Source organism: Lissotriton vulgaris, chromosome 6 (genome assembly GCF_964263255.1).
Source record: "Lissotriton vulgaris chromosome 6, aLisVul1.2, whole genome shotgun sequence".
NCBI classification, from domain to species: domain Eukaryota; kingdom Metazoa; phylum Chordata; class Amphibia; order Caudata; family Salamandridae; genus Lissotriton; species Lissotriton vulgaris.
Window position 1 is genome coordinate 1,270,828,853 of NC_141694.1, and position 72,089 is coordinate 1,270,900,941.

The window sequence follows — 72,089 nt, forward strand, 5'->3', positions numbered from 1 at the left end:
ATATGTAGTAAACTACATATTAAGGTCATTAGTATTAAGATAAGTGAAAAATGACTCTAATTCCTCGGTAGTACCTCTCCAAATTAACAAACAGTCGTCAATAAATCTTCCCCAATAATATATATGATCTATCCATCGACTGCCCCTAGGGCCCCAAATCCACTACGCCTCCAGTCTCCCCATAAAGAGGTTCGCGAAGGACGGAGCAAATTTGGAACCCATCGCAGTCCCAGTCTTTTGTTTATACCAGGTAGATTCAAAGAGAAAGTAATTGTTCTCCAAGACCATTCTTGTCATTTGTAACAGCACAGATGTATGGTCCAAATACGCTGCCGGTCTATTGTTCAGAAAGCTCTCAATTGCTGAAATACCTTTATCATGTTCAATATTTGAGTATAAGGATACAACATCTAAAGTAGCAAGGATCATACCATCATCCCACACTATATCATTCATTATATTGAGGACATGTTTAGTGTCCTCAATATGGGATGGTAAATTGCGTACGAAGGGTCTTAAATATGAGTCCACAAATTGGGATAGTTTCTCTGTAGGCCCTCCAATACCCGAAATTATCGGTCTGCCTGGTGGTTTATTCCTATCCTTATGTATTTTTGGTAAACAATACATACATGGGGCCTTCGGTGATTGTATTTTAAGATACAAAAAATTGTCATGGTCCAAAAGACACTTATCATACCATTCTTTAAGTCTAGTGTTGATTGTACATTTGACCATCTCTAATGGGTTAGCAATTACCTTCTCATAATATTTACTGTTTCCCAGTGGAGACAAGACCTCATTATTGTAATCAATACGATTCATCACGACAATGTTGCCACCCTTATCAGCACTGCGTATTATTAGGTCTGGGTGATCAGTCAATTGACGGAGTGCCTCCCTTTCATCTATTTTTAAATTGTCTGGAAATTTTTTCTTACGTTGTTGTTCTTTCTTGATCATGTTATCTATCTCTAAGGTAACAGATTTATAAAATGCATCAATGACATTACCGGTGGATAGCTGAGGAGTCCACTTTGATTTGTCTTTTAACCCGCTTCCAGATGCTAAACCGGGATTAATCTCTAAATCTCGTAAGAGAGAATTCATGGTAACAGGGTCATCTTCTGACTCGGTAAGAGATAACAAAAGTTTCGTATCATAAAGGTCTTGGATAGTAATCTCAGTCAATATTGGTTTATTAATAGTTTTCACCCTTGTATTATCTTTCAAAGAAAAAAACTTTTTGAGTTTCAACAGACGTACAAACTTATACAAGTCAATTTTTGTTACATACCAATCAATACTCTTGGTAGGACAATATCCAAGACCCTTCTTCAGTACATTACTCATACTCACAGACAATTCAATAGAAGAAAGGTTGATCACTTCAATCTCTTTTGTTCCAGTGTTTATTTCCTCCACGACCTTAGTCTTATATTAAAAAAACATACAGTGTGGTGTTTATCAAAAATTAAATCACAGGTATAAGAGCAAAAGTCCCAATTCTCATCCAATGAACATTCAGACACCCGAATCTTGAGATGCATTTGATCCGTGTTTAATTTCCAAGTTTCAAAGTTCAATCCAAATTGTCCTTAATTCAATCAAATAGTATATTGGGTTTCAAAGTTCATTCCAAATATTTCACAAGGTTCAAAGAACATCCACTGCAGCCAACACGTGTTTCGTTGGGCATTTATCTCATGCCTACCAACTTCCTCAGGGCTGCAAGCCAAATTAATAAAAGATATAAGCTAATATGAAGACATATATCAACAATAGTAAGGAGACTTAAAGACCGTATGGTTGAACACTATCGGGCGCTTAAGAATGGAGATACAAGGTACCCCATAGCTTCGCATTCCATTCAGAATAGAAATGATACTGAGAACCATACATTTTCTTACCATGGTATTGAACAAGTGACTCTTGACAAACGTGGAGGAGATAGAGTACTGAAGCTCAGACGCAGAGAGGCACGTTGGATTATGGTACTTCGGGCTGTGGAAGACGGGCTTAATATGGATACTGAACTACAGTACTTTTTGGGAGATTAGTTATGTCTCAGAATTGAAAGAATTTCACTGTATAAGATTTGGCTTTTTATAACGAATCTGTGAAACAATGATCAATAACTGATGTGATGATACTTGGATACTTCAAATGCAGATGTCACTACTTTTTTGTCTTTGTCTTTCTTTTTCATGTTATAAGTTTCCTTATAATTCTATAAAATACTTACACCACAATGATTACCGTTTGGAATGGCACGGGACGCTGGACGTTTTGTCACCACTTAATTAATAAGTTAATATAGACATATAAATCAGCCTATATTACCTTTATAACTTACTGCTAACTGAAATGAGAAAGGTACAACTTACTGCTAACTGAAATGAGAAAGGTATTTAAGATAATAGTGCTCATGAGATTATTTTCGAACTGAAAACACTCGTCCTTAAGCATAATATAATATTCACTATCTAAACACCGAGGGTGAATTTACATTTGGGAACAGTGGTATTGACATGAGCTCGCTCTAATAGGAAACAGTCAATATGTGATCTTAATATTATCATTTGAATGACTGTTTTGGACTGAGAAGTCACTATAAAATATTTTCTTTCACATACTGGTAGGATTTCACGCAGTATTGAACCAACTCCGAGATGGCGGCGCATTTTCCATTGGGAAACATGCAATGGATAGTTAGAACGTATTACGACTTGTACCTTTAATTATGAACTAATATAGTTCAGTTGTCACCTAGTAATATGAACTCCTTATACGTGTTAGAATATACGATATCACGACGGGTTTAAATTATAAATGAAAATATCGCACACTTAGGATTATTATTTTTAGACCGTACGGGTGTTAATATTGAGTACGTGTATTTAACGCTATCCTTGGAATGATTACGATCTATCAATATAAGAAGATAGATCTAGACCCTTTTTGCATGGACCCACTGGCCACGTTAAGATGGCGGTGAATTAGCTGGTGTTCTTCATAGAAATTTACGTATTTAAACAAGATGGCGCTCAAGGTGCACGCCGATACTCGATAATTGGCGGAGATATACGTCGAAACTTGAGCTGGGATATAGGTAAGAGCTGTTTCGTTAGTTATGTGACCCTGAGCGTTTAATACAGATATAATCTAAGAAGACCTCTAATATTGTGGTTCTTCTTTTATAGACCCGAAATTAATAACTGAAGTAAAAGTGATATTACGGGAGCAGAGTATCTGACGCCCATGTATCAAGATACTGGTAAGGGGAGTCTGCGTTAAACAATTGGCACTTGTCTGACTATATCTAGTAAATTGGAGTCTGATTTTGTAATTCCTTCATGATAGATCCGCTGAGGAATACATATACTATTATTGCATAACGTCTACGTGGGAGTGAAGAAGTGCAGAGGTACCAGCGTTTTATTATGAATTTTACCATTACAAGCTAAATGATTGGATAGATTTTGGATAGGTGGTTAATGTGAAAGAAGTGTTTAATTTAATAATGGACATTTAGTGGTGACAGAACTAAGAGCCCTCCTGTGTTATTCCAGATATTGTAGAGTCTTTGGACAAACTTTTGCTGAAAGGAATTTTGAGATTGAAGAATATTGGTTCATGATTTAGGTAAAAAAGAAATTCTTTTTTTATTATCAACATGAATTTGGCGAAAAACCTGATTGTTCGGCTGTTGCTTCTGACTTGACACCGGGATCCACATGAAGCTATTTTGGATAATAATTGTCACTAAAATGAGGGCACTATGTTTTCTTATTCACCTAGGTGGTGATTCTTAACTAGTATAACTTTATACTTTTACATATTAATGGACCACTACTATTGTTGATATAAGTCTTCATATTAGCTTATATCTTTTATTAATTTGGCTTGCAGCCCTGAGGAAGTTGGTAGGCATGAGATAAATGCCCAACGAAACACGTGTTGGCTGCAGTGGATGTTCTTTGAACCTTGTGAAATATTTGGAATGAACTTTGAAACCCAATATACTATTTGATTGAATTAAGGACAATTTGGATTGAACTTTGGAACTTGGAAATTAAACACGGATCAAACGCATCTCAAGATTCGGGTGTCTGAATGTTCATTGGATGAGAATTGGGACTTTTGCTCTTATACCTGTGATTTAATTTTTGATAAACACCACACTGTATGTTTTTTGAATATAATAATTTGAATTAGACTGCTCGGCAGGAATCTAGAATTAGTTTATATCTTGGACTAGTCCAGGACAATTAAGGAAGTCTGGTAACCTTCCTTTTCTGCCTAGTAGCAGTCGCTCTAAATATTCTTGAACCTTAACATTTGCCATATTCGTAGCTGTGCGCCCTTTGTCCATGTTACCAATTCAGTCTGTACATCTTATATATCCTGCATTCCAGCATGGAGCACAGTGCGTCATTTTTCATTATTAAACATAATTGTGGCATCGGCAATGTATGATTCTCCGTTATTAATGGCTATTCATAAACAGTCTTCTCTGAAATATCTTGCAACTGTGGCATTCAAATGGGATTTGAAATGAAAGTTCCAGGCACAGGCACCTAATTTCAGGGCACTGTTTCTTCCAGTCACCTAGGGTATATTACAACCGTATTTTAAATAATGCATTTTGTTACTGATATTTCAATGTCAAGTGAACATAACAATTACGTTTGCTCAGAGGAGTCTAAGTAACCTAAAACAGCAAAGAGACAATGCCTCGCAGCAGGATTCATCACTTTTCCAGGTCTCCCAAAAAAGAGAGAAAAAAAAAAGGCAACCGGACAGAAACTGCTCACCAACCATCTTTTAGCTTACTAGTCTTTTATCCCCCTCCCATTCCATTCTGAAGGCCTGTAAGTATATAGTCTGCTGTATGTATGGTCATGACTGGTTGGCCCAAGTGTACCAGTCAATATGAGGACTTGAACAGAAACAACATCGGAGAATTGAACTAGAAAGGGTATAAAAGGGAAGGCAAGAAACCCAAATAAAGACGAGCCCGAAAGCTACACATATAAAGAAAAGATAGAAGGAAACAAAACATAAGTTGGGAGTGCTGAGAGATAAAGGGCATGAATTTTGAGTGTCCAGAATTTAATTCTAAACACATCGGACATACTATAGTATCGGTTATTATTCTTGTATATGATCATTATTTTTGGTTTGGTTATTATTCCTGTACATGATTATTGAATTTTGCTCCCCTTAAGTCATTATGCTCCATCGTCTAGCACATTCTTCGTTCATCCAGGAGTATAAAAGATCTGTTAGATGTTCAACATTTGATTCAATGCCTTTTAAACTCCCCATTTGACTCTTGTTTAGATTACTGTATTGGGTACTGGTTATTTTTCCTGTATATGATTATTGTATGTACTCCCCTTATCTCTCTATGCTCCATTTCATAGCCCATTCCTACTCGTGCACTCAGGTTATATTGAGCTGTTAAGTTTGTACTAGTTGATTCAATGCCCATTAGATTCCCCATGTTAGACTAATGTTCTGATTTGTTACCTTTACCTCAAATTGTAAAGCGTTCTGATATCCTTCGGGATCAAGTTCGCACTATATGAAACTTTATAAACAAGGGAGAAAAAGAAAATGCATGCATGATGATGATTGTTAAGGAGACCCGGATTACATACACTTCTTGTTCAGTTGTTCCGGGCTTAATACTTTTACAGCTAGCGAATATTTTTTTTAATATTGGTAGGGATGAACTATAAACAGAAAGCAAACCTACTGATAATAACAACAACAACAAGAACACCCTGTTGTAAAGATTGTAGACAAAAAAATGAATCAAATTATTTAAAAGATGATGAAAGTTGATACTGTTACTATGTTATCCTGGTCAAAAATGTGGACTGGATTTGCATCTCGGCATTCCTCTTGGTCCTCTCTCGTCCATCAATCTTGGGTGTCGCCAGGCGCCATTGCCCGCCTGGAAAATGTAGATTTATTGGTAAGGTAAGTGCGCATTGTAATCTTTTCCCAAGTATAGGGCAAGGCCCGGCCTGTAATTGTAGATGGAAAAACAAAAGGGATATTGAGAAACAAAGTTTGAAAGAAATGCACAAGTTATGGTGTAGTGCAACAAGAACACTTTCCGAGGCGGCATGTATGCATCATCTCTACTCTAGTCTGTTTCCAGCATTGACCTTCAACAACAACAAAAGGACAGAGCAGGCCCACAGTGACGGCACGTCGCTTAGCACATCCTCCGTTTTTAGAGTACTTTTTTAAAAGAGTTGGACAAAACCCATATCCAGCAACATAGCATTTTACAATTTAAGTGAGTAAATCAATACACCGCAGTCATCCCACCGCTACACTCAACTCCACTCACAAAGACATTTAGGTCTGCTGCGGTTGTTGTTGACTTGTTTACCTTTCATGACACTCATGAAACGTCCTCCTGACTTGTTATTATTTCATCAATCCTCTCCGATACTTGTACTGACTGACTGTGAAGATCGGCCTGCAGTAGAAGTACAATTTTGTTATTACACAACAAGAGTAGAAATATTGTTGACTTGAGTCACTCTTTAGTGTGTACAGTAAGACTACTAATACACTTTGACTTCACTTCATGCACAACAAACAAACAACAAAAACACAAACACCAATCACTCAGACTCAGGTGTCCAATGCCTGACATTCATTTTCATTACCTGTTCCTTCTCATCTTAAGTTAACGGGCCGTCTTTTTCGCCATCATCAGCATGGACGGTGCGGTTGTCATACTCAGTGTGCAGATTGAGTCCCCTTCCTGTATTCAATCAAAAGCAATGTATCAAGCTGCAGTAGAAGTACACATTTCTTATTACAAATAGTTGCAAAAAGGGGAAAATTGCCTTGAGTTACGTTTGTGTACTGTAGAAAGATGATTAGTGCACAATGAAATAACTTCATGCACAACAAACAACAACAAAATCACTCAGTCTGCGTCCAATGCATGGCATCAATCATTCATTACCTGTTCCATCTCATTTCCAGTTAATGGGCAGTCTCTCTCGGCTCTGAAAGGAGTATAGCTATAGTAGTCATCATGTTCCACTTCTTTTGGCGGGACTAGGAAACATTTAATTTTTTCTTCTATTTTGCATCATCCAATCATCATCTTTCTTGAGGGCAATGGATTTAGGGAGATTCAGGAGGATGGAGCGGAGGAGCTGGTTTCGGAGGACTGTACTGTGAAATGCAGACACCTGAAACTTGTATATTGAAATAAAAAGAGTAGAAGACGGTTGTGATGGATTTGTAATGATTCAAAGTTTGTAACCGGAAAGACAGACACACAAATAAAGGAAAATAAGGGAGGAAGACAGTAAGTGAAAGCCAAATTGTCAGGGAAGTATACCTCGTCCTCAAACTTTGGGGGTTCAGCCAGTAGTAGGTAATCATGTGACACACTACTTCCATCACCTGAGCCACTGCATGTATTGTGTAATTCGGTGGTATGAAGTGCTGATTCATTTTGATCATTGTTAACCTCTGCACGTTTTTGGCCGAGAGACTGGTCCTTCTCACTGTTACAATGGAACCAGAAGCACTGAAAACACGTTCCGAAGAGACACTTGTGACAGGGCAAGCCAGATAGCTCATTGCCAGCCTGCTGAGCAGTGGCCATTCAGCCCTTTTCCTGTACCAATACTGCAATGGGTTATGATCAATGTAGACCTTTGTTGGGTCGTCCAGATAGGCCTGGACCATCCGCTCAACATTCAGGGGTGCTGCTGCTAACCTTTGTTCTGGCTCTTTTCTCTGTGCATCAGCACTGTGCTTAATACCAATGCCTAACTGTAAATACCAATTGTGTAATGATTCTATGGGGCCTATACATCCAGTCGTTGTTGCTGTTGTTGATAGTGATGGTGAGTGTTGTGAGCCAAACACACTGCCCTCAGCCTCCGAAGTTGCACTTGATGCTGCATGTCCTGCTGCAGTACTTCTTGTGGGTTGATCTAGCGGGCTGTTAATTAGCAGCCGTTCATTTTCCAACTTACTCGCTGCCTCAGCTATCCAAGTTTTGTAGCGGGCAACATCCATCTCTGAAAAAGGAATTATTGTCTTCAATGCCAATTTTGCCCGTGGATCCAGAATTGTGGGAGAAATGTAATATTCTTGTGACAAAATCTTATTTTGTACCCTTGTATTTTCAGCTAAGCTATGGGCTAAGCTCTCCACCAAGTCATAGGCTTCTCTTTTTTCCTCTACACCTTTGTATGATTCAGATACCTACTTCAGCTCTAGCATTTGCAATAATGGGATAGCTTGGCCCATTGTACAGTCTTCCTTGCTGACTTCATGTGTGAAGACCTCAAAAGGACGAAGCATGTCAGTCAGGCATTTAACTAGGCACCATTGGTCAACCTGAAGGGTCATGCCTTTCACAGTAGCATCCAGTCTTTGCATGACTTATTCATTGAGTGGCCTGTATTGCTCAAACAGATGATCAAGCATGTAATACGTTGAGTTCCAACGTGTTGCCACCTCCTGGATGAGTGCTTGTTATATTCACGTTGAATGGTCCTCAGCTGCTTCCAAGCTTTAAAAGAAGGGCTGAAATGAGTGCATATTCTTCGGCAGATGGTCAGTAAGTTGCTGAATATGGGTTCTTATTTCATAAAGTCTTGAACTATAATGTTTATACAGTGCGCCAAACACGTAACCCTGAAATAGGAACCAAACTCCATTACCTTAAGTACATTACTGCCATTATCTGTGGCAACAAAACCAATACTAAGCCCTCTTGGGTGCAGCCATTCAAAACCCTTACTGCAAAACTCTTCCAAAATGTTTACAGCAGTATGAGATTTCTCCATGGCGAACATGGCCACAGTTGCATGTTTCCGAGTAGCTTTAAAAATCTCAGCTATGTCAATAGCACCTCGTTCAGATAGCTTATCTCTAACCCCCACAAAAGAGACCCAGTGTGCAGTGATGCACATGTAATCTGTGGCTTGGCAACTGGTCCACATGTCTGTTGTCAGGTGGATATTGTGAACAGCACTCTGCTGCAAAGCTTGTCCAACAAATTCCAGCACATCATGATGTAGTGCCAGAACAGCAATTCTTGCAAAATAGGACCGGCTGGGAACCTTCCATTTAGGGCAGATGGCTGACACAAATTCAAGGAAACCTACCCCTTCCACAAATGAAAAAGGGAGAAGGTCCAGTTCTAACATTTTAGCCAGCTTTGTAATGTACAACCGAGCCATTGGGTGGTTGCGTTGGAACTGCCCCTCCAACCTAAGCATACTCTCAATGGTAGGCTGGATTACTTTCCTTTGTGGTGCTGTTGTTTTCATTAACCCACTTAGGCTCAACAACGCAGTTTGTCTCATTGCAGTACTCAGTCATCTTGGTGTCTCTGCCTGACTCTGAGTATGGCTCTTACTGTGGTGCCACTCAGAAGTTACTGAGGAGGATGTGGGCGGTACCCCTACACTACTGGGGACAGGGCTAGAAATGCCTCCCTCTTCTTCACCTTCCACCGCTATAATATCGTCCCCTGATTCTTCATGCCCAACTTCAATGGGTTGTGTTTTTTTTACTTTGTTTTAAGTGAAGTAGGTGATTCTCCCACACAATAGTGTGGTGTATTCTGAGATGACTTGCTTGGCCTCCACAGAAAAGAATTCCCAAACTGGGGAGGAGAACTTTCTGGCACTGCTGGATGTGCCACTTTCAATACCAGATGAACTGGAGGGTGTGCTTGGAATGTGACTCTGTGCAGCTACACTGTGACTTTTACTACCACTACCTACTGAGATGGTTGAGCTGGATGTATGTCTCTGCTTGGCCTTTGAAAATATGGCAGCCAGAAGTCATGGTGGTGTAACCTGTGTTGGTGGTATCCCTGCTACATCCCGCTCAGTAGCAGCCTTTCTGGATAGGGTAAGAATGCTGGTCTCCATCCCCTTTGGGGTGGGAGTGATGTGCGTGATGACTGGCTCGTCTTCATCAACATCATCCCCCTCTTCTACATCTACCTCCATAACGCTAAGTTTTTCTGGAACCTTCCTTTTCAGAAGCATTGTCTTGTGGCTTGCATCACCCTCAGACTGAGCTGGTGGCTGGCAAGTGGCATCACGATCATCAGAAGTGGGGCTTGAAGAAAAAGAAGAAGGACTAAGCCTCCTTTTCCTTGCTGGTGGTCTGGAAGACAATAGATGTTCCAAAACAGTGGTTTGCTCCACTTTGTCTGCAGGAAGCTCGATTTCCTGAAATGCCCCTACATCAGGATCAACAACTACTATTGTGGGCTATTCTTGCGGCTGCTGCTGTTCTTGCAGCTGCAGCTGTTCTTGCTGCTGCTGTTCTTATGGCTGCTGCTGTTCTTGCAGCTGCTGCTGTTGTTGTTGCCGCTGCACACTTATCTGCTGAGTTTCCGCCTGCGTTGATTGTGTACTACTTTAGGATAATGACATTTCAACATCGCTGCTCGTTAGTAGACTACCTCTGCGACACTCAAGGGCTTGGGAATAGGTTGGTGGGGTTGGACCACTGGTGCAGAGGTGCTGCTCCCAACTTGGTTCCCGGATAACGCTGCTGCAGGCGTAACTTTTTGGTCGAAACCAACAATTAAATGTAGAATGTAAATGTAAATGTGTGCGACTTGTAAAGCGCACTGTTGCCCGTGAGCGTCCTGGCGCTGAAGACCGCTGGGGAACCCGTCCTGGCTTTCCCTGTGAGATGGTCCCTTCTGGGTATCTCTAAGGTGAAGCCAGGCATCCCCGGCGTCTGTGGGGGGCCGTTGTAGGGATGAGGTAAGCTTAATGCCCAGAGTTGCCGAGTGTGATCCCTGGTTAGAGTAGGCACCGAGGCGAGAATTATTGAGTCCGTTGACCCTGGTCCACGACCCTGCCGCGTCGGGGATTGAACCCTGGTCCCGGGCCGTTCTCTGCTTCCGGGTCTGCCGCCTCTAACCAGTGAGCCATACCACTCCACTAACAATAGATGGACAGAATGCAGAACAATGTCATACATTCACCCCAGTACAGAGATCTGGGCCTAAATCCATAGTTTTTTTGCACTCCACACCACCCCAGTTCAGACATGGCCATATGCAAATCAGCCTTGACCCTGTGCCTCATGGGAAAAGTCCAGCCCGAACTGCCAAGCCATGTCTTTCCTGGACCAGAATCAAGGATCGTAGGATCAGCCGTCTTCAGCCAGGATAGCTTGACTCCAGTGGTGTGGAGAGCATGGGACTCACATTTCTCTTCACACGGAAGGACAAAGTGTTATCGCTGCTAAATCTGCTGCTTGTGACCTCATTGCGTATCTGCCAACTGCTCGCGGCCCCCGCTTCGCGGGAGCCGCTCAAAGCCTTTGTTGATACGGACCATTTCGGGAGCTGTGCAAAGACTTTTTTCCCCAGCGGGACTGCGAGGACCAGCGGGCGCTGCGCTTGAGGACTCACCGCAGCTGGTCCTCTTCCCGCCCCCCTCCTGCCTGGTTAATTTATACTGAGGTCCGGGTGATCTCCTGTATTTCTCTTCACATGGAAGGACGAAGTGTTATCGCTGCTAAATCTGCTGCTTGTGACCTCATTGCCTATCTGCCAATTGCTCGCGACCCCCGCTTCGCGGGAGCCGCTCGAAGCCTTTGTTGATATGGACCATTTCAGGAGCTGTGCAAAGACTTTTTTCCCCAGCGGGACTGCGAGGACCAGCGGGCGCTGCGCTTGAGGACTCGCCGCAGCTGGTCCTCTTCCCGCCCCCCTCCCGCCTGGTTAATTTATACTGAGATCCGGGTGATCTCCTGTATTTCTCTTCACACGGAAGGACGAAGTGTTATCACTGCTAAATCTGCTGCTTGTGACCTCATTGCCTATCAGCCAACTGCTCGCGGCCCCCGCTTCGCGGGAGCCGCTCAAAGCCTTTGTTGATACGGACCATTTCGGGAGCTGTGCAAATACTTTTTTCCCCAGCTGGACTGCGAGGACCAGCGGGCACTGCGCTGGAGGACTCGCCGCAGCTGGTCATCTTCCCGCCCCCCTCCCGCTATATATTGACATCAATTGATGCGTACGTGGGACGCGCGCGGGTCAAAGCGCGGAGCTAAGCCCGGGCAAAGGGCAGCCCCTCTGAGGCCCTCAGAGGCTGAGGATGGCTGTGCTGTGCCCACCCCCGTATAAAGTATTGTATCTGTTAAATCGTTTCTTAATAGGTGTGGGATTGTCTTAGTGCACATTATTGTTTCTGTGTTACCCTTGTGCTTCCCCTACACTTATTAGAAATGACGGCCAAAAAACTTAGGTCTGGTAGAGTTTTGGTGGGAAGGTCGTGTTCTAAAACAAAATCGAATCACCTTCGCAATAAGACTAATCATGTTGTACAAGTTAAGGGTACTTGTCAGTTATTTAATCTCTGGGAACGGGGAAAAAATAGAGCACTGGACGTTGAACCTACACAGGAAGACACGGTAAAACCCCCCCTCTCTGTTGGGATTGAGTATCGAGGGCTTGAGTCATGAGAATAGCATGATAAAGGGAGTAAGTACTACTGCGGCTGTAAGAGAAGGTTTTGACTCTTTGAACAACTGTATGTCTCCCCTTCAGCATAAAGCAAAGGACAAAGATTTTTGCCCTACTTCCCCCCTTCAAATTCCATCTAAAGCTATTATTCATGCGGTGGGCGATTTAGAACATGTCTCTTTTCTTAAAACAAGTGAGCCTCCAACTGAAAAATATGATCCTTGTCTCTCTCCCCCAAGAGATGTGCACAATAACGATCCTGCTTTTTCTGATATAGACTTGGAGCTCTGTAAGAGATATATCGAAGTTGATATTGAACATGTTAGGGATCCTACAAAAACTCCTATAACACCTGTCCCTCCTGTTCTCCATCTTTATAGCAGTACTCCCTCGAATATTTCTCAGTTAAATATCTCAACGCGTTCTAATCTCAATATAAAAGGTATTAACGCTATCCCTCCTCCTAGGGAGGATAAACCTGTTTCTGATTGTTTGTCCTCTCTTGAATGTTTGCTCTCTTCCATTTTACCATTATTGGAGAAATTTGTTGGGGTTCTGACTGCGTATTGGAAACTGTAACCCAAATCCTGAAGGTTCTATTACATGATAAAATTGAGAAGAAATCCCGCTTAAATCTTGATACCGTGGGAGAAGACCTTATAGAGCAGGAAAATTCTAGGTTTAAGGTTGGACCTCCGAATATTTCCCTTAATGATAGCAAACAATTAGTCTTTCCCTTGAAAACCCCTATATCTAATTGTGCAGTTGATATAGTACCTGTAGTAGAGGTCCTTCAAGAAATGGTGTCAAAGGATGATATAGTACCCCCCCTAATAATAAATGAACTACATGAAACTGTTCCTAAGGAAGATAAGGAACCTTTTCCGATCTTTATTAAACAGCATAATGTAGGTGATAAGGAAACTTTTGATCCTGAAGGAGATGGGAAAAGGAGAATTTAGGGAAGACTAAAAAGAAGGGGTCAAAACAGAGGAGACTAATTAGAAGAATTGAAAAAAATAGACAGAGAAAGATTATTTGGAAAGAAAATTTGGAAACTGTCTCTAATCAAGAATTATTTCAGGCCTCCCCGTTGGCACAAAGAGATGAAAGTGCGGACGCAAAAATAGCGGATGACATCCCAACCCCTCTTGCAGCACTGGGTTCTGTTTCTCTACCCTTAATTCCCTGTCCATCTGGTGGGCCCATACTGGCTAAAGGGGATCTGTTAGATCCAATTCCCCCAAAAAATGAGATCATCCCTATTGGCTATGCAACCTCCACTCTAAATCCTCTGGCCAATCTCTACCCTATTAAAAGGGAGGGAGTAGTGGTTTGTCAAAATCCTCCTGTACTTTCTATGGAGGAGAGCGTTGATACCCTCACCCTGGACTTCTTCCCTTTATTTGATGCTGATTATATTTTAAACAGATCATTACTTCTTAAATACTTCCAGGAATCAGTAAATTTGAAATTGTTACTAACAACAGATATAGATTTAGTACGGATCTTGAAGACAGAGGGCAGAAATTTAACAAGGGTAACATTTTACTCTAAATTAGTGGTGAACCTAATCTTACAACGGTCACAGGATTTCCAGAGTAGAGGAATTGATGTTATACCTTTCTGGGGGAATTTCCTCTCTATTAGACCCTCTAAATCCTTAAGGCCTCTAGGCTCCTCTCTATCCCCATGGCAGGTAGCTCCTGAAAATGTAGAAGAAGCAGCAAGGTTCGATGATTTGAAAATTCGTCTATCAAAAGATCTCTGCCTCGTATCTTATCCCAATTTACCAATTCCCCCTTCTCAGGATAAGGTTGAAGATGAAACCTCTCGTTGGAATTGGTTACCTGGCGTCCTTTCAAAGAAATTGACCATTAAGTACCCTACCAATCCTAATCTTTAGCGACAATATAACGTTGTTATCTTGGAATTGTGCTAGGCTGAAGAATTGTCCAGGAAAAATTCAATTCCTCATGTCCCTTAAGACCAGTGTGATCTGTCTCCAGGAGACTTGGTGTTCAGAATCACTTCAGATAGGAAGGGACTACTTTGTTCTGAAGGGTCGCGCTGTTCCCTCCAGGAGAGGCCACGCTAGGGGGGGAATTGCTTGCCTTTTATCCAATCGGATAAAATGGAATTTCTCCCATTATTTGGATCCCTGTAACCTCTTTCAAGCCGTAACACTGTTAAGCCAAGACAATGTTGTGGTATCTAAACCCCTAGTATTGATTAATGCCTATATTCCCCCGGAAGCTAGTTTTAATATAACCTTAAAAAAGGTTTTCGTCTATATTCAGAGTCTTAGAGAGAAATCTCTCTCTCCTAATATAATTTTTGTAGGGGATTTGAATTGCAAAGTCTCTAATCTTAGTATGAGTCTGTTTCGCGATAAATGTAAAGAAGAATCTTTTCAGATCCCCCAAGCCCTCCTTCCTGAGAATATTAAAACAAACAAGCGAGGGAAAATACTTCTTAAAGAACTGTCCGCTATGGATGGAATTATAGCGAATGGAAGGCTCCCTTGCGATTCCCCTGCAAATTTTACACAAAAGCTGTACATGATCTGGAGAGGGTTCTTGATGCTGCAATTGATGACCTTGCAATGTGGCAGGGTTCTGAAATTTTGTGTTTTCTAGATTTAATGAAGTCAGCGATTTGGGGGGCTAAAAAGTCAAATAAGAAAAGATGTTTTATAACACCCTCTTGTCCCTTGCGTCTACTCAATATAGAGATAAATAAACTAGTGAGGGAACAATACTTGTGTAAATCGGTGGAGGGATCACTCAAAGTAAGTTTATTGAAAAGAAGGAGGAAAAGGTTAAAAGTGAAATTACGGAAAGAAGGGGAGGATACTATCTGGATAAAATTAAGAGAGACAGCTTTTAAAGGACAAATGAGACAGTTCTGGTCGCTTATAGGTGAGGGGTGTGGATCAAGAACAAGACCGCTCCCTATTCCCATCGAGGAACAAAGATGGGTGGACTATGTCACATCCTTATATGCAAATAATGAAGCGGTGGTGCCCTCTATAGGTTGTATTGTAAGTGGTCAGTCTTTAGATTTCTTATCTGAAAACGATATTCTAATAGCTATAAAGGAAATGCGTTCATCTGGGGCAATGGGGCCGGACAAACTTCCAATTTCGGTCTTAAAGCAAGGCAGTGAAAAATGGAGCAAATTGTTATGCCCTGTGTTCAATAGTTGCTTCTCTAGTGGAAAGATTCTCCCTTCGTGGAAAGGGAGCATTTTAGTGCCCCTTTTCAAGAAGGGTGACCGATACGCTCCCCAAAACTATCGCCAAATTGCACTCTTAGATGCAATCGGCAAAGTATTTGCAAGATGCCTTTTGAAGCAAATAAATGACTGGGTGGACCAAGAAAATATACTTCCCCTTGAACAGACGGGTTTTCGAAAGCTCCACGGTACCCTGGATAATTCATCGGCTCTACAGGTAATAACGGACAAATATATCAGGGTCAGAGGTGGGGAAGTCTATGCCGCTTTCATAGACTTCTCCACGGCCTTCGATAAAGTGGACCACCCCCTATTGTGGAAGAAATTACTCTCTTTGGGTATGCCTGTAAGGCTGCTGAATTTGGTTCAGGAACTCCACTCAGAGACGTGGTGTAGAGTATTATTGGGTGGGGAGAGAGGCTTATCGCAAGTAATTCCTTCTGCCAACGGCCTTAAGCAGGGCTGCCTATTGGCCCCCTTGCTGTTCTCTCTTTACGTTTGTGATCTCCCCCAGACCCTATCCTTGTGTGAAGGCATCCCCCCCACTTTAGGTGATAAACCGATTGCATGTTTAATGTATGCAGATGACATACTTCTTTTAGACCTTACTCCAAAGGGTCTTAATAGTCGTCTGCATGCCTTGCATTTATTCACTGAGCGTCACTATTTGAAGATTAATATGTCTAAAAGCAAGGTAATGTGCATTACTGGGAAGAAAAAGATGAAATTGGGTCATTTTAGTTGGTTTTTGGGAAGTGAGAAACTGGAAATTGTAAAATGTTATACTTTTCTTGGGAATATAATATGTAGTAACCTGAGCAACAGGGCTCACATAGACAACAACATTAGGAAAGCCATGACTCAGGGAAATGGACTGAGTGCTCTTTACAAAGTAACCGGCAGAAGACATTTTGTCCATCTGCTGGAGGCTTTTCGTGCACAAATTCCTGCTTCCCTGCTTTACGGCATTGAGTTAATAGACTTGAGGCAATGGGGTTTCTTAGATACTGTCGGGGGTAGGCTTTTGCGACATTTATTGTCGGTCAATAATGGCTGTACAGTGGAATCCCTCAGACTGGAATTGGGCATACGAAGTAGTTGGGTTCAGGCTCTAGCAGGAGTAATACGTTGGTTCTTCTATTTAGCCAAAAGCAAACCGGCTGCCTTAAGATCGCTCATTAAAAAAGAATTGTTAGGGCCTATGAAAGAATATTCTTTACTTATAAAGAATTTCAGAAAGGCAGTTACACTATTAGAATTGGAGGAATCTACCCTTTTATCATTATCTCCTCATCAGTTAAAGTTGTTATTAAAACGGGCCACATGGGAGTTAAGTTTCAAGAGGGATAGGGATGCTCGTACTACAAAGAAAGGTGTTACTGAGGTTGTCAATTCCTATATTTTCAAACAAATACAACCATATGCATCCTGGATTCTCCCTCACGGCTTGCGCCGTTTTTGGTTCCTCTTTAGACATGACCTTCTCCCTTTAAATAAATTATTGGCTAAATGGCATGGCTGTTCCGATAAATGTGATCTATGTAACATTGACAGCTCAACTCAGGCTATCACCCATATCCTCTTTATATGCCCTGCCCTAATGGTCCACCGTCGAAAGTGGGTGAGACCAATATGCCTAACGCTAGGTATTTCTTCAGCTAAATCTTTCCTCAATGCCATTTTCATCCCTCCTAATGAAATGTTCTGTTATAGAATCTTTAACTTTTTTAAATGCTTTCTAGAATTATATTAATAGGTATAATCCCTATTTTTTATTGCTGTATAAATGGAATGTATTTTGTGAATTTTTTACTTCTTATTTTACTTTTCATTTTGCCTTACATCTCTTGTTAATTCTTGTGCTTTGTTTATATGTGGATCTCAACTGAGTTCCAAAACATATTCAATAAAATTGAATTGAATTGAAAAATGGGACTCACGTCTGAGCATACCCTGCCAACTTATGGCGAACAAAGCGGTACAAAAGGGGGGGTGATGGACGGAGCATCTGAACCAATCAAACACTCAAACCCAGTCAACAGATCTGGGTTTAATCCATCACCGTTCTTAAGCCCACTCTGCCACCCCAGTTCAGACATGGCCATTTGCGTCAGGGCGAAAGTGCAAGATAGAAAAAGAGAGAGAAGACAGAAAAAGACGAGAGAAAAGAGAGAAAAGAGAGAAAAGAGAGAAGAGGGCACAGAGAAAAAAGCCACGAGAGCTGGAACAGCAGAAGAGCAGAGTACTCTCCCACTGGACTACCAGGGATGAGGCACAAGCAGGAGCCTGCGGGTGAAGGAGGGCCTCGAACAATCAGCAAACGGTGAGCTCAGGGGGCTCAGAGGGCAGCACTTAGTGGTGGAGCTGCAGGGGTGAGAGCAGTCACACTGATATAATGAAGTTGGAGCATTGAAACAGGGAGCGATGACAGCTGGATAAGCAGACGTAATGTTGGGTTTCAAAGGAAGAAGACAAACCCATATAGATAATTCACTTCTGCACTATTTCAGCAACCAGTTGGGTCTCTAATGAAGAGCTGAACCTGTGCTGAAGGCCAAATATCCAGACCGATGAAGAGGCACTGAAAACATCAGCAAGATGGTGTGCACTTCAGGGTCTAAAGTCTTACGAAGAAAGGATCTGGGCACAATGGAGAACAGGGTTATAAAAGAGATTTCAATATTTCAGAGGTACAAATAATATAGACTTGTTTTTACTCAGTGTCTCATGTTGCCATTTCTAAGCGTTGTAAATAACTGGTGCCTCTATTACCTAGTGCAACAGTAACCTGGTTACTGACTTCAACAAGATGGAGGACTGAGTTCTTCGAGCCAGGATTAAAATCAGGGTAATTTAAATCACAAAAGATGTCAGCGATGAGCATTAATTTACCAGAACTGTCTACAGTACAGGATACATATTTTAGTGTTGCCAAAGTGTATGAACAAGGACTGATGTAGACTATTTGAGACATTTCTTGTCTAAGCTGACGGACTACAATGTTACGGAGAATACTTATAGATACCACATTTAGAGAGGACACTTACCTATCCCCAATTTAATTCAAGCTCCAGACTGCTCAGAGGAATCAGATTGTGCCATTCAGCCAAAACCAAGGCACACCTGAGAGGACTCTAACACACCAGCCCAAAGAGGTATAGTGCAGAGGGGATATGTTGAGGAAAACTCTGTGTCCTAGTTATGTGAAAAGTGTGAAAGAGAAGGACACCTTGAGAAATTGGTTACAGGATACACCAAATGGTTTCTTTGTATGCTCCATTTGTTATTGTTCCACGTTTGCTGCCTCACCAACTCCATAGCGTGCACCTGCAGCTTGTATTCAAACCTGCAACACACAACTGATGATTTAAACTGTGTTGTGCAAGTTACATCTTTTGGACATTGCTCTCTTTAACCCCAGTTCACACTGGTCTAGGGACTGCTCCTGTGATTGTGATGTGCAAACCAGGAAGGAAAACTTTTCCTGAAGAAGCCACACAAATGATCAATCGATTGGCCACAGCCAGTGATTCTCGTTCTCTTCCCATAAGCATTAGCTGCTCCCCACCCTGCCCAGTGCTGTGTCCTGCTGGACACAGTCTAGTGTTTTACCAGCCTCTCCCACAAGGGCTGGTCCATACACCCACCCTACACCCATCCAGTTCAGGAGTCACCGGTCATGTGACCATGCCCATAACAGAGCCCAGGTGCACGTGCTCATGGCCAGTTCTACACTATGTCACCATGTGTCCATGTCATCCTTGGCAATGCATGAGGGCCTTGGGCCCTGAACACAACATCCAGGTACAGTCGTAGCTATACATATATTAGTGTAACATCAAAAAACCCACCTCGATGAAAAGAAGTTATATATATTTATATAGTTACAGGGATGCCTAAAGTCGGTAATTTCAGTTAGAATGAACTTTTAAGTTTCAAGAAAATTTAAATTCTAAATCTTCAGGAAATTCAGGCCCAGATGTATCAAGATACCCTTTAGCGATTCTCAAATAGCGATTTTTAAGGAATCGCTATTTGAGAATTGCTAAATGGTATGGATCTAGAAATTCGCTATTTTTTAGTGATTTCTTAATATTCCTTAATTGCGATTAGCAAATTGCTAATCGCAATTAAGGAATGATTTCCCATTCATTTCTATGGGCCAGGAGGCCCATAGGAATGAATGGACAGCTATTCTCAATTTGCGATTCGCAATTTGCTATTCGCAAATTGGGAATAATTTCAAGGGTGCAATGGTGTCTTAAGGACACCCTGCTGCACCCCTGAAATTGACATGTGTGCGCATATGGCGCACATACATTCCCTAAGGGCATGTATGAGCGTCACATGGCACTTTTAGAAATTTCAAAAAGTGCTTTTTTAAAAGAATTCGCAAATTACCACCAACTGCAAGTTGGTGGTAATTTGCGATTTCTTAGCCTAAATTTGCAAGCTTAAATGCTACATACATAGTTTTTAAGGAATCACAATTTACGATTCCTTAAATGCTTGCGCAAAATTAAGGAATTGCAAATTTTGCGGTTCCTTAATTTGGCGGTGCGATTTTTCGATACATCGCATTTGCCGATTTTTTTGTTGCAATCGCTGCTTTTTTGTGATTCACAGCGTTTGCGACAAAAAAAACGGATGATACATCTGCCCCTCAGTTCTGTAAATTGTTTTTTCTGCAAAGGCTTCATCTTTCTGCTCCTGTGTCCCTGAGGTGTGATCCAGACGTACCTTTGTCGGGCCTCAAATTCTTTGCCTCCATCTGTTGGGGGTGTTTGGCCACGTGAAAACCACCAACAGATTGCAATAATCTACCGTGAACAACCCTTGTTTCGGGATAATTAATTTCCGAAAAGCTCTTGAGGTTTTGCCCTTCTTTTTACAGCTCGTGCAATTGTCAGGGGAGTGTTAACACGTTTACACCGGGCCTGTGGCCCCTACAGAGCCGTCAGAGAACAGTTAGTACATAAAACTCTCACAGGACAGATAAGTAACCGCGTTTCACAAATAACCCAAACCCAGCACATCTGCTTCCGGTGTAAACTGTTTCTGTGAAAAGATTCCATAAATCTAAAAGGCACTTTAAACTGAAAGGCTGCATCAAACTAGAAGGAATTTACTGGATTGAGGACTGAGGCAGCAGGGTTACAGAGCACAAATCAAGACAATGACAATGTTTCATGTTAAAGCTTATGTTATGACATTCAATTTTAGATCTTGCTTCAACTGTCGGTACGTTTTTAGCAGCTATAAGCAACTTGAAAGAGAGGGGGTGAAGAAAGATCTATCCTTGATAATAGCAATTTTAATGTCAGTTTCAATTTAGATTTATTGTGGTTGAAATTGTGAAGTATGTTTTGCCTATAGTATTACTTGTAGGCGAATCAATATATTGCTGTCAGTTTTAACTGTTTAGCTATTAGCTATATTGGGTGTAAGATCTATTTGTATGTCTGTAGTTATTTCGTTTCTTAGACTAAGGTCTAAATAAACTTTGATTTTCTTACAAAAACTAAAGCTAATGTTTTTTTTTGTTTAAATTTGTTTATTGAGTTTTGACAGTCCAGATACAATGAAACCTAACTTCGTGCTTTGAAATTACATACGTATATTTCCTTGTAATGTTTCAGCGAGCAGTTTTATATTGACATTGGACCTTATACGTAATTGATACATATCTGTATCATGTTTCTAATGTTACAGGCCTAATAATTCAGTCCGTGATGATCATCTGTATCCCACAATGCACCTGCGAACATGTGCTTCTGGTGTGTGAGCTGTGTCTGCCTGTGCCTTTATTAAGGGTCGTAATATAATCCCTCGGTAACAGGGCTACTCGCCCCACCGGTTGGTGCAGATGTCACACCTGTCGGGTCTCATACTTGACTCAGAACTTTAGTGATGAACTAGGGTGCACTGACAGGGTTGGATTGGGATTAAAAATCGGCCCGGGCACGCATAAAAAAATCGGCCCACATTAGCATAATGCTGTCCCTCATATCACTGCTTCAGCATAATTTTACATAAAAGGGGGGGTGAGGGGGGGAATGCACGCATCAGTTTACACTTGTGAAACACACCTGAAAACAAGTGAGGCCACTTCTGCTCATCCCCCCTGCCCCGCTCAGTATGCCTACATTAATGGGAGGCCCAGCGAGAGAAAAGGTGTGACACCTCTACCTGTTGCTACTATACGGGAGGTAATGAGCACCCACCTCCCTCCAGAAAGGCCACTCAGACACCCACTGGGCCGCCGGCGGTATAGTCGAACAACAGAGACACCGCTCAAATCGGCCCCCAGGCTGCTCAAAAAGCAGCCCTCAACTGGAACTTGGACCCCGGCCCCTCGGGTATTGCCCGAATGCCCCCGTTACCAATCCGACGCAGTGCACTGATAACTAGGGGATCAACAGGGGTGTGTGCAGGCAGGGGGAGGGAGGGGCGGTTCACTGTTTGATGGTCAGTGGCCAGTTTGGCAGTTCTGGGCTGTACGTGTGTGGGGACGTGGTGGTAATAACTCCTTAGTGATCATGGGGTTGCAGGCGTTGCGCTACCTGTGTGATGTCCTCCCTGATATATGTTCAACCCGGTTTGTTCTGCCTGTACGACGAGTGTAACTAGGTTGTGGGTGTCGTCCGGGGAGTGGGCATCTTGGGAGGCCCTTCCCAAGTTCTGGTTTGTTGTTTGAAGAAATGTAGTAGTTGTGCCCATTCCGTGGAGATTGGGTGCTTACGTGTTCCTTTCACCTCCTTGGCCCGCAACCTGTCCTCCTGTGCTGCACCCCATTTTGTAACTGCACCCACCAGGGCCTCCATTGGGGGCCCCTCCAGGACTTGCCAGTACATGGCTATTCCTCTCCTTGCCAATAATAGAGAAAGGGACATAAACCGGATTTGCACCTTTTCTGTTTTTCGTCTCCGAAACATACCTAATGCACATGCTTCCCATGAGTTCACTCCTGTTATGTTCGGTGTTTCATGGAGCACCTCGTGTATGTGTACCCAGTACCGTTGTATTGTGGGGCAGCTCCAGAACATATGTTTTAAGTCCGCTTCGGGAGCCTGGCATCGAGGGCATAGGAACTATGTGTCTGGGTAGAAGCGGTGTAGGCACCTCGGCGTCAGATATGCCCTGTGTAAAATATTGAATTGTATGTTCTTAAACCATGCAATTCTAGATACTTTTTTGGGGTATTCTATGGCCTGCTCCCATTCTTTGATGTGCAGCGGCCAGCCAATGTCCTCCTCCCACGTCTGCCTTAGCGAAGTGCTTTGAGTATAAGCTCCCGGATGGCTTTGTATAGCCATGTGATTAACCCATAGATTCATCAAGCATCCATTTTGCGATTCCTTATTAGCGAAAAATAAGGATTCGCTAATAAGGAATAGAAATATGCAATGCATGAAGAACTCGCTTAAAAAAATTGCGATTTCTTAAAATTCCTTAATTGCGACTCGCAAATTGCGAGTCGCAATTAAGGAATACCTCCCCATTCATTCCTATGGGCCTCTAGGCCCATAGGAATGAATGGGGAGACAATCTCAATTTGCGATTCTCAATTAGAGAATCGCAAATTGAGATTGCAATTTCAAGGGTGCCGGGGTGTCAAAAGGACCCCCTGTTGCACCCCTGAAATCTGCATATGGGTACATCTTGCACACACACATGCCCTAAGGGCATCATTGTGTGTAAAATGGAACTTTGAAAAATGCCCTTTGGTGCATTTTTCAAACTTTTTGCAAATTACCATGAAGTTCAACTTCATGGTAATTTGCTCCCCCTATTAGCGAAATCGCTAAATTTTTAAGTTTAATGCATTGCATTTAAGGAATCTCAATTTGGGATTCCTTAAATGCAATAGCAATTCAAGTAATCACAATTTTGCGATTTCTTTAATTGCAATTTGGGATGATGCATCCCAAATGCAAAAATACCGGTCGCAAAGGGGCAGATTCTGAGAATCTGCTCCTTTGCGAGCGGTGTTTAGCTTGATGCATCTATGCCTAAGTGTCTGCCTGCCCCCATGTACAGGATCGTGTGTTTGACTGGATTCGTCGATGTCTCCCCTTCAGCTGGGTCCCAATATCGGCGATTGCTGGCTATAATTTGTCAGTGCAGTAGGAATTGCCCCGGGGGAGGCTATTCTCCTCCCCAAGCTGGTTGTAGGGTCGCAGCTGCCCATCTTTGTAGAGGGATTCTATTTCGATTAGTAAACAAAACTAAAGCTAATGTTATTGTAAATTGGCAATTTTATAGCGTGTTGTCTGTCATAAGTATGGCTTCAGAGTGCTTTTCGAAAGCTTTGCTCTCATGGATAACTACTGCTTACTAGAGTTTCTGAGAACAATTCTCAGAGTCAGTCCTGTGTCTTCCATGGATTTCCTTTTGAACATTTCTTAGAGAGCCCCTGCTCTGCCAAAGTTTCGGTTTCCTATCCTCATTTAGAGGTGGGGATGCTCCAGGTTTCCACCGTCAGAGAATCACCTGGCTCCGCCATCCTAACTCTCTGACCTAGAAGCCTGTCTCGCCATAGTCATATTGTATTGATTGGTTCTTTTTCATTACCATAAATATAAAGAACTCTGGTAGGGCATGATGAAATTAAATGGTTGTGAAGGAACGCAGGGAGATCAATGTATAAAGAGCTACGGTGTGAGGGAAATCCAACGAAAGAGCAGGTGCTCCAGGAGGGACAGTATATATGTTTGGGCGCCTTGGAGAACTGTATTGCTGCTGACTGTGGAGGCCGATTCAGTGGCCTTAGAGATTAATAAAAGAAAATGTTCACTATGAGCTGGGGTAAAGGTAAATTAAAGACCAGCCCCATTTATATTAGAGGGAGAAAGATTTGAAATATCAAGCGCTTTAGTTATTTATGTCTAAATTTGTCCTCCAGTGGCAGTTGGAATCTTCATAAGGAAATTAGCTGCACTAATATGCTGAGAAATAAGGAAGGGACAAAACTAGGAACTAAGCCGAATAAAGAAATGCTGACTCCGCAGCGTGCCAAAAGAGTTGCAACAGCAACAAATGGTGCAGGTTAAAGGGGGAGGTGATACAATGTTACAAAGACAAAAAAAAACATTTTTGAGACGGCCCTTGTAGTACCGCATTCTATTTCAGAAACTGCTATACATTTGGAACTAGAGTTACCCATTTTAATGGATATATTAGCTGCAAAACTGCTTTTATGGCATCTAATCTGGTCCATAACTGAGACAGTCACCAAAGCAGTTCTTAGATATTGCCTAGCAATGGATCAGTCACTTAAAATCCCTTGGCAAGCACATGTTAGAGATATCTTAAAGGGACCTGGTAATCCAGATGGGAAGCTTTGAACGACTCCAGAAAATATAGTACTAATGTTGAATAGGGATTTAAAAGGTTTCTACTATGGTTTGAGTGCGCACGAAAGGCATCTGAGAGACCATAATAAAATGACCTTAGTGAGCTACCTATCAACCCAGAAGTACATAGGATTTCAATCTTATATGAGATTGGCCTCCAATATGCACCTGGATGTCTCCTAACTGAATTCCCTTTCGACATAGTCCATCATCTGGGTCCATTCCCGAAAAGGGGCTGTTGGGGTTCTAATATTTTGATATGCGCTTGTGTCAAGAGATCCACTTAGTCGACATTGCACTTAGCACTTTTCTTCACATTGTATCTTGTTCATAGGAAACAATTTTTACAACAACGATTTTTAGAAGAGAAGTTGTTTGACTATCAAGAGGCATTCCAGTATCTGATGGATTTAAATGATGCTACTGTATGCAACACTCTTGCTAACTTTTTTATCAATACTATATGTGTAAGGAAAGGCCTGATACATTTGGAAATGGGTTGTTTTCAGTAGTTGTAATTGTTATATTTATATGTGATGTGGTTTATGTGTATATAGTCTTAGAAAACTTTAGCCTGTCTTTATGCATTTATAATATATGTATCAATCTAGTACTTGTGATTTAATGCAGTTCTGACTGATTTTAAATTTGGATAATTTTATTATGTTTTTATGTTGATATGATATGGTGCTTTTATGGTTTATCATGTTTAAACTGAATAAAGATTGATTGATTGATTATTGCAAACAATGGATTTGCTGACTTTGCTGCTTTCATTCTGCTTGCAGGTGGTTCAAGCAGCTCTGCCCATGAACCTATCCAGAGCTTGCCGTGACATGCAGCCCAATCAATAGGTACACGTAAATATCCACCAAAAAATGTCATCGCTCCTACCAAGGTGGGGAGATCCATCCCATGTCTTGCTTATCACCAACACCACAATACAGTTGTGTGCATTGCCTTCCTAAATTCAAGTATCACATTACAAGTAGAATAAAGAACAGGAAAAAGCTGAACTAGCTCATACAAGAGCTTCAGCCTCTCCAAATACACAACAGAGGAGCAACAATGATGCAGCCCCTCCCACAACCCCCCTTCTATCCACAGAGATGGCCTGCTACCCTGTAACTGGAAATATTCATTCTACCTCAACCCATGATGTCTCTAGCTGTTTCTCTTTGCAGTAAGCTGGTTTGGTTGGTTCATTGTGTGGTTGTGTTAGCAGGAGTGGGAGGGTAGTGACCATGAAGTAATTAATCGAATAGTGCCTGTCACCCTTCTTAGAATCAGACTATCAGTCTTCCTGCAAATACTGGATCAGTCTAAGTAGGATTTGAATCTTTCCTCTTTCTGGCCGTGTTCTGAGTGTTCCCACTGACTGAAATGGAGATGAGCTCATAGTCCCGATCCTGTCCAAATGAGAAAACAAGATACTGACTTACACTTGCATGGACACTTTATCACTGAGTGTGATAGCATGTCCACCCATGGATGTTTTTAGTATGTCTCCTCCTGACCAGAATGTATCCCTCCTTATGGTCACCTCACTGCCACAACTAAAGGACTGGTATGTGAAATGGGACACAGCATCAGGATTCATGATCCTTGCTTACAAGGGGATGTCAGCTTACTGGAGACCAACGGCCACATGCATCATCGGGACATTTTGAGATTCCTTATTTGCGAAAAAAAGGGAATCGCAAATAAGGAATCGCAAAATGGGATGCATTAATTTATTCGCATAATTTTTGCGATTCGGTGAAAATCGCAATTTTTACTGAATCGCAAGGATTATGCGAATTCTAAATTGCGATTTCGCAATTCCCATAGATTCCTATGGGCCAAAAGGCCCATAGGAATCAATGGGAAGGCATTGACATTTTGCGAATTTCTATTAGCGATTCGCAAAATGTTAATGCATTTAATGGGTGCAGGGGAGGGTCCAAATGACCCCCCCCTGCACCCCTGAAATGCATTTTTAAGTGCATGTTACACACACAAATGGACATGTGTGTCTGTAACATTACAGTGTTTAAAATGCAATTTTTAGCATTTTAAAACTTTTTCGCAAATTACCACAAGGTTCACCGTTGTGGTAATTTGCACCCCCTGATTGCGAATTCGCAATTTAAAAAGCAATCATGCATTGCTTTTAAGGAATCACAAATTTGCGATTCCTTAAAAGCAATCGCATTTTTGGAATTCGCTAAAAATAGCGAATTTCCCAAAAATGTTTGATGCATACAAAAAAGATATTTAGGAATCGCAAACGGCCGAATTTACCGATTCGCACCGTTTGCGACCCCTAAATACATTGATGCATGTGGGTGCTAGTCCCTAGTACTTCATGGTCACACAAATTCTTCACTTCAGCGCAGACCTTAGGTTTGTGGAGAGCTTAGGCACTGCTTGGACAGTGGCTTTGAGTTTATGACGCCTACGCTGCATGAAGTACATGAAGGAACTCAAATGAACTACAATTTCCAAGATGCTAGGGGACTCTCTTGGGACTTATGGCAGCCATCTTGATCCTTTGGGTGCGTTTCCCCCTGTATCATGGAGTTCCCTGCTAGGCAGTTGATCTTCATGTCGCTGAAGTCACAACCATTAGTGCCAGGAGTTGGTCTCTCTGTGTCTCCACATTCGTGTACGCAGAGAAGAATATCATAAAACACTGTAAATATGAACTTTATACTAGAATTCTCCGGTTTTGTGGTATGAACTCTATACTGGGATCATCTGATTTTTTTTATTTCAAACTTTACGCTGGAGCCATCTTGTCGAATTCTACAAACTCATTACTGCAGCCATTTTTAGGCCAACCAACTCTATTGTACAGACTTTGTTACTTCACTTGAATTATATGCGGCTGCAAGGTATTACAAATGGTGGAGACGTGATTGCATTTGATGAGGAGAGAATAGTATAGTACTGAATGTATATTTATTATGTTGCAGATAATGGCCTACGTGAATTTAGGATTATTAATATCACAGATTTAACTTTCAAGCTGCCGAAGGTAGTTATAGGGACTAGAACAGATTGTAGCCTAGGTTAGTCTATGTAGTGTTTCGAAAGACTATACTTTCCTTTCAGAGCTAGGAAATCATAGCATTGTCAGAAACCTCAGAGAGTGTGTAATATAGAGATTATTACGAGTTATATCATATGTAGGGCTCCCAGTTTTCCGTTTTTGCTGACTTTTACAGCTAAATATAGAGAGAAAACTATTTATTGTCCTGTCTGCATTTATTTTTAAATACAGATAATATAGAAAACAGACCTTCTTTGGTTTGATTTTTTCTACTGCCAATTAAGAAGGTGTACAGATTGAGAGGTAGGGGATGTAGCATCCTGCTACAAAGAACCACAGACACAGGCTCTTATATCTCAGAGCTTTATTTCTATCCAACTTGTCTCAACCCTGTCCCTACTCTAACTAACTTCATCCTGTCCTGACCCGTCCTCTTCCCCTCAGCCCACCTAGCTCCGCCCACCCCAGCTACTAGACTGTCAACTATATTACATCTCCCCCTTTCTCAACAAAATGAGCTTAATGTCTTCAGTGTTCGCAATTCTTCAATCCACCACACGGGTCGGCGGACAGCCTGTTCTTCAAGCCTCAGTAGTGTCGAATCAGTGGTGGGCTTGGCTTTGGTCAATCTTTCCGTTGTCTTAATCAGGGCATTCTTGACCACGTTGCGTGTGAACTGTTTACTCTCACACTCCGCAGTCATCATGTTTCCTTCCTGTGGTGTAACTGATGATTCAGATGCTCGGTCTCTTTCATGAGTGGAAAATGTTCTGGTCCTCTTCTGAGCACCCTCATCTACTTTTACTTCCTTTTGTCTGGTCCGGTCGAGGGCAACACTGTCCTTCAATTCAGGGTCATGTATACCAGATAGTACCGTACTATCTGACGAGACTGTCTTGGTTTGGTTCGATAACTCATTCGCGGCCTCGGGTTGTCTGGGGAACTCGTGGGCTGTCTGTGCATAGGCATGTCTCTCTCTCATCCGATGATGATCTCTCTCTACTGACACGTCCAGCTTTCCTTGCGGAGTGACTGGCTGGTCCCTTCCCATCCGGTGACTAAGGTCCACTGTCTCTGTTTTCCTTTTGTAGGTCCTTTGAGTCAGCCTTGCGGACCCCTTCAGGGGTGACGGAGTCTGATCTATGTCCGGATATACTTGTGACTGACATGACAGGTTGTCTTGTGGAGTGACTGAGTATTCAGAGACCTTAGTGTGTGACATGTTGCTCTTGACGGGAAGGGTGTCCTCTGGTTCCATGGTGCGTTCGGGTGGTTGACGCCATGGCTGTTGTCGGGACCATGACTCGGTCGACTCACGGGGTTGAACAGACGTGCTCTCTGGGTCAGAGAAGTCTTTTGTTGACTTCCAGGATCGGACAGCGCTCTCTGAATCAGAGGAGGTCCTGGCCATACCCCTTTTAAAGGACCGGACAGACACGCTCTCTGAACCAGAGGAGTTCCTGGCTATAGACGTGCTTGCTGGGTCAGAGAAGTCTTTTGTCGACTTCCAGGATCGGACGGACGCACTCTCTGAATCAGAGGAGTTCCTGGCCATACTCCTTTTAAAGCGTTCCTTTGAGAGTGTATTGAGTAATGGATCTTTGAAATGAGTAGGCCGTGACACGTTGTTCTTTGACTCAGGGTTGTCTTTAAGACGCCTCTCCGGGCGCCTTCGTAGACTTGTCTTTGACGTTGTTTCATTTGAGAAGTTGTTCAACAACCAGGTACTTGTTCTTTGTGTTTGATCTTGAGGTTTTCCATCTTTGCCTTTCTCACATATCAACGACTTCTTCTCGGTTTCTTCGTTGTCCCAGGTGCAATTGATGCGTTGGTCTTTTCCTGTTCGTTGTTGGGGAGGGTCAGTTCGTCCTATGCGACCTATTTCTTCTTCCCACTTATTTGGTGCTTCAGACTCATCTTCACAACTTGGCGAAGAATGTTCCTGCGCCAACTTCCAGGTTTGACCATTTTGATCTCTTCTTCTATAGTTTGTCTTCCTTACTCTCTTGCTGTGCAGGTTGCCATCTTGTCCAGGAGTGCGATCTGTCCCACTTGACGCTCCCTCCTCGTCAGACTTTGAATGACACCTTGAGGGTGAAGAACTCCTTGAGGTTGTCCTTTGACTGATTGACTCGGAGTGCTCCTTGTCACTTTGTCTCTCCCGTTGTCTTTTCACTGGTCTGCCTTCCCTCTCTCTCCTTTTTGTTTTGTGTATTTTCCGAGTTTCATCCGTCCAGGCATCTTGATATTTTGCCTCCAGAGGCAGGTCCTTTGATCTGTCTCTTGCCTTGACGTGTATTCCAATTTCAGCCTTCCTAATGATTTCTTCTAATGACCAATTTCCTCGCAGGATCTTGAGCTTTGTGTCGGGGTTTGCGCAGCCTTCAATTATACGGAGTCGAACTGCGTCCTCATTCGTAAAGGTGTTAAAATGGCAGCCTTGTACCAGGTTTTGCAACCGAATGATGAAAGTTGGCAATGGTTCGCCTGGTTCCTGCCGAGCTGTGTTGAAAGCGATGCGATCATGATCCACTTCCGCTTGTGCAAAGAGACGGGCACATAGCTTCTCTTGGAGTCTTTCATAGATTTCTGTGTCTTCTTTGGAAAATGTTTTGATTGGGCATCGGCCCTCAGGACCCACCAAATGGAGGAGCAGCATTAGACATTTCCTCTCTCTTTGTTCACCATTGGCGTCCAGGAAGTCACCCAATGTTGCCAGCCATTGGTTCCGTTTGAGACACAGACTCCAGGTATCCGTCTGCACCCCTGGGGGTGGTACTTCAATGCAGGGATTGAACCGTTGTGCTACTTCTTCCCCCGCCATGAGAGGAGGATTCTGATAGATTATATTTGCAGGGCATGGGCTGTTCACTCGTCTTCTTAGCTGATCCTCTTTAGTCGAAACCTTCGGTCTGGTCATGTGCTGGGACGTTGATAATCTTTGCAATCATCACAGTATGTACCAGTGAATCACTTAGATTTTGTGCGTTCCGAAGTGTCCACCACCCAGCTGCACTGTGCTAGACACAAGGTTCCTTTCCTTTCGAGTCGCATGCTAGTGGCAGGTGGTTACCAACTCTTCCGCGGTGATGCTGGGCACGTTTGACATCTTTGTTTGTTTGGGCGTTCCCTGTGCACTGGCGCAAGTCCTCCAGTCACTTCAGTGTGTGTTGTGCTTGTTTCTGGGACTGTCTTTCGCAGTCTTGCCCTCTTCTGAACCTCGTGCGGTTCTGTCCAGCAGCCCCTCTCTTTTATGCTCTTCGGTATGTGTTCACCATCTCCTTTACCCGTCGCTTGCGTTTGCTTGTGCTTGTTTTCTTTTATACTCCTTGCATTTGCTCGTGATTATTGATGTCCACTTGTCGTTTTTACCTGGCTCTTGCATGCGTCTGTGCTCGTTTCTATTCCTCACTTGCGTTGGCCAATGTTTGTTGCATCACCTTTGTAGGTGCTCGTGCTGGTTTGCTGTTTCTCGCCAATGTTTGTTTATTTGCTTTTACAATGCTTGTTTGTTTCTTTCTGCCACTGCTTGTTGGTTTCTACTCACCACTGCTTGTTGGTTTCTACTCGCCAATGCTTGTTTGTTGGCTCTTGACAGTGCTTGTTTCTTTCTATTAGCCAATGCTTGTTTATTTGCTCTTATCAATGCTTGTTTGTTCTTCGCCAATGCTTGTTTGGTTTTCGCCAATGCTTGTTTGGCCTTCGCCAATGCTTGTTTGGTCTTTGCCAATGCTTGTTTGGTCTTCGCCAATGCTTGTTTGGTCTTCGCCAATTCTTGTTTCTATTATGTTCGCCAATGCTTGTTGCTAAACTCAGTTCGCCTGACCTCAAAATGGCCGCCTACAGTTTGCACAGGGAGGATGTCCCAAAAGTTGCCTGACTCAAAGATGGCCGCCGTAGTTGTCTGCAGGCACTACTTTCTCTCTCTGCACTCGACCCGATTCTTCACACAGGACTCACCGGCAGTTGCTTCCAGGGTCAGCATACTCCAGATTTGGCTCCCTCTGGTCACTGCTACAGTCAGGTGAGGTTGGGGTGGGTTCCCGCCTTACTTTGCAGGGTCCTTCGGCGGCGGCGTGCCAAAACCCACCCATCCGGCGTGAGGTTTTCCGACGTCGGAGCTCACTCGGGCTCCAATTTCACCGCGCTCAGCAGCGCTTGGCAGGAGACCTTCGTGGGGGCAGTAGACCTTCGTGGGGGCAATGTCCTTCACCCTGAGGTACTTTCCTTTCACCTTTGGGGCTTGGCAGAGTCGGAGTGGGCTCCCGACTTCTGCTCGTGCAGCACTCACTCGTTTTGCACGCTTCACGCGTGAGTCGCGCTTCGGCGCGAACAGCGTCCCTTCCTTCGAGCGGTTTGGCGCTCGGTGTTTCGGCTCTTTCTTGGCTCCCTCTTAGTCTCTCGAGGGTAGGGTCACCTGCTGCTGGCCTCAGTCCTCATGCTGCAGCTCCGTTTTACGCGGCAGCATTTTCCTCACCTCGAGGCTGTTTGGGACAGGGTTTTCTCATCGGGAGTTCTCTCAGGGGGTTCTATGAATCGTGGGCTTGCTTGATCCCACCCTCGTCGCCAGTTGTAGCATCCTGCTACAAAGAACCACAGACACAGGCTCTTATATCTCAGAGCTTTATTTCTATTCAACTTGTCTCAACCCTGTCCCTACTCTAACTAACTTCATCCTGTCCTGACCCCTCCTCTTCCCCTCAGCCCACCTAGCTCCGCCCACCCCAGCTACTAGACTGTCAACTATATTACAGGGGAGATGCAAAAAGACATTAGATTTCCTAATTAAGCTAAATTTATTGCAGGTATTCATTTATATATGCTGTTGTACAATGTAAGTGTTTTCAGATAACGCTATTTCACAGTATACTGCTGAAACCTATTGGACATTCAACTGCGGGTATACATTTATAAATCAGATAAATGTGGAAGAATGCCCATTGCAGCTTCATTTATAGAGGAAACATCAAATAAAATGGATAAATACAGAAAAAAAGAACAGAAAATAAATATGGATAAATACAGACGGAAATGTTGAAAAAAGAAATACCATAAAACGCGGAGCTCTAAACATTTGGCAAAGTCGATTCAGTGAATTGTAATCTTGCTAAACTATGCTGCAGAAGAGTACTAGGGGGCAGATTTATGAGTTCTGGCGCATCTCTGCAAATCAGCAGGGATGCGCCAGAACTGATGCGTCACGCAATTCCCTCCTTGCGGCACCACAGATGCGCCGCATTTACAATGCGGCGCACCATGGTGCAAGGAAGGGCAGTTGCGTGACGCATTTTGTGGTGTATGGGCGGCGCATTGCTGGAGTAGCGTCGCAAGTGCGACACAACTCCTGCAATGTACAGAGACCCCCCATACATAACGTGGTGCGTCACTCCTTACGCCTGCTTCAAGCAGGCGTAAGAATTTGGCGCAGCAGCCTCGTAAAACTGACTCAGTGAAATATTGTAGATTTTACTGCTTCAGCTTTACGGGGCTTTCCTACGAGGGAACACCCACCCTGTGACAGAACGGCCACATGAAACCTGATGCAGGTTTCATGTGGCGCAGGGCTTTACAACGTGACGCATCTGCCTAGATGCGTCACGTTGTAAATAGGGCACAGGGATGCGTCACGTTTCCGCGCCATTGCATCACGCAACGGCGGCGTAAACGTGGCGCAAGTCCGTCATTAATCTGCCCCTAGATATCCACACCTCTACAGCGCATTTTGAAAACAACAGGAAGATCAGGCGAGTTGAAGGTATCCGATGTCTCTGTTTTTTCTCTCTCCTGCCCCATTTCCTCTCCCTTGATCTGCTGGATACTGTCTTATTACTTACCCCGATTAGGGTCCTCCCCGTCCCAGTCCTTACCACTTGAGGCAGTCCTGCCTCCACCCAGCCAATCAAAACGCCAGAAATCCAAAAGTCGAAGGTAGCATAAGCCCCTCCCACCCACCGCCATGCCTGTTATCAACAAGACTCCGACACAAACACAGCGGGAGGGAGGGAGGGAAGAGGACTGGGATGGGGAGGACCCTAATCGGGGTAATGAAGATTACCGGTAAGTAATAAGACATTACCCCCTCATGGGTCCTCCCCGTCCCAGTCCTTACCACGTGAGGAACTCACAAGCAGAGAACCAAGAAGAAAAAATGCAGGACACCAGGGATCCATGCAAAAGTACAAAACTTTAAACAATAAAGCATCGACGAACAGCAGCGTACAAGACGCCAACAGAAATCGTCAGAAGAGGCAATAAAAACATCAAGCCGAGAATGTTGCACAAAAGTGTGACGGGACCGCCAAAAGGCCGCCCCACAAAGCACCAGGATAGAGACCCGCCCCATCAGCACAGGAAGCAGACACAGAACCCACAGGAGACAAACAGGGTAGGAGAAACCCGAGACAGTAGTGAACATCGGAGGCAAAACAGAAGAGCCCCGCGAACACTCAAAGAAGGGGAACAGGAGAAACCCCCACAGCAGGCAAAACAGGAAGCAACACCTCCAGCCGCAAAAGGAAACACGAAGAAACAGGCAGAAAAGCCCGATCTAAGCCGCAAAACAACTTAAACCTGCAGAAACTGCAAAGAAGGAATCAAAACGAGCAAGGCACCCAACCCACCCAACCGACAAGCGGAAGAGAAGGCCAGCAAAAAAAAAAAAAAAACACCGCAGTGGACAACCACAACACGCCCACCACTAACAAGGACATGAAAGGGGCAACCGCAGACCATGCAAAACAGCAGGCAAGGCCAAGGCCCCGACAAGCACAAACCGCCGTCAACGAGCAAACAAAGCGGAAGTTGAAAAATCCCAACAACAAACCCAAGCTGGAGAAACCAGCACAGAAACAGGAACCCCACCATGGATTCCGGCCAAGAGAAGAGCACCAGGAAACAAAAGAGCCCCAAAGTGCATCACAGCTCCAAAGAGCGGAAGGCCAACGCGACCAACACATGCCACAGGCCACCACAGAAGAACAGCCCAAAGACGCTAAAGACAGCCGCTCAAGAGACAGGCAGTCAGTAGCAAGCGCCAAAGACAGGGCAAAGACAGCTGCGGACCCAGAAGCAGAGCCGGAGGCAAGGGAGGCTGGCCAAATCCGACTCCCAACAGCAACAGCAGGAGCGGAAACCAAAAACAGCAAGGCCAACCCAACAACACCGACACCCCCCAAACCCCCGCAGAGCGCCCGGGAGGAGAAAAACGGGAGCGAAGGTATACAAAAAACCCGAAGGCCAAGGAAACGAGAGAGCAACCCCCAGGACAGACCACCCCGGAACAAAAACCGGGGAGAAGAGCAACAGGAGGGGAAGCAAAAATGACAAAACCAAGAGTCCCAAACCAAAGACAAAAGGACCTGGAACAGAGGAACAGACAGAGGTAATGCTACACAAAGCAGCAAGACAACCCAGCGCAGGGCCATTCCAAGCACCAGCGCACAGTCCCAAGCACCCACGCAATGTCCCAACAAAAGGACATGTCCCGTCGAAACAAGCACCAGACAGCACCAAACAGAGGACGGCAGGAAGCGGCCTAAGCCACCAAAAGAAGGCACAACCAGAGAACCATTCCAGTAAAGAAACCAACCGCCGTAACAGGGATGCCTCTCAAGACCCTCTGAAAGACAACAGAGAAGTCGCCGCCCAGACACAAGACAGGGAAGCCCGCAGGAACAGAGACACGTACCGGGACCCCCCAAGAAGGCCCAAACAACAACGAGCCCCAAGAGCGCCAGCGCGAACAACAGACAAGCCGGCCACCAAGGACCCCAACGGGGCCCCCAACCCAAGGACAGGCAACCAAGGACAACAAGAGGAGAGAGGAAAGCAAAAATGCACCCCCCACACCAGGTCAGGAGAGCAAAGCCACCAGACCAGGGGAGAGAGGAACCAGAGCCTCGTAACCAGCAAGACAAAGGACCCAACAAGTCATCAGAAGAAACACCAAGGACACGAGGTGCACAAGAGCCCAAGGAACCACAGCCGAGGAGGCAACCACCATCTGCCGGACACAAAACCAACCCCGAGCCGGGGCAGGAGGGAGACCCAGTAGGACCCACAGAAGATCCAACAGGACAGAGAACAGATCCGGATATATGGAACGCCTCATGAAATGCGTGTCATCCTAGCGCAGGGACCATGTCAACCCCCTCCAGCAACGCTCAACAGAAAGCATACGAGCCGCTGAAGCGAGCACTGAGAAACAGCCCCCAGCAAAGCGTCAAACCGGTCCCGAGGAACTGAAGCCCCCGAACAGGAACCAGACGAGGAACGGCCAGACCCAAAACGACCCCAGAAACCGGAACCAGGCCAGCAAACCCCCACAGCAGGAGCCAGCACCGTGGAAAAAAACCAGAGGAGCATGAGAGAGACCGAAAGGAAACACCTGAAAACAGGAAACGGAACTCAACCACCGCAAACCTCTGAGCAGCCGGATGGAGGGGGACGAGAAAAACAGGCGACTCCCACACCTAGGGAAGCCAAAATTACCCACCAAGAAGAGGGGAAAACCGGGCTGCAAGGGGCACAACCGAAAGGGACACAGCCGCACCAACCCGACCAAAGCCCCGGGAGGTAGAACCGAACAGAAAGACCAACGGGAGCAAGGACCCGGAACAGAGAGAAGAGGACCTCCGGCCCCACTCCATCACCGAAACCAGCACCACAGAGCGTAGCGACAAAAAATTGGCCGACGCCAAAGAAGAATGGCCTAAAAGGGGGACGGCCCGGAATGGAAACCAGCAACCAAGAATGACGACCAACAGGAATCACCATTCTCAAAGCAGACCGGACCAACGACACCAAAGGAGATAGGCGACCCACAAGCAGGTCAACACCAGGAGTGGAACACATAACCTGAAGAGGAAGAGATGCAACCACCAAGCCACGGAGACTCTTCCCGGGCACAACATATCCGACTGACATTCAGGGGCAGCAGCAGGCGCCGCAGAGGCAGGGAGCCAAACGTAGTGCAAAAAATGCAGGCATAGGACCAAGGCACTAGGGGAATGGCAAAGCACCAAAACGCAGGCCAGAGAGAAATCTCACAAGCCCCCGCCGCCCCGGTAGCCGAGGACAAGGCCCAACCATCCGGGACCGGAAGGAGGGACCCCTAAGAAAGCACAGACCGAAAAAGAGCAAGCACACACCCCAAAAAGGAGAAGCAGCATACGAACTCTTGAGAGCGGAATCCACCAACCGCCCAACCCGGACCTCCAGGGAAGAATTTGTATTTGTATTTGTATTTAATTTATTTATAAAGCGCTAACAATCATCCTAGGTAGGATATCACGGCGCTGAGGTTTGGTGCTGAGGGGTACGGTGACCGCATTGATTACTGATTATTCTGGTTTAGGGAAGAGTAGTGTCTTTAATTGTTTCCTAAATGATAAGAGACATTCTGTCAGTCTGAGATTGGGAGGTAGATCATTCCACTTGGTTGCAGCTAGATGAGAGAAAGCCCGCTCTCCCATCCTGACAGTCTTCACGTGGGTAGTGTTTGCTCTTCCTAAAGTTCTGGATCGAAGGTTCCTCGATGGTCTATGGAATTTGACTTTATTGTGTAGAATGGTAGGGCCTGTATTGTAAAGTACCTTGTGTGTGATACACAGTAATTTGAAGTTGGCTCTTTGTCGCATTGGGAGCCAATGTGGTTCTCGCATGCAACTTTTGGCCGAATCATATCTCTTCTTATTGCATACAGCCTTTGCCGCGGCATTTTGCACTATCTGCAGTTTAGAGAAAAGATAGTCTGCCATTCCAACAAACAGAGAGTTGCCGTAGTCCAGTCTGCTCATCAGCAGCGACTGGACCAGGGTCTTCCTACACTCAGTCGGAATCCAGGGGAAGACTCGTCTGAGCATTTTCAATAATGCAAAGCCTCTGCCACAGACAGTGGAGACATGTGATTTCATGGACAGAGCACTGTCCAGTACCACACCCAAGTTTTTCGCTTTTATGGTAGGATTTGGGGGCAAGCCCAGGTTACTTGGCCACCAGCTGTTGTCCCAGAGCTGGGGATTTTTGCCAAACAGCAGGATTTCTGACTTGTCTGCATTTAATCTCAGACAGTGCTCTTGCATCCAATTGGCCAGCTCAGTCAGGCATTTTAGTAGTCGAGTTTTAGGATCATCTTTCTCATCAATGGTGACCATCATCTGGGTGTCGTCAGCATAAGAACACATTTCAACACCCCACTTTCTTCCAATGGCTGCCAATGAGGAAACAAATACATTAAACCGGTTGGGCTTAATGAAGCCCCCTGAGGAACCCCATATTTAATGTTTCGCTGGGGAGAAATGAAATCACCCAGACACACTGATTGTGTTCGATCCGCCAAAAAGGATTGTAGCCATCCCAATGCCTTGTCTCGAATACCTTTCCCTTCCAGGGCTTTCAGTAGTTGGTCGTGTGGTACGGTATCAAAAGCCGCCGATAAATCCAAGAGTATCAGGACGACTGTCTTACCCTGATCCACCTGGGCCCTGATATTATCCGTCACCGCCAAAAGTGTTGTTTCAGTACTGTTGTTCGCCCTGAAACCTGTCTAAGAGACATCCAACAGTTCATTGGCTTCCAAATAAGTGGATAGCCGTCTATTGACCAGTTTCTCCAGCACTTTTGAGAGGTAAGGTAACTGGGATATTGGTCGATAGTTGGCAGGGTTGTTTACATCTAATCCTGCTTTTTTTACTAATGGGGTGACTAGGGCCTGCTTCCAAGATCTTGGAAATTTAGCAGAGCCTAAGGAAAGATTGAGTGCTTTCGTTACGGCAGGGCAAATTACAGGGGTTAGCTGAGAAAAAATGTGGTGCGGACATGGATCTAGTGAGGATCCTGACTTAACTTCGAGCATGACTTTGCCTACCTCGGCTTCTGAAAAAGGGCCAAAACTTGAACAGGTAACTTGAGTTGTGGTTGGCATACTGCGCTCAATAGTTTCTGGTCTACAATTAGGAAAAGAGGCATAAATGATATCAATTTTCTCACAGAAAAAATCATTTAGTTTATTGCAGTTCTCTTGTGATGGAGTAAGTTTTACTGAAAGATTTGTTGGGTTACATAATTCCCCGACAATTTTAAAAAGTTCCTTTGAGGAATTTTTATTCTCAGTGATTCTACGTGTAAAATACTCCTTTTTAGCCTTCTTGATTGCTTTATTGTAGAGTACGAGTGCTTGTTTATAAGTGTTTCTGGTCTCGTCTGACTTGCCTATTCTCCATTTATGTTCCAGAGATGTACATTTTCTCTTTAGAGATTTCAATTCTGGTCCGTACCACCTTTCCGATTTTGTAGTTCTGGGTTTGTGATGAACTCGGAGGGTGGAACAGAACTCAAGTGCAGTCTTAATACTTGTGTGAAGTAAATCTATTTCTTCATGAATGTCAGTAGATGCTAAACTCGGGTGTGAAAAATGTTGTTTGAATTTGTCTATTGAGAAATGTTTCCAACTCCTCGTGCTTGCTACACTTAGACCCAGTGTTCTTGTGTGTATAGTAGGTAGATTGATACGGAAAGTGATCATATAGTGATCTGTCCATAGCAGAGGTGTTACAGAGTCAATGTCAATCGATTCCATGTTAGAAAATACCAAGTCCAATATGTGACCTGCCGTGTGTGTAGGATGATTAACTCTTTGGGATATCTGCAAGATTTCCATATCCTCCACTAATTTTTTTGTTAGGGGGTTATTGCATTTATCAAAATGTATGTTAAAATCTCCGAGGAGGAGGATATTTTTATTCTTCAAACAGACTGGCATAATTTAAGAAGCGCCCGAAGACCGAGGGAGAAGGTGCAAAAAAGAAGAAAAATGGAGGATACCAGGTGACAAAGACCGCCAGGCGAAATCGTGTCCACAGAAAGAGAAGAACACCCTGCATGGCAATGCCAAGCCACACCGCAGCCAGTACAGCCAACAGGACAGCACGAAATGGCCGGTAAAAAATGGGAATAAACCCAGCCGGAGCAAATGAATCCGGGAGAAAGACCCAGCAACAAAACGCCAGAAATCTCATGGACCATCCCCGAATGTATACCCCAACAGGGAAAAAACGTCCACGATCCCAACAAGAGATGATGGCATAGCCGCATGCACCAGCAGCGCAGACAGCGCAAAACAGTCCAAGAAAAACTGCAAAAGATGCTACGTGGACAAAGAGAATGCAAATTTCCAAAGCACAGCATGAAAATGAACATCCCAAGTCACAATGACAGCATAGGCAGGACTTGAACCCTCAGCACATGATAGCCTGTGACACCAGAGGCATATGACATACCAATGAGCAACAGCTCCGTGGATGCACCGGAGAGTAAGTCCCCTCAAACATGGCGAGTAAAGGAGTAAACCCCATATATGGAACGCTTCACGAATATGTATGTCATCCTTGTGCAGGGGCCATGCTAATCTACTCTGTATCGTTCCAAGCTTAGTATATGTGCTGCCGAAGCGAGCACCAGGAAAACACCCAACACACCAATAAAGGAAGTGCCCAGCAACCTCCAGGAAACACTGCCCCAAACAGTAATCACATATGTGAGAACAGAAAATAAACAAAAAAGGGCAGCCCTGCAGTCTCCACCCACAGCCACATATGAAGAAAATGGCCGCAGGGGCCGGCCACTGCACTAAAGCACCAGCGCCGGAACGACCTGGGGCCAGAACACCAGGAGGGCTCCCCGCCCCAGCCCAGCACATGAACGGGGAGCATCCTGACCCCAGAACAGGAGCGTGGCCGGCCGGAGGACCGGAGCGGCCGCGCCGGTAAAAACATGAAAAGACCATTCGACAAGTAATCCCCCACCCTTCATCAAGCGCCTTGAGACCCTATGGGTATGGTAGCGCGCTATATAAATCTCTTGACTTGACTTGACTTGACATAAACAGAAGCATTTAAAAATGCAAAAGAAACACTCACGGCACCGCCAAACCACCCAGAAGCAAACGGGAACAGAGGCAGGAACCGGGAGCACCAGCGCTCCGACAGCCGTCGGAGCAGAAAAAAAAACAGGCATGGCGGTGGGTGGGAGGGGCTTATGTCACCTTCGACCTTTGGATTTCTGGCGTTTTGATTGGCTGGGTGGAGGCAGGACTGCCTCACGTGGTAAGGACTGGGACGGGGAGGACCCATGAGGGGGTAATGACATACTAATCCTTTTCATAGTTTCTAGTAGGTCCAGGGAAGTGTGGATATTTGCTTTGCTCCTGTTGTTCTTAATTACCAGCTAAGCACACACGTGTTAGAATCTCTGCGGGGCAAAGTATTTGTAAGTTAACTGTGGGCCAGTGCAAGCAGCCAATGTCTTTTCCTTTGTGTTCTCAAGATGAGTTTCTGAGAACTGCTGTTTCCTCTGGAGTATTGTTCACCTAGAGTAGTGTGATTGATCAAACTGGGACTTACTACATCTGTGACAACAGAACCTGCATTTGGAATGGTGGGCTGACAACTATTGTGCATACTGGAGACCAATGCATTGTAAAGTTAGAGCCCTATGTACTTCTGGCTTGACAGGTGGCTCACTAAGGTAATTTTATTAATGGTCTCTCACATACTTTCCTGTGCCCACAAACCATAGTAGAAATATTTTAAATCCCTTTTTGGGAACCGACAATATTTTCTGGAGTCTTCCAAAGGTTCCCATCCTGTTTATCAAGTGCCTTTAAGATATATCTAATATGTGCTATCCTAGAGATTTTAAGTGCCTAACTGGTTACACAGTACCTGTCATTAGACCTTCAATTATTCCTCTTTCTACTTTGCAATTGAAAAAGAAAAGAGAAATTTTATAGACCGCAAGCTTCTTTGCATAATATATTTCCAAACTATGGAACAGGTCCCTTAGTGAAGGACCTAGTAGAGTAGCAAGGGTGCTGGAGGAAGTAGTCACTTTTATTGTTAATGATTCTGCAGAATAGAATGTCTCTCGATTTTGCACCGGCAGCAAATGCAGTGTCTGTTCTATTGTAGGAGTTGAGTGATGAATCTATATTGCAGACAACTCCTTGGAGATACAAAAGCAAATTACTAACATTCAAAATAGTTTTACATACTGTCTTATAAAGTTACATACTGTTGATGACGAATTTAGATGGTGGGGCCTATAGTCCGGGTTACAAAGTGTATTTAGAGATTGCAGTATAAAGGTGTTAAAAGTGATTCTTATCATTCTTTTCTTCTTTTCTTTTTGCATGCGTCCATGAGCTTGGATTGTAGAGGCAAGGAAGGGATTTCATCTTGCAGAGCTTTCTCGCTGACATATCTTGATGACTTTAATTAAGCGTATGATGTAATAGTGTTTTTAAAACTACTGAAACCTGTTAACTGGAAGCTCCCACCCGGGAGCTGAGATGATGGGGAGCGCATTTTGCACCCATGCTGTGATTTTTTAACAAACGGTTGTATCGCTCTTATGAACTCATCTGAGCACCTGCTTGTTACAATATTGAAACTCTCAGACATTTGAGTGATTCTATAAACTTCTGTACTAGGGTATAAATGTGCCTTTGCCTGTCCCCAGAGAGCTGATGCTAGTAGACACTCCACTATGTTTGTCTGTGATTTACAGCTTTTAATATGTACATTTTCAGACTCAACCGAAACCTGTAGCAGAAATGTTCTTGAACACTGAATAAATACACCCAAATGCAAATAGCATATTTGTGAAGTGTTGGTGCAAAGATTTTAGATTCCCTAGGCGGAGTGGCACTTTGACACTTCATCCCCTGGCAATGGGCCATATTTGACTCTTTTGTGATCAATCTAGTACTGTCAGAAAGCGCTACCCTTCTACTCTTGATCTAATGGAGGCGTTGCACTCTTCTGCCTCCGCCGCTGACTACATACAATAGAACTATGCGAGTCAATAGTCGAAACAGGCAAAGAGGATTGAGATAAGAGAGAAAACAGACATACTAGATACCAACACCCTGACTTGTCACTCTTCTAGTCTCTGACATTGCCAAGTCAAAGTTGGTTTCTAAAGACAATAGGAAATGTCTTAGTAACATGCGAGAAAGTTCCACATCTATCCTTAGCAGTGGTAAAGACATGCCTTAAATGTATCCCTATGTAACTAACTATCTATGTTCTGGTTTAAAGCTCATTTTCTTGAAACCAAAGCATAGCAAGGGATGTATATGTTCCCTAATCCTTCTCCATTTGAAAGGAAATTACCTCAAGCTTCATAACCATGCAGTCTCAGATAAAGGTAAGCCTAGCTTCTATTTGACTCTTGTGCAACTGCAAACTAATTACCAGGTATTAATATGCTGTGGTTCCTATCATTAGCATTCAATATACCACTTACTCAGAACTTCTTGTGCTTTTTGCATATTTACATGTACATAACATATGTAGCCATATCATGATGTGAGTATTCTTCCTGTCCCTTCACAAGATCAAACCCCAAGTTCAAATGCAAACAATTCCTAAGGTTTATAACAATGCTTAAACTCAGTTTTCAGGGTTGTTTCTGAACAAGACTTGGTTTTCAAAACATTTCTATGTACCCACAAAAAACTGTTCTCTGTGAAGCAAATTTTCTTCTGTAGATGAAATCCGCAATCCAAGTGGCAAGTAGGCATGGGCGGAAAATCCGTTCCGCTCGCGGATTTTGCGGATTTTCGGGAAATCCGCAATCCGCGAGATTTGCGAATTTCCTGCAAAATCCGCAAATCCGCGAGCAGCGGATTTTGCTCGCACTGCTCGCACTGTTCGCGTGAGTTCGCGCCCCGCGAATAAGTGCGAAATTGCAGAAATATGATCTAAGCAAAACTGAAAGTAACTACTTACCAGGTTCAAAAGTTCAGGCACATCATTAGTAGCCATTTCCTGTAGTGCTTCCTGAGGGGCCCCTCCAGAGTTCAGTTGCCAGTTGAAAGTATTATGTGACCCTGCTCTGAACCTCAGAATAGTTACACATATGCCACAAAGGTCATGAATTACAGCTAAGGGAGACAAGCAGGAGCCAGGCTGGAAGTTAAAATCCATTAATCAGCCCCTAATTCATTATTGTCAGTTGGGGCAGGGCAGGTGTTGTAACTAATTTTGCAACAATGAAAGCACTTAGCAAGTGCAAAAGATCACTAATCAGGGCGCACTAAGGAAGCAGGTGCCAGCTAAAAAAATATTCTGTGACACATTAATCAGCCCCAAATTAATTCAGGTCACTTGAGGCAGGGAAGGTGTGCTTTGCTTTGCCGAAAATAATGTACACTGGACAACCAGAGGGTGTGGTGATGAAACAGAGGGTGGCATGGTTGGGCCAGAGGGTGGCATGAGTAGTCAGAGAGTGGCAGTGGTGACAGAGAGTGGCAGTGATGAAGAAGAGTGTCCCAAACAGGTTGGACACGTAGAAACAACAAGTTCGCAAAACTTGCGACCCGACAGGTAAGTTCGCAAATTGCGAAATTGTAAAAACCCTCGCGAACTGGCAGAAACACGGGCGAACACAAAAAAAAAAAAAAATCCGCAAATTCGCGGGAATTCGCGGATTTTGCGGATTGCGAGTTCGCAAATCCGCAAATTCGCGGATTGCCAATCCGCAAAATCCGCTCATGCCTAGTGGCAAGGTGTCAGAAACAATGTAGCGGCTGCCTAAACAAGACACCATGAAATAAATGTCAAATTATGATTGATGATCCAAGATGGCCACCAGGGTCGCCAAACAATGTGAGAGTTCAAGGGCTGCTGGGAAATGTGTGTCTTTTGGGAAATGTAGTTCGCCATTGGAGCACTGTCGCATAGTGTGTTCTCCACATACACAAAGCCTCTTACTTGGCAGCGCTGACAGTTGCTGAACACCACCAGCCTTTCCTTTTCTACAATGTACCTGATGCAGCTTAGAATTTTGCACCATGTGTCTCCCTAGCCAGAAAACTTAAGACAGGCTTCCCTATATAGCTTCTGACAGGTGGTCTCTGGCTGTGGCCCCTACTCTACTGGTCCCCTGGACTGCTGTATGCTCTCCCCAAATGCCCGAGCCAGAACTGCCGATCTTGAAGCTGGAGAACCTGGTCTGAGTCTCGGCGTTCATTAAACATCCTGTGATTCTGGGCAAATCACTTAGGGACAGATTTACGTTTCCTGACGCATCCCTGCAAATCAGCAGGGATGCACCAGGAAACTTGCGACACGCATCTCAATCCTTGCACCACCACGAATGCGCCGCATTAACAATGCGGAGCAGTGCTGGAATTGTGTCGTGGGCGCGACGCAACTCCAGTACTGTGCCAACCCTGCCTATGTCTAACATGGTGCATCAAGCCTTACGCCTGCTTTAAGCAGGCGCAAGGTTTTGACGCCTTGGGGTCGGAAAAGTGACCGAGTGAAATCTTGTAGATTTCACGTAGCCACTTTTCCGAGGTGTTACTGCGCTGGAATGCCCACCCCAGCACCAGAACGCCCACATGAAACCTGACAGAGGTTTCATGTGGCGCTGGGCTTTGCAACGTGATGCATCACCCTGGATGCGTCACATTGTAAATACCCTGCAGCATGGCGCTGGCTTTACACCGCCACTGCGTCACAGAAGTGACACATTGGCGGTGCAAAAGTGGCGTGCGGGGCTTGTAAATCTGCCCCTAAATCTTCCCGTGCCTACCTTAAATGAATATGTCCTTCTGTAATGCAACTGGTGCTCATGTAATGCGCTCTGATATCTTCGGGTCTAGTTCGCACTATGTAAATCTGCAAAAAAAAATGTTGCTTCCAATTTGCCAGCACCATTGCATCCTGTAAAGAGGTGATATGTAAGTAATGGTTTGCAACCACAACTGGTGTCGTATAACATTGATACATGTAACATGTAATTGCAGACATCCTTCCACATCTCTTCTATCTTCTAAACCTCAAGGAGTCACAAAGGGCACACTGCGAGTCAGAAAAACATTTATGGCTTGCAGTAGGTTTTGTGGTTTTGCTTTCGCAAAGGCTCTGATATTGTGAATGAAAAGCTTTGCGACAACGAAACCATTTAATTCATCAAGCTGTTATTCTTTCTTTGGTTTCTGCATTAAAGTAACATTTTTACAATTTAAAGACTTGACCGCAGGCTCTCGCAAATGTTTTGCTGTGTGCCTAGCTTTACAGGTACAAGGGACCTCCATGAAAGGGCTGCCTCACGGTCACCACACCCAACTTTCTCTCAGATGGTAAACATACAAAGCTCAGCCTTGGCAGCCTTACTCAGCGATGACGGTTTATTACTTATGAACTTGGATTGTCTTCAAAAGCCGTTTCCCAGGCAAGTGAAGCGTTACACTTAAAAGAAGCCAGAGGGCAAGGTTTTCCTTGACCTTTCTGAAGAAGAGTCGCGTCCCTCATGCGTAACCGGCTGGCGAAAAATGAGGGATGCGAGCTTACTGCCAACATCGGCCCATACCCCAGCCCGCTCACAACACATTATCTGAATAACAGACACAACACAGATGTTTTGGTGGAGAAAGTTGTTGCAGCTTTATTTGCATATCATTATGCCAACATGTTGGGTTATCTTACGGGCGATCCAGGGTCAGGCAGCCCCTCGCCACCTGCCCACCTAATGAGCCATAAACCCCAGTGGTGATAACCGCGGGGGTGTTGTCAATTTGGGGGAAGGGATAGCCCCTCCCCCCGGCGGACCTCCAGTCCACCCCTTAGTCACGCCCCTCCCACTACAGGGGGGCGGAGAATTGCAGGCAATCAGCGGTTGCTCAGGTCCACAACCGCCCGTAGGAGTAACGGGGCGCAGTCGCTCCTCCAGGATCCCATGAGAGGACCTCCCTGAGGGATAATTGGCTTTCACACCCTTACTGTGCTTCTGTAGAGGGTACCTTTCTGTACCTTCCAGCGTTTGGATCGCCCTGTAACTCCGCCTGCAACACAAAGCAAATAGTATTAGAAGAAGCACCCCCCCCCCCCCCCCGGCTGCTCGACCGCCGGGTTCGCGGTAGGGAGGGAAAACAGCGTTCAGGCAGCACAGCATGTCGTCAGGGAGAAAGGGGGGACCGTCCACGAGGCGACCAGGAACCAAAGAGGGCGCCAAGTAGGCGACCCCCATTATTATACCTCTGCCCCCCCTTCCCCCGCCGGAAATGACGTCACAAAGGGACCCGCAAGGTCCCTGACACTAGACAGCTCGCTGTGGTCTGTGCCATCATGTGGCACTAGGGGTGGCTGCCCTCTTAGGTGGCCCCCTTCGGTGGCCCGGGGCAGCCTGGCATAGTGCCAACATCGGCCCATACCCCAGCCCGCTCACAACACATTATCTGAATAACAGACACAACACAGATGTTTTGGTGGAGAAAGTTGTTGCAGCTTTATTTGCATATCATGCCAACATGCTGGGTTATCTCACGGGCGATCCAGGGTCAGGCAGCCCCTCGCCACCTGCCCACCTGATGAGCCATAAACCCCAGTGGTGTTTACCGCGGGGGGTGTTGTCAATTTGTGGGAAGAGCTAACCCCCCCCCCCCCGGCAGACCTCCAGTCCACCCCTTAATCACGCCCCTCCCACTACAGGGGGACGGAGAGTTGCAGGCAAGTCCCGGTTGCTCAGGTCCACAACCGTCCGTAGGAGTAACGGGGCGCCGTCGCTCCTCCAGGATCCCACGCGAGGACCTCCCTGGGGATAATTGGATTTTGCACCCTTACTGCGCTCCTGTAGAGGGTACCTTTCTGTACCTTCCAGCGTTTGGATCGCCCTGTAACTCCGCCTGCAACACAAAGCAAATAGTATTAGAAGAAGCACCACCCCCCCACCCCCCCCGGCTGCTCGACCGTCTGGTTCGCGGTAGGGAGGGAAAACAGCGTTCAGGCAGCACAGCACGTCGTCAGGGAGAAAGGGGGGACCGTCCACGAGGCGACCAGGAACCAAAGAGGGCGCCAAGTAGGCGACCCCCATTATTATACCTCTCCCCCCCCTTCCCCCGCCGGAAATGATGTCACAAAGGGACCCGCTAGGTCCCTGACACTAGACAGCTCGCTGTGGTCTGTGCCATCATGTGGCACTAGGGGTTGCTGCCCTCTTAGGTGGCCCACTTCGGTGGCCCGGTGCAGCCTGGCATAGTGCCAACATCGGCCCATACCCCAGCCCGCTCACAACACATTATCTGAATAACAGACACAACACAGATGTTTTGGTGGAGAAAGTTGTTGCAGCTTTATTTGCATATCATGCCAAAATGCTGGGTTATCTTACGGGCGATCCAGGGTCAGGCAGCCCCTCGCCACCTGCCCACCTGATGAGCCATAAACCCCAGTGGTGTTTACCGCGGGGGTGTTGTCAATTTGTGGGAAGAGCTAACCCCTCCCCCCGGCGGACCTCCAGTCCACCCCTTATTCACGCCCCTCCCACTACGGGGGGCGGAGAGTTGTAGGCAAGTCCCGGTTGCTCAGGTCCACAACCGCCCATAGGAGTAACGGGGCGCCGTCGCTCCTCCAGGATCCCACGCAAGGACCTCCCTGGGGATAATTGGATTTTGCACCCTTATTGTGCTCCTGTAGAGGGTACCTTTCTGTACCTTCCAGCGTTTGGATAGCCCTGTAACTCCGCCATGGCTCTGGGTGTGGCACCCGCCGCCCCAGAGCCCCCCCACCTTATAAAGTCCTTTCACTTACAACATGCTGTTACCAATGCCTCTGCTAAATCTAGCAGGAATAAGTCCTTCCCCACTTTGGATAGGTGTATCCTATCGTCTTCAGAGCACCCTGTGCATTTCGCATGTAGTAACCCATACCTGACAAAACCAAATCCTCTTTGCCCAGTGAATTTGCGCATCGCGCTGTTCACCCACCTACGCAAGGTCTCCATGGCCTCCCCTGACCTTGCACCCTGCCAAAATAGCCTTGACATAATTTCGGACCACCATATCTCATAGGCCCCCAGCGTGTTGCTCATATCGCACAAAGTGCTCCTCATCATGTGCAGCAGGTCCCTGCGCCCTAGGTGGACCAAATCTTCGCCTCCTAGGTGTATTACCAATAAATCGGGCAGAGAGTCCCCCCCCACCCAGTCTCTGAAGAATTTTCCGCTTGAGGCTATTCCAGTGCATGTCCGGAGTTCCCAGCCAAATTATCCTTATTGCTGTGAACCCGTGCTTCCATTTTCTGCTATCAGCCCACTGAGATACCCTCTGGATTCCTGAATGTCCAGACCTTTTTCCCTGGTAAATAAAGATGCAGATGTTTGACACATTGTTTATTGCGTACACCAAAGTGAATTCCTCAACCACTTCAAACATAATTACACCGACTCTCAAGTCACACAACAACAGTACATCAGAATCTCAAGTACATTGGATAAATCTGACTCTTAGGAACGTACATATTTCTTGTAGCAGTTTGACTCCCAATGCCCCACTTGTTTTATGTGTTCCACTGGCAAGCCTGCCTGGAACGCCGTGGTTGCTGCCCCTCTTCTGAAGGAGTGGCTACAAAAACGCTTGCCCTGGACCTTATTGCCTGAGAGTTCTAAGCACACCTCCATTATGCGCTGTACTTGATATTTGGTCAAAGGGGTCCCATCAGCGTGCGTCAGAAGGTAACCCTCGCCAGGGGGGAGCAGTGCCAGGTGTCTCACGACTTCAAATCTGTTCAAGAGTATCACTTTCCCTGCCCCCTCCTGGCCCGTTTTAGATCTCCTCAGCCTTAAAGTCAGGACCCCGTCTGTCAGGACAGCATCCCTTCTGCACAAGGCCACTTCTGATGCGTCCTGCTTAGATTTCGCCACTAGCTCCCCTATTCTAAATGCCCCAAAGAAAGCCAACGCAAAAGTTGCTGAAAAAAGAGTTGCTTCGAAAACTGAGTGATGGCCCTGTCAACCCAATCAAGCATCCCTCTAAGCGTAGCAAAGTCTATAGGTGACCTGGTGTCCGGTGCCCACAGCTCGCTCCTGGACCAGCCCTTCAGAGCTGACCTAATTAAAAAGCACTCTGTGGGATCTGACTGCCCCCTCAATTTAGCGTGGTGGCTGATTGCTGACAGGTGTCCCGCTACCCATATTTGGGGCTTCCCCTGATCTTTGGCCCACATGATGAAATCCTGAGTCCTGTTCTCGAATGGGGGCCTCTCTTGTTCCCAAGCCCGGTAACTGCGCAGAACTTCTCCACACTCGCCCGGTACCGCCTGATCGTCTGTGGTGCCGAGGCCAGCTCAACTAGCCCCATCAAACACCTTTCAGATTTAGTAGGAACCACAGATGTGCTTGGAAAGGGGTCATCACTTCCCTCGCTCGCGGCCACACCTCCCGAAACCTGTGCCACTGAAAGCGAGAGACAGCGTCAGCCGCTATGTTCTGAACCCCTTGAATATGTCGTGCTCTACACTCGACATTGTTCACCAAGCACACCCTCACCAGTTCCCTGAGTAAGCACTAGACAAGCGGGCAGGACGCTGAATGGGAATTCATGGCTTGCACCACCACCAAATTGTCTGACCAAAACAAGACCCTACGTGTCGCCAGCACTGCGGGCCAGAGGTGGAAATTCACTATTATCGGGAAGAGTTCCAGGTCAGTAATGTTCGCTGTTACCTTCTTCTTACGCCACACATTCGGCCAACCCTGCACGACTCAGAGTCCAGGATGACCCCGAAGCCCTCTCTTCCTGACGCATCCGTGAACAAGGCGAGTTCCGGCGACCCCGCCCAAGGCGCCCTCCAAACCACAGAACCATTGAAATCTTCCAGGAATCTTGCACACATTTTCAAGTCCTCTTTCATCCCTCTACTAGGTCTGACTAAGTGGTAGCTTCTGTTGACCTTCGCTGATGCCCTGGCCAGTCTGCGCGCAAAGACCCTCCCTGCCGGTATAATTCAGGTGGCGAAGTTAAGTTTGCCCAGCAATCCTTGTAAGAAGCTTAGCGTCACCTTCTCCTGCCCCAGAGCTGCCTAGATGTGCTGGGCAAGGTCAGGGACCTTGTCTGCCGGTAACCTGGATTCACCTGCCACTGTGTCAATCTCAATCCCTAAAAAGGTCAATACTTGCGCTGGACCCACCGTCTTGCCAGCGCCAGGGGGACCACTAGGTGCGTAGTCAGTGACTTAAAATCCTGTCGTGCCTCGCTACACTCCTGTGACCCCTCACTCCTGATGAAAAGGAAATCAACAAGGTAATGCGACACCCCTCTGACCCCATAGCTTGACTGAAGAGCCCACTGAAGGAAGCTGCTGAAAGCCTCGAAGTGCGCGCATGACACCGCACAACCCATGGGCATGCATCGACCGTAAAAGTACTGGCCACCTAGCTTGAAACCTAGCAGGTGTTGGCTGCTGGGATGCACTGGTAGTAACCGGAAAGCTGACTCAATGTCCGCCTTGGCCAACCATGCCCCCCTGCCTGCCCTCCTGACTAAATCCAAAGCCACTTCCAGAGTACAATACGTGACGGAGCAAGCGCCTTCCTCCAAACCGTTTTTGACAGAGGCCCCCTCAGGATGTGAGAGGTGTGGATTAAGCGGAAGGCCCCAGGCTCTTTCTTTGGCACCACTCCCAGCGGGGAAACCACAAAATTGTCCAATGGAGGCCTGGAAAACGGGCCTACCACTCTCCCCAGTAACCTCTCCTTCTCCACCTTGGCCCTGACCACACCCGGTTGATCTCTGGCTGACCTGAGATTTTCCGCCTCCCTGGGCCCCTCAGGTCCCACGTAAGGAATTCTGAAACCCTCGCTAAACCCTCCAGGAGCAACTGAGTGTCCAGCGTGAGCGGGTATTTTCTCAAGAGAGGCAACAAGTTAGGCATGAGCACTGGCGAAGGTCCCTTAACTGCGCCGGCATTACGGGGGGCCAACGAGGGGGGGGGGGGGCGGGTGTTGTCAGAGGGCCACTACATATCAAGAAAAGGGATGGGGGTGGTGGGAGCGGGGGGGGCCACAGACGCCATTACTGATTTCCAGAGTGCTGTTTACTTTTGGGGGTGCCCCCATGCTGAGAGGGGCGAGAGGCCACTGGGTGGGGGCCACCGCATTTGTTGCATGCGTGGGCAAATTTGCATGTCTTGCCCCAGGAGCAAGCACCAGCATTGAGCAAGCGACAGGTCCCCGGGGACGATCTCCTGAACGCCTCTCTATTACTCCCTCTCCCCGTGTGGCCCACCCAAAAGGGCTGTCTGTCCCCCCGCGTCTCAAAGCGAAAGGCCCCACTGCCTGATTCTTTGTAACCCTGACTCTTACTCTATATCCCTGCCTCATGCAACAGGTGAGAACCCATATGATCCATCCATAACTGCACCTCCTTCTGATCCCACCTCATTTCTGGACACAAGGACATTCTCTTTCTAAACTTGCAGTCATAACTCACCCAGCCCTGACCGCCCCATCTCATGGCCTCTTTGCGAATTAGCGTACTGTATTGGACTAGAGCCTGCGCCTGCTCGGGATGCTTCTCTAAGATGACTGCTGAGAGAATGGCAAATGCGTCAAGCCAGTTATCAATGGATTTCTCCGGCCACTGCTGATAGTTAGTTTTCTTATCTTCCTCTTTCACCCCTGCCTTCTTGACATCCACCCCATCCTGCCCCAATAAGAGTAGTGAAAAGATGTCAATCAGCTCTCGCCTCCATAAAATCTCCTTGGCAGCTAGAGGTACCTGCCAGGCCAAGTTACAGTGACCAGATAACAAGGGTAAGTGTCTGCCATGTACCGCAGTATTATACCTCTACTTATACTTTGTACGCCTATGTAACCTGCACACATGCCACTTTAACTTCCTGTGATGCACCGTTTGCACCCTTATATTTTGCTTGTTCACAATTGTCTTTTTGCCTCATGTAGCCTCACATTTGTATAAGTAAATAATTCCCTTGTGATGTTCTCCTAATGTAACAGTTCCATTCCTATTGTGAAGCGCTCCGTCCTCATCGGGCCACGTCTGCGCTATATAAAACTCGTCAGTAGACAATTAGATACCTGAAGGAAGCAGTAAACCAGGCCTGCACCAATCGCAACTGGTTCTACCGACAAGCACTTGTACGCTATCGGGTATTGCACGCGCTCACCACATAACATTTACATTTACTATTTCGCTACAGCTCTAGCAACGACCCAGGGGGAGCTATAACATAGCTGCATACTACACACGGTATGGCCCGGGGCAGCCTGCCATTCTCTCTCCTGTGCCATCTCCCTCCCCACACCCCCACCCTCACTCCCCCCCTTCTTTCTCTCTCTCTCTCCCTCTCTCTCTCTCTGGCTCTCTCTCTATCTCTCTATCTTTATCTCTCTCTCTCTCTTTATCTCTCTCTTCTTTCAAACTTCCTTTCCCCTTGCCACAGTCAGGCACCAGATAAACAAGGATGTCTGGGCACTTTTCTAACCTGCTGAGTACCATTGTCTGCTTCCTCAGTGGCACACATGCATTTATTTCGTACACGTTCAGTTATTAAGTTAATTTAGCTTGTTGTTGCTCAGAGTATGTTTCATTAAAGTACATTTTGCAGAAGAAGATGAAAAAGTATCTGGTTTTTAACCTAAAGGGTGTTATTATATCGCTATGTTATTGGTAAAAATCAATGACTATAATAACGTTTTGCTTAAAAAATCTTACATTATTTTGTTCTTGTTAACCATTACAAAAAAGAAATAAAACACATACTGGAAACATCCTCAGCGTAGCTTATGTACCTAGCCCATCAAATTTCCCATGGAATGGAACTCAGCTGCTCTGAATCTTTTTATTTAGGCTCACCTGCGTAACACGCCTCCTGGCGCATAATGTACTTCATTTTCATTCTTAATTTTTGACATTAGGAATCTCTTCTGATTTTCATAACTGAACTAAAAAAACACAAAAATTCTCAATTTCTCACAGAATCTCCGGGGATCCCACTACCTTCCCAACTAGAGCCATCTTTATGCCAGTTCAGTTCTGACTTCGAATATTGTGTGCAGTATACAAAAAACTCCACTAAACATGGGTGGCACTACAACATAAATTCCCAAACTGATTAGACTTTGTTCTCAGCCATCTTTCTTAGCTTATCAGGGGTGTAATTTGCTTCTAAAGAGTGCTTATGCACGATAAAGAGTGCACAGAGCCATTCCTCCTCAGTAATCATGATCCCAGCCTCTGTTCCTACTTACGTACTATTGCCATACAATCGTCACATTAAAGTATGAGTTTGGCACTTATAATTCTCAGAGATACTGCCTTTCCTAAATTACCGTTTAAAAACCAGATTCAAAACTTACCATGCTCCACTATCTTATTTTTGTAGCCAAAATAATGTCTTAGTTACAAAAACTGAAAAAAACAACCTCATGCACAGATCCCATAACACTTGTAAATAGTAAAGAAACCTCCCACTTTTCTGTATTTAGCCATGTTCCAGAACTCGACACATCACAGATCTCAGAGACAGAATCAGTTACCTTAGCTGGTAGATGTAATTTGTTTCTACATTGTGGCTAGGCCATCCCTTTTGTTTTCAACTAAGCTTTCTGCCTAATGGGTACAAGTCTGCCGCTCAATGATCTTTTTGAAAACCTTGGGGTTCTAGTACTAAACCAAAAACCGGCCGTTCTTAGTCATCTGTTTTATCACACAAATTAGCAGCCCCTGTGCCCTAAAATAAAACATTTAAATACTGTATAGTTATAGCCAGGAAATAGTCCTCCATTTCCAGGAGAACCTGATCCCTTTATCCAAATCGCTAGTAAATTTTCTTCTGCATCGAACTCTATTTTTTCCAGCCTAGATTAAAGCCCCTATTACCTTGATCTAATTTACAAAACAAAAGAAACAAAAGGGAACTAAGGTATGCAACGGGTGCTTGAAAATGAAAGATACTGAGTTAGTCTAACCATTTTTATTGGACTTTTCCAACCCACCGTAGACAGAAGGAGCGAATGCCAAGCTCTTTTTTCCACACAAGGGTGTTAGCGTTGTACTTACAGAGGTCCTGCACCCAATTATTGGCCACCCCCTAGATTGCTGAATGGTTTAGAGCATTATCACCTTCAAAGATATTCATTTAGAATATATTCACTGAGTTCAGAAGTACTACTTCTGTTTTTGATGTTTGTTTATATAGCTGGATACCTTTGCTGGAGCTTGATACTTGTTTTCATTTATGATTATGTGTATTTGTTTTTCAGACAGTTTCCTGAACCTTAAGCAAGCACTGGCAAAGTCATTAGGTCTGACTTTAATGTACCATTGCGTGTAAATGCTGTTTAAATGTGTTACGTGCACAAGTGGTGTTTATTACATTAAAGACTGCACTATTGGATCCATGCTGGGGGACAAGTTGCAAAAACGAAATGTTCCTGTCAGGAGATAAAGACCTGAATGACTGATGAGTGTACTGTTCAATTGCAATATAGTCTCATGTATGTTACATTGGAAGCACTTCTTGGGAGTCCTAATCAAACTTTAAATAGACAACAGCACGATGTAAGGCCTAGATGTATCATCGTTCCTATTTGCGATTTCTTAATAGCGATTTTTACCGAATCGCTATTAAGAAATCGCAAAATGGGATGTATGTTTTAAATCGCTATTTTTTTGCGATTCCTTATTATTCCTAATTTGCGAATTCACACGTTGCGAATTCGCAAATAAGGAATAATTTCCCATTCATTCCTATGGGCCAGGAGGCCCATAGGAATGATTGCGAAATAATTCTCAAATTGCGAATTCGCTATTTGCTAATCGCAATTTGAGAATTATTGCAAGGGTGCAGGGGTGTCTCATGGACACCCTGCTGCACCCCTGAAACTTACATGTGTGTGCATATGGCGCACATACATGCCCTATGGGCATGTATGTGTGTCACAAGCCACCCTCAAAATTGCCACATTTTGGTTTTTGAAAGGATTTCGCAAATTAACACGAACCTCAAGTTCGTGTTAATTTGCGATTCCTTAACCTGAATTCGCAAACTAAAAAAGCTTCATACATGGCATTTAAGGAATCGCAAAATTGCGATTCCTTAAATGCTTAAGCAAAATAAGGAATCGCAATTTTTTGCGATTCCTTATTTTGCTAATTTCACATACATCCCAAAAGATGCAAAATGTCAGTTTGCGATTCGTTAAGGCCGAAATTCTGCGAATTTCGGCCTTAACGAATCGCAAAATGCTTGATACATCTAGGCCTAAGAGAGTAATACTCTGTATATTTGAAAAAAGTGGTAAGAATGTGTCTTGCAAACAGCTATGCTGTCGAGCTAGACATAATAACCCTGTGTACACAGCATAGAAAATCAGTAGAATAATTGCATATGTTTCTCTTTCATTCAACCATTATCAGAAATAACTCGAATTATCAATAGAAATGCAAGCAGCTGTCAGTTTAAACCAGCAAGTGGTGACAAAATGGCTGTTGTACAACAATTGAGCCAGTGAGAAGAACTATGGTCTAAAACAAAAAGACAGTCCCTAAGTGTAGGAATATACCCTCCGTCAGGGTTCCCTTGTGTTAATAAGACACCACTTGACTATGGTGTTAGCACAATAAATGTTTGGAGCGAAATCCAGCAATATCTCTTCCTGTTACCACCGTACATTAGTTGTCACAACACTGTTCATTAAGGCGCATGCCCCACATTATGAGCAACACTTTTTGCCCACATTTGTAGAACAAGACCTGCAGTAATATCGAATACATGGGGATTCTAGGGATGAAACAAAACTATGTGGTCAAACTTGGTGCAATTTGTCCCTGCAAAAAAACTGGATATTTAGGAAATATGTGAAAAAATTGCAGTGGTAACTCCAAAGTAAGCATGTTATTCACCTTTCCATAGGGAGTTTACAGAGGATCACTTATACTCCCAATGTATTGCTATACCTCTGAATTACAGATGTGGTAGCGTTCATTCTGGGTTAATATTTTTTGTAAAATAAAAAACAATGATGAATAATGATTTTTATGTTGGATCCGATACGCAAATGCGGAACTAATACGATTAGAGTTAAAACAAGTTTAATATGATATATAGAAGTGTGTTTGTTAATGTATTTTAGTTATACCACATTTATGTGAAGACTTCATCTTGGATACCATGGATGCTGTTCTGATGTTGTTTTGCCATGCACTCTTGCTCTTCCTCCTTCCACTTCGTCCCATTGCACATCCTCTCTCTCTGCAGGCTCTACAGAAGTGCAAAGACGAATTGATGTAATTGATTTTTTCTTTATGCGTGTGTTTTGAATGAACTTCCTAGTATTAATAACTCTAAGAGTTTTCAAGGTCCTCAAGTTCAGTTGTTGTGCTTAGTCTTATACATTTGTGTGAAGCATCATTGTTGAAATGTGTCATAATATTCTAGACATTTCCGGATGGCAACAACATGGAAAATGCTGGGTGCTTCTTTAAATGGGATGGTGCATAGGAACATGGATAGTGATGTGACCATGCCGTGATGATTCTGCTGTTTCTCTAATTTGTTATGCAAGAATTGTGTATAGGAACGCCTTGATTGGGGGGGGGGGGGGTGAGTCAGATTTGATGAGAATTCCCTCCTGCTAGGGATGCTGTTGAAGGCTTTTCTATTCTATTAGAGATACTGTTCGATTTATTTAAGATTTCGCTGCTCATTTAGAACTAAGAATGATATCTGATTATTACTACTCTGTGTAATTCTGCATTTGAGCCTTCATGGCATTTATTCTGTACTGCATGATTTTTAAGATTTTTGTAATAAAACCCTTTACCTTTACTTTGATCTAGAACTCCATTTTTGAGTGGTCCCAACTAATATGATTATTACTCTGCTAAAACTGATGTTGGGGAGGGTGCCTTTTATCGCAATAGCAACCTGTGGGAGAATTGTCTAAGAACAATTTTGGCTAATTCCAATTTTTGAGGTGTCCTGAATATTAGGTAATGGTTCTTCTTCGACACAGATCCAATGGAATCAACAAAACCCAGGCCAGCATTATTGCACTTGAATCTGTGACAGAATATCGAGAGACAGGATCTCGACAGACAAAATATCGACGCTGGAATATCGAAGGCAAGTATATCGACACCCTATCTACAACATGGTAAGTACAAAAATATCGAAACTTAAATATCGATGTTAAAAATATCGTAATTAAATATATAATTTTTTTTGTTATTAAAAAAGAAATATAAAGTAAATAATACTTTTATATAATTTAAACGTATGTAAAGATATTTTAGAATGTTTAAAATGAATAAATAATACATATTTAATGTTAAACATTTAATTAAAATTAAACATACAATATGTAATATATATTTAATTAATTATACATTTTTTTAAATTAATTTAAAAATATTAACAAATACTATAAATTACAAATACATCAACAGTCATAACATGATAACATAAATAATAATAAATATTTATATTTAATACATAAAAACAATGAAATATACTTTCAATATTAAAAAAAATAATTCAACACAACATTATGTAACATAATAAAAATATTATAAAATACATAAATACATATAAATTATATTGTATAGCATAAGGCTAAAAATTACTATTCAAACTCCATAGGGTGCAACAGTAGGGAAAGTGTTGGATAGCGGATAGGTAAAAATTACTATTCCCACTCCAATGAGTGCAACATTAGGGAAAGCGTTGGATAGCGTAAGGGTAAAAATTACTATTCCAACTCCAAAGGGTGCAACAGTAGGGAAAGCTTTGGATAGTGTAGGGGGTAAAATTACTATTCCCACTCCAGAGAGTGCAACAGTAGGGAAAGCGTTGGATAGCGGGTGGGTAAAAATTACTATTCCCACTCCAGTGAGTGCAACAGTAGGGAAAGCGTTGGATAGCGTACGGGTAAAAATGACTATTTCCACTCCAGTGGGTGCAACAGTAGGGAAAGCGTTGGACAGCGGGTAGGTAAAAATGACTATTCCCACTCCAATGTGTGCAACATTAGGGAAAGCATTGGATAGCGTAAGGGTAACATTTACTATTCCAACTCCAAAGGGTGCAACAGTATGGAAATCATTGGATAGTGTAGGGAGAATAATTACTATTCACACTCCAGAGAGTGCAACAGTAGAGAAAACATTGGATAGCGGGTGAGTAAAACTAACTATTCCCACTCCAGAGAGTGCAACAGTAGGGAAAGCGTTGGATAGCAGCTGGGTAAAAATTACTATTCCCACTCCAGTGAGTGCAACAGTAGGGAAAGCGTTGGATAGCGTAAGAGTATAAATTACTATTCGAACTCCAGTGAGTGCAACAGTAGGGAAAGCGTTGGATAGCGTAAGAGAAAAAAATTACTATTCCAACTCCAAAGGGTGCAACAGTAGGGAAAGCGTTGGATAGTGTAGGGAGTAAAATTACTATTCCCACTCCAGAGAGTGCAACAGTAGGGAAAGCGTTGGATAGCGGGTGGGTAAAAATTACTATTCCCACTCCACTGAGTGCAACAGTAGGGAAAGCGTTGGATAGCGTACAGGTAAAAATTACTATTCCCACTCCAGTGGGTGCAACAGTAGGAAAAGTGTTGCAAAGTGTAGGGGTTAAAATTACTATTCCCACTCCAGAGAGTGCAACAGTAGGGAAAGCGTTGGATAGCGGGTGGGTAAAAATTACTATTCCCACTCCAGTGAGTGCAACAGTAGGGAAAGCGTTGGATAGCGTACGGGTAAAAATTACTATTCCCACTCGAGTGGGTGCAACAGTAGGGAAAGCGTTGGATAGCGGGTAGGTAAAAATGACGATTCCCACTCCAATGAGTGCAACAGTAGGGAATGCGTTGGATAGTGTAGGGGGGTAAAATTACTATTCCCACTCCAGAGAGTGCAACAGTAGGGAAAGCTTTGGATAGCGTAGGGGGAAAATTACTATTGAAACAAAAAAAGAGAAGACCAGGTCAAAGTTGTGTTAAGCCATACTAGTGACTAAGAAGCAGGGAGGGCATGCGTGTCAAAAGTTGAGTCACAAATGGCTTCAGATAAGTCCCATCAGACCACGCTTGGGGCGGAGTCTCGTCATGTGGGAATTAGTTCAATGATCCAAACACCGCCCAGACCATCAGGTGATGGTGCGGATGTGGATAAACATACTGTAGCCAAATTGTTGCTCAAGGAATAGTGCTAATGGAGTGCAGTGCTTAAATAATAGTGAGGGATAAAACTAACTACTTAAACAAACCATGTATTACTAGAGATTTATCTAAGTGTCAGGATTAAAATCTCGCCTAGTAGCTGAAGAATTAAGCTACACTATGGCGCTGTGCAGATCGGTCGACATGTTTCAGCCAATAAGAGAATCGCTCTGGCTTTCTTCAGGACCTTTAAGGATATTTGGCTACTGCAACTAAAAAAGTGTTAAGTGCAAACATTACAAAATTGTACATATAATGATACATATAACTACCAGTAACTTGGAACTCCAATGTACACTGGAGAAAGAGAAAAATATCTTCTTCCTATAGAGAGACAAAAAAACAACAGACACTTGTTTAACAAGCATGCACCCCCCACCTGCATAGGGACTGTATAGACAAAAACACTTGCAAGAATCATTTGCGTTCTGCATTATAATGAGCATATTAGCTCTGTCACATAGAGGAATTTCCTCATAGTGATACTCACCCATCTTTGTGTGGGTGATGACCTCAACTCACCCGGCAACCGCTTGGGAAAATGAGGCCCCGCTCTATAGTGTAGAAATAAACGGACACAGTAAGTACACAGATCTTCTGTGCCTAGCCAAATTGCTCTACACAGATAACCCAATAAACGTGTGTTAGATGTCCAATTCGCCCCACCATTTGCCGACAACCATTCCAGACGTGAAACTAGCACAAAGTGTGTTACAAATGAATTATAAGGATGAATAACTAAGGTCAAAGACATATTAGAATGCTAATCTGGCCCCTTATCTTCATGAAGAGATCAAATGGTCCACTATTCATCAAGTGAATTCACATAAATTCACCACCTAAGCTACCTTTAATCACAACTAATGGGTTAGATTGGCAAAAAAGTCAGGAGCCTTACCTGTCCGTCGTTACCCCTTGTCTTGTGACCGAGCGGAAGTGGAGGCATAGACTGACCCGCCCCACTTCCTTTTAAATCGTAGCTAATTGATTAACAGGCCCCATGTGATGTCCAATGGGAACCAACTCTGTCACAAAAATCCAAACTAATGTCATAATATGCGCTGCTCTCAGACATATCTGGGGTCATGCGCAAATGCCTGTATGACGGTATACTATACGGCCGTGTTTACCAAGTGTACTCGGCAAACGTATGGGAAACACTGCTTTTCACGCATGCGCAATCCACACTCAGGCCATAGTAATAAGAGCACGTCCTATCAGCCGCGTTTGTTTGCCAGTAACATCGAGTGTATTTTTCTAATAAGGATGGACTTAACAAATTAGGCACAATGTGGAGCCTGTGGAAAACCGTCTAGCACCGACGCTAGAATCGTTACGGAACCCAGTGTAAATAGAGGGACTCCAAAGGCATGCTCTGAGACGGGAACAGTGCTCTCCCGAGCATGCGCAAAGGGCAGCATCCCGGGCAAGCGTCCAATTCCAAAATATCACTGCACTGTCCCAACAACTGTGTAGGGCGCCAAAAATACTTCAAATGTCGTGGGTATCTCGCCTATCCAAAATAAGCGTAAGTGCAGATGTGCCCAAGCCTACTGTGCTATTCTACTAACTGACAACATGGTACATAATTTCTACCGCCATATATAATTATTGGCATCCAAAATTCCTTTGAGTATGTAATATAGGAAGATGCTAGGAAATGTGACTAAAATTTGTGGGGTCACTGCTGTTAAAAGATATACTGCTCGCATCACATGTATGATGGAAAACAGAGAAGGCCATGCAATATGTACACAATCCCAGGAGTTATAGACTAATAGGTCAATATGGAGTATAACAACTTCTAAGTCAAGCCACAGTCTAGGACACGTCAGCAAATAGGGGCGAAAAAACAACACACACAATTAAATTGGGTGAGCCGTAGTTGTGTAAACGGACATGCGTTTACAACCATAGACCCGCAACCAAAAGGTTGCTCAAATACTACTCAAAAAACATGTGTGGGGGGGTCAAAGGGAAATATTTACCGACCTGTCAACTCACTCCCTTACTATCATACTAGTGAAACAAAAAAAGAGAAGACCAGGTCAAAGTTGTGTTAAGCCATACTAGTGACTAAGAAGCAGGGAGGGCATGCGTGTCAAAAGTTGAGTCACAAATGGCTTCAGATAAGTCCCATCAGACCACCCTTGCGGCGGAGTCTCGTCATGTGGGAATTAGTTCAATGATCCAAACACCGCCCAGACCATCAGGTGATGGTGCGGATGTGGATAAACATACTGTAGCCAAATTGTTGCTCAAGGAATAGTGCTAATGGAGTGCAGTGCTTAAATATTAGTGAGGGATAAAACTAACTACTTAAACAAACCATGTATTACTAGAGATTTATCTAAGTGTCAGGATTAAAATTACTATTCCAACTCCAAAGGGTGCAACAGTAGGAACAGATTTGGATAGCGTAGGGGGAAAAATTACTATTCCAACTCCAAAGGGTGCAACAGTAGGGAAAGCATTTAATAACATAGATTTTTATTTTAACATACTTCAAAATAATGTTTATATTTGAAATAATGTATCATTAATTTTTCAAATACATCAACATCAATAAAAACAATTAATAATTAATAAAACCAATTACATTTGAATAATTAATTGACAATAAATTAACAACCATCACCAATAAATAATATTTATTAAATATTACTCACCAACTAATAAATATTAAAGAATACATTATGTATCATAACAATAAAATATAATTTAAATTTAAATCAATATTAAAAATTAAAATACATTATACAAATTAATATTTTTTTTAATGTTTAAGAATTAATTCATTTTTCTAGTTATTAAAAAATATTTACAAATTACAAATATTAATTGACAATTTAAAAACATAATTATATATTAAAATAATTAATTACCAATTAATAATTATGTAATACATTAATTATCCATAACTACAAATGTATAAATAATTAAATATTTACAATAAAATTACTTTCCACCCAATACCCCTATAAACCCACAACACGCTCAAGTACTAAAACATAACATTTATTTAAAATTAACATTAATTACCAATTAAATAATTAATTTATCAATTAAAATAATTATTTGCCAATTAACAATTAATTACAAAATAAATTATACATAAAAATTTTTTTTATTAATTAAAATGAAATTACTTCCCACCCTATTCCCCTATAAACCCACAACCCGCTCCGGTACTAAAACATAACATTTAATTAAAATTAACATTAATTACCAATTACATAATTAATTTATCAATTAAAATAATTAATTGCCAATTAATAATTAATTATAAAATAAATTATACATAAAAAAATATTTTATTAATTAAAATTAAATTACTTCCCACCCTTTTCCCCTATAAACCCACAACCCGCTCCGGTACTAAAACATAATATTTAATTAAAATTAACTTTAATTACCAATTAATTAATTAATCAATTAAAATAATGAACTGACAATTAATAATTAATTACAAAATAAATTATACATAAATAAATATTTTATTAATTACAATTTAATTACCTCCCACCCTATTCCCCTATAAACCCACAACCCACTCCGTTACTAAAACATATAATTTACTTATAAATAAAATTATTAATATATAAAATTAATACACATATAATATAATTTATTTTAAATACTTAACTAAATCATATAACACATACATAATAAAAAACAAAAAAATAATACAAATATCGATATTAGTGTCATCCAAATTAGTTACATCGATATATATGCTATCGATATTACTAACTTCGATATTACTTACATTGATATAAAGAATTTCGATATTACTTACCTTAGGGTCGATATTCTGTCCAACGATATTCTTGACATCGGTATTCTGCACCTTCGAAATTTCAAACACGATATTTTGGGAGGTGGAAATTTAAAACTCGATATTTTGACAGTGTACCTTTGCACTTGTAGTACACCAGCAGTTGTAATGTAGGGGACTGGTTTGGTCAGTAGAAGGAGGTTTGTGAAGAAGAGGTTGTCATCAGGGCAGGGGTCACCGTTTAGTGTGACAAAGTTGTGTATTCATTTGGGGCCATATGTATGAAGCTAATTAGCATTCGCAAAGGCCGAAATTCTGCGAATTTCGGCCTTTGCGAATGCTAATTACCTAAATGGTATGTATCAAACATTTTTGCATCAAAATAAGGAATCGCAAAATTTGCTATTCCTTATTTTGCGATTGCACTTAAGGAATCGCAAATTTTGCGATTCCTTAAATGCAATGTATCAAAGAAAAAATATGGAAAAAATGCCATTAAGGAATCGTAAATTACCACCAACTTCTAGTTGGTGGTAAGTTGCGAATTCTTTTAATAATGCTTTTTTCCAAAAAAGCATAGAAATGAATGGGTAATTTGCGATTAGCAATTTGCTAATCGCAAATTAGGAATGGTAAGGAATCGCTATAAAAAAGCGATTTTGTTCATACATACCATTTTGCATTTCCTAAATAGCGATTCCTTAAAATTCGCTATTTAGGAAATGCAAATTGGTTTGATGATACATATGGCCCTTAATCATTTACTTATTTTCGGTTTTTGTAAAGTGTGACATGTTGGTTTGTTGTTGCATCAGAGTGCTTTGGGAAGGAAGGCAAGAATGATAGCCCATAGCGCTCTTCCGTCATATGAATTTTTAAGTGGTCTAGCAGCAAACCTGTCAGATGTAATGTGGAGGCTCCTGCAAGGATGGGGCATTCTCCTTTTGTGAGAAAGATCAATTGAACACCCTCGATGTGTTGTGAGAGGGCACTTGTAATCCTTTTGGATGTATTGACACTTGCAATGAATGAAGGATGAGAATTGTTACTAACGGTGATCAATCACATATCTAGGGTTTAGGCGCTGGGTTTTATACACATTCGTGACTATAAGGTGAACAAAGAGGTGTATCTGAGGCATTCCAGAAGATGGAGGAAAATGTATTGGAAGTTAGAGTGTGTCCCATCTTAAAGAGCAAAACAGATAACGAGATTTGAACCTGAATTGCTTATATTTGGTCGACTGGATGGAGAAAAGGTTAATGCTTGGTAACTGTAGGTATACGCATGGTGGGTAGGGAAGAAGACGTTGAAGATTACCATGCAGGACCATACATATCAAATGTCCAGAAGGGAGATACTTTTTTCAATAGTGTAAGGTCTTTGATGTTGAGGTCATGTAATAATATCATCACAAGCTGAAGAGTCGGGCTGCTGGAATTTGGACCCTTCTTTTTAAAGTGTCTCTTCAGGAATCCTACACATCTCTGGATTACATGAAGTCTGGTCGTTGAGTCAATTTAATAACAATGTGTCATGTTAATTGTGTTTTTTTCAGTCTTCCAAAAGACAGCTCAGTTGCAGAAAGCATTGTATACAATTCTCGACAGAGCCAACTCTCGGCTCATGATTAGATGGATTTCTTGTCAATCTCAGTTCCCTGTTTTTCATTGGTGGCTATTCTGAGTTGTCTCCAGGCCCGGACTGGCCATAGCGGGCACCGGGCAATCTCCCGGTGCGCCGCAAGGGTGGGGGCCGGTTTTGAGCCCCTGGGGGCCGATTTTGTTACAGCATAGCTGCAAAATCGGCCCTGCAACAAAATCGGCCGAAAACGGCCCTGGCAAAGCGTTCGGCAGCACCTCCAACCCCCCCGAGTGGGGAGGGGGGGGCCAGCCGAGCACTTTGCCAGGGCCGGTTTTGGTTCCCAGTCCGGCCCTGGTTGTCTCACCCTGGAAACAAAGCTCTTTTGTATTTACGTTTGATTAGCTACAGTTTAGACTTCCACTGCTGACATTGAACTACTTTTTGTGGCTTGCTTACATTATTATTATTTGTTTAGCACTCCATGGGAGTGCATACTCGCTCTTATTACTTTCATCCCCGGCTCCCTCCATCCCCCCCCCCCCTCCCATCTCGCCACTTCTGCCCACCCCACCACCCACTCACACAGCCAATGTCAGCTTCTGCCCAGAGGCGCAACTAGAGCCAAATTTCGGGGGGGGGGGGGGGGGGAGCTAAGAAAACATTTGGGGGGGGGCTGAACCTTTAAGAAGTAGGCAGAGTGGAGCTGCAGGGGCTCTTAGAAGGGCAAGACCTGATTAACATTCAAATGGTCTTTTAAAGACCCATGAAACGTTCGGGTGCTGCTCTGTGTGTGCCCGGGATCTGTCTCATCCCGGGCTGCCACACACGAGGGGGGGGGGGGGTGGGTCAGGGGGGGCTGAAGCCCGGTGAGTCCAATGGGTGTTGCGCGCCTGCTTCTGCCCTACCCTATATTTCTACACCCACTCAATGTGTGCAGCTCTTCACTGCAGGTAGAGGCCAGCATCGGCAGGGCATTCGTCCCGACTCCCTTTGGTATCAGTCGTGGCCTGCCCCCCCCCACCCCCCCCCCCCCACCCCCACTGCCCGATCACCTTCTGCTGCTCTTCACTGCCAGTAGAAGACAGTGACAGTGAGGCATTCACCCTCCAGCTCCATCATGTCACAGCCATTCTCAGCTCTAAGCCTGTCCACTTACTTTTCTTCCCCCACTGCCCAAGCAACTGTTTTCTGTTTTTCATGGCAGTTTGGCCCCTCCAGTTTCTACTCCCTTGGTGTACATAGAGTGCATCACGAGCTTCGTTCTGTCTTTAGTGTTCCACTCCTGCAAAGTGCATGTGTTTATTTTTACTACCTAAGAAAATAAGGGTGCCATTTGAAAGGACCAATGGCATGCAGATACAATGTTCAGAGGTGTTTCACACATTCACCCTTACTTTCTTCATTAGTACATACACACATCTGCACTATGTATAGACATCGAAATAAGTCGTTGCAGGAGCACCCTCTATGCTAGGCAGAAAGGTGACCCTTCACCTATCAGTTCCATACCTGCCATCTTACAAATTAATGTCACAGTGTAAGGAGGGAGCAGGGCCTCATGTCGAGAGTGACCTAAGACGCACTCTGCCCCTCACCAAGCACGCCCCAAACCCCTCCCAAAAAATAAAAACAAAGGGTCATTGAGTCTATTTCCGATGCCCTGGTATGTTTTCACACCGCTTCATGGTCATCGGCTGGTTACTGCTTCCCAAAAGGAGCTGAAAATTGCTCGTTTTCCCTGCCACCCTGTGATTTTGACTCCACTCCGGGTGACTGTGTGAAGGGAGCTGATATTGTGTGAAACACGTGGCACCGTATGAGTTGGCAGGTCTGAAGATCTGAATTCCTTGAGTAGTTAGCCACTGCACGACTCGTTTATTGACATGCACGTGCTGGGTATACTGGCATGTCTTTTCAGACTCAGTCCTGATAGGTTCATGGAGTATAGATGCCAGAGGAGAGACAGTTTTTTTATTTATTCAGTATACCTCTTGGGTAACCAATACTTAATTTTAGCAGATGGGTAAAAACGAGGCACACCAGCACTCCTCTTTTAGAACTGGGCCATATTTTACATCCATCAGACTTTGACCCAGACCAACATAAATAACGGCAGAAAAGAGAAAAGGAAGGAGTAAGCGAAATACGGGAAAATGCCAGAGAGGGAGAAAGCTGGGATGAAAAAGAGCCCGCAGGAGTGAGATAAAAGGTTAGCGAGAGTGGTGGTAGATGGATGAGGCATGAGATGGAATAAAGATTAGACAGCCTTGGTGTATGTCAATTCTTACATTCACCTGCAGCAGCTACAGCTTCTGAGAAAAACTTTGGGCCTGGCACTTACTAATTTAAAGATTAGGCGCTGTGCTTCTTTTGCCGCTAGAGCTGTTACTCAGCAAGTTGCAGTCATAAAAGACTCAATGGGGGGCCACTGTACACCTCAATTCAAATGTGATTGATAGAGGATGCTTATTTACACACTGGAGAAGGGCTTTAAATGGTTTGAAAAAAAGTGGATGGTCTTTAAAGGAGCGTGGCCTATGAAGTGTATTTATGAATCCATCCCAGGAGGTGCGGCCCATGTATTTAATGGTGTGGCCTTAACTCTTGTAAACTAAAATCCTGTGCTTCCACTATTGCCATCTGACCAATATTTTGGTGACCCTCCATTAGCTTTCTGTAATTACATGTACCCATATAACACAGTAACAGGAATACGCCTAGAATTAGAACCACAAAAGGTGATGGGAAGAATGCTTGCAATTTGTCTAACCTCTGGCAAGCGCTCGGTGTTGCATCCCGACCCATCATTCTTTTGCTCACCATGCCAGCTCAGTTTGGACCCAGCCATATGCAAACAGTCTTGACCGTGCTCCAATAGGAACAGTCCAGCCCGAACTGCCAGGCCAGTTCCTCCATGTATAAGACCACAAGCAAATTAGGACCGGTTTTGCCCCAGTTATGGGCTCATCAACAAGGTACAGGTTGGTTCCAGTGATACGGTGAGCATGGGACCCAAGTCTGGGCAAAGCCAAGCCACGTCGGGCGGTACTTGAAACACACAAAAGGCAATGGGAGGAATGCTTGCAATTTGTCCAATCACTGGCAATTGCTCAGTGTAGCTTCCCAACCCATTTTTCTTTTGCTCACCATGCCACCTCAGTTTGGACACAAGCAAAATGCAAACCCGTGTTGACCCTGCTCTTCATGTGCCCAGTCCAGCCTGAACTGCCAGACCAGGTTCTTTCTGAACCGGAACACAAGCAACCAAGGGCCAGTTTTCCCCTAGTTATGGGCTCATCAGTTGGGTACAGCTTGATTCCAGTGACATAGTGAGCACGGGACCATGTCTGGGCATACCTATGCCACGTAGGGTGGTACATGAAACACAGAAAGGTGTTGGGTGGAATGCTTGCAATTTATCTAACCACTGGCAATCATTCAGGGTAGCACCCCTACCCATCGTTCTTTTGGTCACCGTGCACCTAAGTTTGAACCCAGCCATATGCAAATAAGCCTTGATCCTTATTTGCATATAGATGGGTTTAATCTGAGATCGCATAGTGGGCAAAAGAATGATGAGTTTAAATGCTACCCTCAGTGATTGCCAGTGGTTAGACTTATTGCAAGCATTCTCCCATCACCCTTTGTGTGTTTGATACACCTAAAATAAGCCAGACCTATTGGTTTAGCCAATGCTTGTTAGAAGCATCAGCCAAATGAGTAACAACAATGAAATTGTTGTGAATAATTAGAATTGAAAATGTTTCAATTCTAAAAATAGTTACCTGCAAATTAAAAGTTACTGAGATCTGTGGAAGGGGCAGTGGCCTCAGGATGTCTAATCACTCATATTCTCCCAATCGCACCTCTTTCCTCTGTAGCGTCTCTAAGACTCCCTCTTTGCTCCACACATCTTTCTGAAATCCTGCATCTGCATATTACACACTTTGGGCCATATGTAGGTGGCCAAATACCGGTCGGTAACGGCCGATTTCGGCCGTTACCGACCGGTATTTGGAGTTTGAGATGTAGGGGCCTTAAAAATTACAGATTCGGTAAATTTACCGATTCGGTAATTTACCGAATCAGTATTTACCGAATCTGTAATTTGAGATGTAGGTGGCACTGTAAACAGTGCCACAGGGCCTTAAGGATTCGTTATTTACCACCAACTATTAGTTGGTGGTAAATAACGAATACCTGTGTATATGCAAATCTGAGCATGTAAACCTGTGCCATGTGACACACATACATGCCCTAAGGGCATGTATGTGTGTCACATGGCACATAAGCACTGATCAGGGGAGCAACAGGGTGTCAAAGTGACACCCTGCCACCCTTGACTATTCAGTAATTTTACCGAATCGGTATTTACCGATTCAGTAATTGCCATTGATTCCTATGGGCCTCAAGGCCCATAGTAATCAATGGCAATTACCGAATCAGTAAATACCGATTCGGTAATTACCGAATCTTAACAATTCGGCAATTTCTACTTTCTAATTACTTACATAGCATTTACCGATTTGTAAATACCGAATCGGTAAAATTTGGTATTTACGAATCGGTAAATACCATTTACCTACATGAGGCCCTTTATCTCTTTCCTCTCCAGGACCCACTTTGCACTCTCTCCTTCATGCATTTTCCGCATCTCCTTTAATTCACCAGCCCTCTACATACTGCTCACCCACTCACCTGTAAGCACTGCCTTTTCATTTACTTTCACACTGCAAATAATTTGATTGCTGTGTACCTCCTTCACACAGTTTTGCCTACGGTCCCAATTACAATTGGTATTCATGACCATTGCTCTGTGCGCTCTGCAGAGAGGCCAAGAATTGAATGAGCATGTATTCTGAACATTGACAGGCACTGTGAGAAACACACACTGCCTTCAGCCTCAACTCTAGAGTTCTCAAATATGACCAACAACTTTTCTCGTGACACATTAGCTGAGCATGCAGTTATGGCAGACAAATATCCCATAGGTGTTCGTGAAATTCATGTTAATTCTGTAACCCTTCAAAGAAAACTATAACTGTTTGTAGAAAAATTAACAGACGGGGTGATGAAGTACAATCTGGATGGACGATTGACAGGACTTCAATGCACTATATTATCAATAAATAAAAGGTACAAATAAATGATAGTGTTATAATCACCCACCATAAACCTGAATCACACAGACACCTGCAGCAACCCAGTTCACAGTATGTGCTCTCAAAGAGTAGTATGCTGTGTGAAAGGAAAACTACAGAGAAATTACATCCTGGAAAAAGCAAATACTCTTGGTAAAGTACATTAAGTTAAGCATGTGAAATGTAAACAGGAGCTACCTGGCTGAGGTCGGCTGTCTTAACTGTTTGAACAACCATTGTTCAGAAATGGATCACTATTTTTAGCTTTTAAGGACAGAAAGTAGGGCCCAAAGGGATCTGTTTCAACATCAGCATCGACCGGGTCATGTACATGGAGAGACCTACTTCAATTAAATCTCTGCTATGGACTCCTTCGTTATGACATTATTTTCTTATTTAAAACACAGGGCCAATGCTGGGACCATTTGTTTCTCTCATGTATGTTAGTACAGTAGATTGAGGGTCTCCAGCTGCAGGAATCCATCTTGAACTTGCGGGTGACAGGTTCAATTCTGGGCGTGGCAGATTTAGCCAGCCATTCATCTTTCTTGTAATTGATAAAACAGGTAACCTAAAAAACAATAATATTGCCTGTTTATTGAGCGCCTGGTTACAGTTGGGCAAACAGCCTTTTTTTACAACGAGATTTTTACCACATTGTGGCTTTACTTTGCATTTTTACAACACATTTTTTTACCATGTACATGCATTTACAACACATTTAAGGTAAGTTGGGGGGGTCTCACCACACAAATACATTGTTTATGTTCAACCTTCAGTTTCTGTTGAGGACAATACACTAGTAAGGTCCCTCAGCAGGTTGGGTCCTTGTTTCTGAGATGTCTGCACAACCCTCATGTGTAATCCTTCGGAAAGGATAAATGAGAGCTTCTTAAATAGATAATGGCAATTAAAACCTCATGTTCACTGCCCTGCAAAACTGTGGATGCAGGTATCTTAAAAATGGCAATTCATAATTATTTCATGCACTTGGCCATCATTATTATGGCTGCTGTAGGAAGGTGGATACCGGACTATGGTTGCCCCCAACTTTTTGCCTAGTGTTTAGCTCGTTTTCGACTTAGTTGTCCTGGGATCCTGCTATTCAGGGCCCCAGGTTATCTGCTCTCCCCTTAAAATGGACTCCATGTACCTTAGGTACATACCTAATTGGATATTGGGTCACCTTATCAGCCCCTGTATACTGTACCTTAGGTGCCCAGGGCATAGGTGCACCCAAGGCCTACCAGGGGCTGCAGCATGTATTATGCCACCCCTGGCTGGCCATCCATGTTGACACAACTGGCTGATCACTCAGCGGGGGCAAGGTCGTGTAATCCCCCCTTGCTTAGGTGTAGTATCCCTACACCTACTATATATATAGACACATAGTTACCTATAAGTCACTCCTATGGCAGGCCTTAACAATCCT

General features: G+C 43.9%; 1 non-coding gene across 1 annotated transcript; it reads right to left on the bottom strand.

Annotated features, from left to right (window-relative positions):
- Positions 1–40,484: 40,484 nt before the first annotated feature.
- On the bottom strand, positions 40,485–40,591 carry LOC147708757 (U6 spliceosomal RNA). The gene has a single exon (XR_015296895.1). It is a non-coding gene; the product is annotated as a U6 spliceosomal RNA (small nuclear RNA).
- Between the last annotated feature and the right edge of the window lie 31,498 nt (positions 40,592–72,089).